The sequence below is a fragment of the Camelus bactrianus genome, chromosome 11, assembly GCF_048773025.1.
Source record: "Camelus bactrianus isolate YW-2024 breed Bactrian camel chromosome 11, ASM4877302v1, whole genome shotgun sequence".
NCBI classification, from domain to species: domain Eukaryota; kingdom Metazoa; phylum Chordata; class Mammalia; order Artiodactyla; family Camelidae; genus Camelus; species Camelus bactrianus.
In genome coordinates, this window is record NC_133549.1 from 6,231,695 (window position 1) to 6,303,783 (window position 72,089).

At 41.6% G+C, this 72,089-nt stretch overlaps 1 protein-coding gene and 1 non-coding gene across 2 annotated transcripts; one reads left to right on the forward strand and one right to left on the reverse strand.

Moving 5' to 3' along the window:
* The first annotated feature begins 13,378 nt into the window (after positions 1 to 13,378).
* Positions 13,379 to 59,086, forward strand: LOC141579233 (uncharacterized). The gene is made up of 3 exons (XM_074374451.1): positions 13,379 to 13,540; positions 24,973 to 25,238; positions 53,907 to 59,086. Exons 1-3 carry the CDS (start codon positions 13,379 to 13,381, stop codon positions 54,181 to 54,183), a joined length of 705 nt encoding a protein of 234 aa, XP_074230552.1. The 3' UTR covers positions 54,184 to 59,086.
* Positions 17,473 to 17,604, reverse strand: LOC141579274 (small nucleolar RNA SNORA25). The gene has a single exon (XR_012510430.1). It is a non-coding gene; the product is annotated as a small nucleolar RNA SNORA25 (small nucleolar RNA).
* Positions 59,087 to 72,089: the final 13,003 nt, after the last annotated feature.

A 72,089-nucleotide genomic window follows, 5' to 3' on the forward strand; every position in this document is an offset into this window, starting at 1 on the left:
TGACCAAGAAGAAATCCACCTGGACAATTTGTGGGAACCTCCACATACCTGCCCTTATCTCTCCCTTGCCATCTGGCACGCAGTTTTCTTTTCATACATAATTAAGTCTTAGGTCCATAATAAGTATCATTATTCACAAATGATGTGCAGTCATTGCACAATGGGCACAAAGTGGTTTTTATTATGGTAGAAGGGAAGGAGCTCATAACACTTTGGTAACTGGAGAGAATCACATGAATAAATGACGGAGCATCATCATAAGATATATGGCATTTCCTAAAGAAAAATTGTGCTTGGGTTGGAGAAGATTAATTAAAACTAAAAAGAAAGTCCTGTCTTCCTGTTGGGGAGGAAAGGATGATTCCAAACACATTTCAAAATAAACAGAAGATGTGGCATTTCAGAGGTGATACATGTAAATATAAAGAGGGAAAGTGGAAGCAGTGCAATCTGGACTGGTCTTGGCAGAAGTGGTCCTGAAAGACCTTTTCTAGGAAGGGACACCTGAGCATGAAGGACACCTGGAGAGAAGCTCTGTAGGTTGTGGGGACAGTACAGGTGACAGCTCTGAAGGAGTTGTCATGATCACAGTGTGTGTGAGGACCAGTCAAATCCAGAGTCTCCAGAATGCAGTGAAAGAATGGGAGAAGTGAGTGTAAGGCTACCAGAGGTCAGAAGATTGAAGGAGCTGACACCACAAAACTTTGATTTCAATTTGAACAGTTATTAGCTACCACTTTGGAAAAAAAGATAAAAAGGGTAGGACAGCATGACAGTGATTTGAGGCTGATGATGGTGGTGACTGGAATAGGGGAGAGATGGAAGTGCAGGTGGAGCAGTGAAACTGGTTCCTCCTTGAGTCCTGCAGGCAGAGACCATGGGACATAAAGGGGTTTGTGGGTTGAGGAAAGTGAAGAGTCAGGATGAAGATAAGAAGTCCTAGTGAAGCATCTGCATCAGAGGTGATGACTTCCAGTGAAATAGGGATGAAAACAGGAGTGCATTTAGAAGAGAAATTGGAAAGAGACTGTTTTGAAGAAGACTTTAAACAAGGTCCCATGACACCAGAGTACAAATGCCCAGTGCTCAGGGGGTACAAAGATCTTGGGGTCAGGGAGTGATTAGAAGGGCAGCTACAAACTCAGGGAGGAATGTTACTCTAGCAGAGACATAGACAAAGGCTGGGTCAACTACAGAGGGGAAACTCCATGGGCCTGTTTGTGCTCCCAGGTCAACTTGGGTTTCTCAGTATCAACAATAAAACAAAGGGCCACAATGGTGGTCTCCTCGAGTCTGTCCCCACATGCTGGGGTTTGAGTTATGCAGAATCCCCACCCTGGTCCCTTTTCACAACAAAGGAAGTGACACCTCAGGTAGTCACAAAACCCTCGAGAGCAATGAGGAACATGGTCTGAAGCATCACACAAGAGTCATGGCACAGGAAGTGCTCCTGTTGCCTTTGGCTCTTGTAAAATGATGGCATCCTGTGTTTGACATGGTGACTCAGCCTGAAGTTGGGGTTTGAACTCAGTTCTACCTCTAGGCACTCTGTTCCCCTATCAGGTGATCTTGAGATGGTAAGACAACCTACTTTCCTTATGCTTCTGAGGGTGAATTCCACACTATCATCTATGAAACTCTGAATCTATTACCTCCCACTTCCCAAGGCTGGGGTTGAGCATCCTTTAGCCAGAACATTAGAGCCCATGCAAGCAATGTCACATGTGTCTTAACCCGGAGCAGGAGCCTCACTTCCCTTTGAAAATTAGAAATATGCTGTAATAAGGGACAGTAGTCGGATACCTGGATGCTTAAAGGAGAATATTAAAATTACGCTAAAAATGAGATACTTTCAGTTACATAAATAAAGTAACTTATCTCACTAAGAAGGGAGAATTGACATTTGGGGGACATTTCTTTGAGTATGAAAAGTTCACTATCAATGCAGTCAGATCCTTTTATCTTTTTAATATTTCTTTTCTTTTCTTTCTTTTGTCCTGGGACCATCCAATTCAAGTACATTAGATAGGAGGGTGGGGAGAGGGAGATGCACTCGCCCTCACTCTCCCTAACATAGTGCAAAGTAGGCATACCTCTGCTGGTCCAGGTAGGAGTAGGGAAGTGGGTGAGCCCACAGCCTCAGTCCTAGAGGCAAGCTGAGAGAGAGGTGGTGGAGGTCTGTGTCTTCCTCATCACAGAGGCTCAAGACCCCTCCACCTTGGCCTCTCCCCTACCAGCAAAGGCAGATGGCAGTGGGATCCTGGCTTCAATTCCAACACACTCTGTCCTGACTTGGTCACCAGCAACATGTGTTCTCCAAAGATCACTGACAGGAGCTTGAAGGATATGTCCCTGCAGTGCTGTGGAAACCACAGGTGGCGCTGACCTGCTCAGAGATGGTGCTGGCCATCTGCTTATCAGTCTCTTGATTCCCAGGTGTCCCCAGCACCACACCTTCACTCAGCACCAGGTAAGGGAGCTGGTCTAGGATTCGCTCCAGCCCCCAGGTCAGGGCAGAAGGCATCACAGCCTTAGGTGCTGGAGGGAGCTTTCTGCCATATGTGGCTTCCAGGTCCACTTCAACTGCAAAACTTACTAACTTACAATTAGAGAGAAAAACCATAGAGCCTGAGACAGCTCCCAGCCCCCCCCTCTGTCAATTACTAATCTGTTCTTTGTAACTAGGAGTTAGGTTTTGGTGTTTTGACAGTTTTGGGGGGTTTTTGTTTGCTTGCGGTTTCTTTTTTGGTTCCACAATGTGAGATCATATGATATCTGTCTTTCTCTGTCTGATTTATTTCAATTAACATAAGATTCTCAAAGTCCATCTGTGTTGTTGCAAATGGCAAGATATCTTTCCTTTTATGTCTGAAAAATATCCCATATATATTCAATTGGATATTTATTATATATATGCATCACGTTTTCATACATGTGGAATATTTGTATCATATGTATATATCACATTTTCTTTATCTGTTCATCTATTGATGGAAATTTAAGATTACTTCCATGTTTTGGCTGTAGTAAATAATGCTGCAGTAAGCATGGGAGTGCAGATAGGTTTTTCAGTTAGTGTTTTTGCTTTCTTTGGATAAATACCTAGGGGGGATTGCTGGATCATATAGTAGTTCTATTTTTATTTTTTGAGGAACCTCCATAGTGTATTCCATAGTGGCTGGATCAATTTACATTTCCACCAACAGTGCAGGAGGGTTCCCTTTTTACCACATCCCTGATAGCACTTGTCATTTCTTGTCTTTTTGATAATAGCTGTTCCAATAGGTGTGAGGTGAAATCTCATTGTGGCTTTGATTTGCATTTCCTAGATGATCAGACACCTTGAAGATTCTTTCATGTGTCTGTTGACTCTCTGTATGTCTTCTTTGAAAAAATGCCTACACAGATCCTCTGCACATTTTTAATCAGATTGTGTTTTCTTTTTCTTTTGTCTTTTTCTTTCTTCCCTTCTTTGGCTATTGAATTGCAGAAGATCTTTATATATTTTCAATACTAACTACTAGTCATACATGAGTTTACAAATATTTCCTCCCATTCCATAGGTTGCCATTCCATTTTGTTGATGGTTTCCTTTGCTGTGCAAAAGTTTTTTAGTTTGATGGAGTCCCATTTTTTTTTTTCACTTTTGCTTTTGTTGCCTTTGCTTGTGGTGTCAAATTTTAAAACTCAGTATTAAGATCAATATCAAGGAGCTTAGCACGTATGTTTTCTTCTGTAAGTTTTACATCTACATTCAACTCTTTAATCCACTTTGAGTTAGTTTTTGTGGGTGGTGTAAGCTAGTGGTATAGCTTCATTCTTTTGCATGTGGCTCTTCTGTTTTCCAGACCCCATTTATTGAAGAGAATGCATTTTCTCCATTGTATATTCTTGGCTCCTTTGTCATAAATTAATTAATTCATGGGTTTATTTCTGGCCTCTCAATTCTGTTCCACTGATCTGTGTGTCTGTTTTTATGCCATTACCATATTATTTTGCCTCCTGTAGCTTTGTAATAAAGTTTGAAGTGAGGAAGTATGATTCATCCAGCTTTGTTCTTTCTCGAAATTTTTCTGACTATTCAGGGTCTTTTTTTCTTCTATAAAAATTCTTGGATCAATTATTCTCTTTCTGTGTTCCCACCTTATATGTTGTTTGGCCTGAGGCTTCCCTGCCCTTAAGCCTACAGGCTATTGGGTGGGGCTGGGTCTTGGTGCTAATGATCCCATCAGCCTCCAGGGAATCTTATTTACATGAACATTCCTGGAATGTCAGTCATAAGTTTTTATGTCTCCAGGGTGAAGCACAGCCATCCCCTAACTCCCCAGGAGACATTTTAAAACCAGTAGGCAGGTCTGGCCCAAGTTCCTATGATATCACTGCCTCTGCCCTTGGACCTGGCACATGTGAGATTCTGTATGTGTCCCAAGAGAATGAAGTCTGTTTCCCCTAGTCATGTGGGGCTCCTGGAGGTAAGCCCCCTGGCCTTCAAAACAGATGTTCTTGGGTCTCCTTCTCCCACTGCTGGAGCCCTGGGCTGGGGAGCCTGACATGGGGCTCAAAGCTCTCAGTCCTGTGGGAGGGCCTCTGTCACTTAATTATTCTTCAGCTTGTGGGTCACTCTGTGGAAATTTCTTTATATTTCCTATTGAAGAAGATCTTTTTTGCTAGGTTCCAGTCTTTTTTTCAATGGTTGTTTAGCAGTCAGTTGTGGTTTTGTTGCAGTCGTGAGAAGAGGTCAACTCATGGTCCTACGACTCTGCCATCTTGACCCCCTGATACTCTATTTTCTTTTAGCCAGACATACAGAGCTGTGATGTAGGTCAGGTGTAACCAGTACTTTCCCACCCCACCCAGGATTTGACTTTTTATCATGGGATCCAGTGCCTGACTTGGGTGCCCAGTAGTCCCTGATATATGGTGCTTGGGAAAAAGCCTGTTTTTCCATAGTGTGAAATAACAAGACAATTCCTTACCCTGCATATCTGTTTGGTTAAAATCTTACTCCAATGCATCTCCAAGGACTCCCAGATCCCTTTCTCTTCTTCATCCTAACACAAGGTCCTTAGCTTACAGCATATCTGACTAGCTAGTTCTCCAGCTTCGTCTCCCCTCTAAACCATCATTCACAAGTGCTTCATGATGGCCTTTCAAAAACACCTATCTGAGTGCACTGCATCCTGGTGTTGACTGAAATAAACACACAGCCTAGAAGTTAAGAGTTATGTTTTATTTGGTGGGAGGACTCAAGCTGGGATGACAGCCTCTCAGATCACTCTGAGGGACTGCTCCAAAGAGGTAGGGGAGGAGCTAGGATATATAGGAGCTTTACAACAAAGACCAGGTAGTTGGAACTATAAAAGATTACTTGTTATCTAAAGAAAACCAGGCATTTCAAGTTAAAGAATTTAGTGTTTTTTTATGTATGGGAGGAAGCAAACATTTGGGCTCACTGAATTCATTCCTATGACAAGCACCTAGCTATCTAGGGCCAGTATCCTGTCCTTTCTTATTCTGAGTCCACTCAGAGTGCACAACTGTGAGTGGCTGCAGAGTCTGGGCTGCAGGCCTGTCCCCACTGGGGAGTGACGGCAGCTGCTGATGACTTGGTTTACTGATATGGTTGCAGTATTTTCACTCACATTGCTGTATTTTCATTCACACTGGCATAAAAGCATTTCCATGGCTAAGCAGTGACTACAGAATGGTGCCCAAACTCTTCAGCAGACCCTTAAGACCCTTTTGCAAAGATGGCTTGCCATATTCTGATTCTTTGTCTCTGAGCACCTTATATTCTAGCTATATCAGATTTTACCATCCATTTCTTGTCATTTTATTGGTTACTTTTCAAAATCCAATTTAAATATAATTGTACAAGTATATTTAATCATTTCTCTCTTGTGTTTCTATTGTTTCTTTTATATAACTAAAAAAAAACCCTTTATACTCGGTAGTGGTTACTCAGATATCTATCAGTTCTCTACTAGTCTATGAACTATGAAGGGAGGGTCTAGTTTTTATTTTTTATTTTCTATTAATTTAATAAAACAATTGTTGAATGATAGTTATTAGAGTATAATATCTATGATTCCTTACTGATCTAAATATCATAAATTTTTATTATTCAGTTCTATTTTAGGAGACAAATCACCCTTTAAATTCATAACTTGCCTTTCTAGAAAGCATTTTGGTAATAAAAGTATCAAGAATCTTAAAAACTGTCCATTAACTCTGACCCAGTAATTATAATTCTAATAATCTATATTAAGGAAATAATCAGAAATGTAATTTAAAAAAAGGCTATCAATAAGGATGTTCAACACAATATTTCTTAAGAGCAGGGAAAATTGGAGTATAATTACTTGCAAGAATCTAATGACTTACTAAACTACAGCACAATCATAAGATGGATTATTATGAAACCATCTTAAAGGGTTCTTGAATTATAGTAAATGACATAGGAAATGCTTATGGTGTAACTTTCAGTGGGAAAACATGTATAAAAGTGAATACAGATGTCCAGTCAAATGGAATGATGAATTCATAGGCTGAGCCTTTCTTCTGCTGAAAACACATTGCGATGAATGGGAACATAAAAGAGAAAACCAAACCAACACAATGTGCTTTACAAAAAATGTTAATATCACTTTGGACCAGAAATTGTAGAGAAGCCCAAGTTAATAAATACTGCGGAGGTGAGAGGTCACTGGAGTGTACACATGGAGGAGAAGGTAAAGATCTTGGCTTACATGGAAACTGGGGGGAAAGAGGTCACACAGCAGGGAATGAAACTGGTCTCACCACTGGAAATCCAGAGCTGTGACCGGGCTCCAGACTCATGAAAAGAGGGTGAAAAGAGCTATGGTCCATACACAGCTGTGTGTCTAGGGCAGCAACAGCAGACAGATACAGCTTTCTAGACATAACCTGAGCCAAGTCATTCACTACCTTGATGTCCGAATCTGCAATAACCTAACATGTCCACATGGCAGGACTCCCAGGCAGGCTAAGTCAAAATAATTGAAAAAATTAAGAGAGTGCAGATGCATGGGGTCAGGGGATGGGAGAGAGCAAGGGACAATCAGATTGACAGACAGTTTCTGTCAGAACTCCTCAACTCTTCAGTTGTAACACAAAAGCAGTCATACATAATTCATAAATGATTGGATGTATAAGGCTATGTTCCAAATGAACTTTACTTACAAAAAGCCTACAGGCTGTAAACTTCTGACATCTTCTGACACCTGTTTTAAATCAACATTCAAAATCCTTAAAGAAAACTAATGAATAGAAATAAAGTGTACAGCTATTAACAAGTGAAAGATGAAACAAAAGCTAGAAAATCCAAACAGAATTTTAATATATTTTAATAAACATCAAAGAGATAAAGGAAAGATAATATTCAAAATAAGAACAAAAATTATTTTAAAAGAAACATAGATATGGTAAACAACATATTATAAATCTTAAGAAAAAATTATTATGATTTTAAGATAGTTGCATTGAAAATATAAACACCAGGTTGGAGAGAGTCATAGAGACAGTTAATGAACTGGAAGACATCGTTGAGGAATGCATGAAGGTTATAGCAAAAGGAGTGGGGTAGATTTTAAAAATATAAAAGACAAGTTAGGAGACATAGAGTGTTGGACTAAGTGGCTCCAATACCCATCTAAGAGGAATTTCAGGAAAAGAGGAGAAACTGATCTATATATGAAAAGGTAATTGTCAAGAATTCTTAAAACATTAAGGTAGACATCAGTCTTTAAAATAAAAGTTCTATGTGCAGAGAAAGATAATAAACAAACAAACAAACAAAGTCATACTACATATATTAAAGCAAAGCCAAAGATGAATAAGGATGAGAAAATTACAAAAGTCAACAAAAATAAAAGATTATCTACAAAAGAAAGACAGATTGAAAACAGATGTATCAGTGATAAGAGCTGGCAGAAGAAAAAAAGTATCCTCAAAATATTGATGAAAATGTATCAATCTACAATTCTATATCCAGCAGACTGTTCAATCAAAAATAAGAAAGAAAATATTTTGCAGTCATTTCCAGACTCAGAACTTAATGCCCACCAAGCCTCAGTGAGAAAACAACCAAATGAGAAAGGAAAAATGGGATGCAAAAGTGGTGGCAGAGTGATTAAATATATTGATAAATGTTGTTATTATTTAAAGATTATAAAATATCAGTAATTTTTAAAAGAAGAATGATAGTAGTAAAAGTCTGGAAAAACAGAAGAAAGAAAAAAGTAGTTAATTAGTAGTTAGAATGTTCTAAAAGTTTTATCTTATTTGGGAAGGTAAATATATTGAGTAAATTTATGGCATGTTTTAAAACTAGATACATTAAGAAAATATGTTAATAATTAAGATCAGCCAACAAATTAATAGTAATACTGTCTACAGCTTTCAAAATGTATTGCAGGAGTCAGGGAGAGAATGTTGACAAAATTTTAGGACAATAGGAAGCCAGAAAAAAGACATAATGTAAACATAAATACATTATCCAACTATAGAGCAGAGTATGTAAGAATGGACAAAAATTATGAAAACTGTATGCATCATGGTGTCAATGGAATAATTCATGCATGTGCAACATATACACATACTAGAGAAAAACATACCAAAATATTAACCTTATATTTTTGGACTACAGAATGGCAGATGATGGAAGAAATTTTCACATGCTGAAATATGGATAAGTCATTCTGGCTTATACATGATTTGGCTTAAAGTTTATGCTAGCTACAACAGACTGTTTTGAGGGTTTCAAACATGAATTGTACATCTGCTTTAACTATGAAAGAAAAGAATGCATTCAAGAATCAAAATGGATCAGTACCATAGTGTTTTAATTATTGTAGCTTTGTACTATACTCTGAAGTCAGGGAGCATTTTTCCCTTAGTTCTGTTCCTCTTTCTTAAGATTGTTTTGTCTATTTGGATTCTTTAGTGTTTCCACACAAATTTAAATAATTTGTTCTAGGTCTGTGAAAAATGCCCTTGGTATTTTGATAGGGATTACATTGAATCTGTAGACCGTCTTGGGTAGTACTTAACAATACTAATTCTTCCAATCCCAGAACATGGTATACCTTTCCACCCATTTGTGTTGTCTTCAACTTCTTTCATCAGTGTCACTATAGATGTGTTCCTATATCACTGAAAACTTGAAATTTCTGCACTGAATCATACTCGAGGACACCACCAGTCATTCTCAAAACAATATCTGCTAATAGTTGCTAGCTGTAACCTCATGGTCTCAGGGTCTCCCCTTGTAACTATGCAACCACTTTGGACCATTCTTTGCTTAACAAACACCTTTACTTCTTGCCAGCTCCAATTCTAATTCTTGACAAACAACATATGTAATTTTGCAGTTTTTGCATGTATAAGTCTTCCCCATTTTGTGCTTCACCAGAACATAAACCAAGTGCTTCTCGATTTTTGTCTCCCAAGCCACAATCCTGAGATTGGCTCAAATAAAACTGTTCTCTGTTCCTACTGTAAATTGCTCATTGATTATTTCCATTGATAAAAATAAATATATTTTCTTCTTCACATTTTTCCATGTTGCCTGATGTTCCATACTGAAATGTTAGCACTTCTCCGTTACAGACTCGGCTGAATTCTAACCTATGTCCTCTATAAGTTATATATATTTTTGACGACAGGAATCTTTTTTTTTTTTAATTTTATATTTCTTCAGTGCCTAAGAGACCACTGAGACTCGGGATGTGATTATTTACTTTAGAAAGCACCTCCGGCTTCGGGGGCACAGAGAGAAATGAGAAATCAGGTTGAACTATGTTAACACAATTCAGGCACAAAATAATGAGGGTGTAGAGTTAGGGTAATGGCAGAGGGAGTGAGGAAGGGGCTACCTGGGGCCTTTAAAAGTTTGAATTTCACTTTATTTTCTTGATCATAGTACATCTAATTAGGTGGAATCTGAAAAATTCGGAACCGTGGAAAGCAAGTAAAAATCACCTGTAATGCCAACCATCAAATCCATATTTTTTGGTTTAATTCTTAATTTTTGAATGTATGTATTCTCACTCTTGCTTTCTCACTATATACATTTATTTTAAATGCTAATTTAGTATATATCATATTTCTAAGCAAATTAACATTATACTGTTTTGAAGTTTTTCATCTTTACATATATTTGAGTATTTTACAGCATGTTGCTAAAGAATTTTCCACTACGTGATATTTAAAAATTCAGTTGGGGCGGTAATAGCTCAATGGTAGAGCACATGCTTAGCATGCACAAGGTCCTGGGTTCAATCCTCAGTACCTCCATTTAAAAACTAAATAAAATAAAAATTCAGCTGATTAACTATTTTATAGCTTATTTAATCAGTTCCATTTGTTGGACTTTTGCTTCAAATCTTATTTCATTTAGAAATGTGTACAGCTAAAAGGTAAGATTTTTAAAGGGCCTAAGAAAAAGACCTTGCTCACACTGAAATGTGTTAATTTGTTTCTTGATATCAAATATTCAGTGTTTAAATTTCTCCAGATGTTCAATAAGTGTGTTTTTCTGTTTCTTTTTGGCATTTCGTTTGTTCAGATACTCAGTTTTGTTCAAGCACCTAAGTAAGGTCTGTTCATTGCAATGATATGTATAGTTTGCACATTGTGGTTAATCCATCCTGAGCTTGTCTTGATATCTGGAGTGAGCTGTGAGGTGTAAATGAAAAAAAGTGCGTGTAAACATGTTTCAGACTGTGCTTAGCCCGTGCTCAGTATCTGCTATGACTCTTGTCTTTTCCCCTTGGTTTCATCAGGCAGCTGCTTGTTTTGTTTGTTTTTAAGGAACCAGCCCTTAGATTTCTTTCTTAATTTCTCAGTTTTCTCATTCATTCATATCTGTTTTAATTTTTCCTACTTTTACATTCTTTTAGGATTTCTTGCTGATCTCATAGTGTCTTCATTTATTGAAAATTCAATTGCACACCTTCCACACACTGGGCTTTGTGCCAGGTGTTGGGAATGCAGTGGTCAGCAGATAAAGATGCCCTGTCCACAGGAAGCTTATAGTTGAGCCCAGACTTTAATTCTCTTTGTTTAATAATAAAAGCATCTCTATATACAGATAGGCAGATGTATGAGTGTAGATATGGCTGTTTTCTGTAATTTTTGCTATAGAGTCATATTCTCATTATTATGTAAATCTCTACTGTATAATGTTGAATCATAGAAAATTGTTGATATTCAGGATCAACACAGGGTCAGGAGGAACACACCAAGGCACATGGTCATCAAATTGACCAAAATAAAGGATAAGGAGAAAATATTAAAATTAGTAGTAGAAAAGCAACAAAAAACATACAAGGGAACTCCCATAAAGTCATCAGCTGATTTTTCAGCACAAACTCTACAGGCTAGAAGGGAGTGGCATGATATATTTAAAGTGATGAAAGAAGAAGACTTAAAACCAAGAATACTCTTTCCATCAAAATCTTCACAGATAAATGAAAGCTAAAAGATTTCAGCACCACCAAACCAGCTTTACAACAAATGTTAAAGGACCTTCTCTAGTCATCCATAAGAAAAGAGAACAAAAAGAAGAAGAAGAAAAAAAAAAAAAAGACCTACAAAAGATTGTTTTGGCAGTTTGGGGTATTTTGTGGTTCCTTACAAATTTTGGAATTGTTTGTTCTGGTTCTGTGAGGAATGCTGTGAATATTTTGATGGGGTTGCATTGGATCTGTGGGTTGCTTTGGGCAGTGTGGCCATTTTGATAGTGTTGATTATTCAAATCCAAGAGCACAAGAAATATTTCCATTTCTTTGTGGCATTTCAGTCTTCAGGGTATAGGTAACCTCCTTGGTTAAGTTTATTTCTAGGTATTTTGTTGTTTTTGATGTAATAGAACTGTCTCTGCCAGTTAAAAATGTCTGGCTTTTGAAGTGAAAAAAAGTGAATGAAGGGCCACAAATGGCAAAATATCTTTCTTTTTCATAGGTGAGTTAATTCCATTATATACACATATACTGCATCTTCATTATCTATTCAAATATTGATGTGCACTTAGGATGCTTCCTTATCTTAGTAATTATAAATAATGTGTTAATAGCAAGGCATATGTATCTTTTTAAATTAATTCTTATTTTGTGGTTGGCTTTATTCCTTTGATAATTATGTAAGTTTAAAAAGCTAAAGCTCTAAACATTCATAGAGACAATAAATACTACATATAGGTAAATTTTAAAAATATAGGTGCAGTAAAAAGAAAAAAAAAAGATAAAGCCATGAGAGACTGGGGAGTAACTTTAAAGACCTATTACTAAATGAAAAAAGCCAGCCTGAAAAGGTTAAAAACTGTACGATTCTAACCAAATGACAATCTGGAAAAGGCACAGCTACAGAAACAATAAAAAGATCCTGGGGAGAGGAAGGGAGGGAGGGATGAATAGATGGTGCACAAGGGATTTTTAGGGCAATGAAATTATTCTGTGTGATACTATAGTGGCTATGTGTCATACGCATTTGTCAAAGCCCACAGAATGTACAACATCAAGAGTGAACCCTAATGTAAACTATAGACTTTGGTTGATAATAATGTGCCCATGTTGGTTCATCGATTGTACCAAATATACCACATTGATGTGGGATGTTGAGACTAGGGGAGTATGTGTGTGGTGGTGATGAGGGCTATGTGTGAACACTCTGTATTGTCTGCTCAATTCTGCTGTGCACCTGAAACTGCTCTAAAAGAATAAAGTCCATTAACAAAAAAAAACGAGGATGGATCAATTTGTGATATAATCTTACAAGGACGAATTATTCAGGCCTACAAACAGAATGAATAGCATATTCAATTAAAAACATGTATCTTTAAAAATGTTACTTACAGCAAAAGAGACAGACATCACAGTGTACAGTGTGATTTATTTCATTTTTATCAAGTTCAGCCACCATCAAACTGATGGATGCATGTTGTCAGAGGGTGTGGTTCAGTTGAAATGTGACAGAAGTGTATATTCTGTGTTAATGGATATGATTCAAACATATGGTTCATACACCGACTTTTTGGAGACTGTGGAAGTTTAGGAATTTGAAAAATTTGTGAAATCAATAACTTAACATTGATACATTTCACTCTATTTTTTTACTGTATGTAGATATAAACACAAAAAGAAAGAGGTAAGAGAAGTTATCATGGACAGTAATGGAGAGAATGACACTTTGGTTACAACCCTCCCCTCTGATGCACCCCCTCCCCCACACACTGGTAACTGACCAATCTGGGATGGCAGTTGCTGGTTGGGTTCCAGGTGGAATGTTGGGGTGTCCCCTGGGGCTTGTGGCTGGTGGCTCCATGGTAACTGGGCAGAGCCCTGGGTGGGTCAGTGCCATGGAAGGGCTGCTGTCCTCCATGGAGCTTGGCTTTGGGCTGATCCTGAGGGAGGTGAGTGCAGTCCTGGTGGTGCTGCTGCGCGATGGCCTGTGTTCTCAGTTCATGTTCCAGAGCCTCCAGTGGGAGGCAGTGTTGAGTCTCCCTGTCTTCACCTCATTGGTGAGTATCTTATTTACCTGCAGACTTGTTCAGTGTGTTAGAAGCCACCTTTATCAAAGCTATGAAAAGCAGCAGGCTGAAACACTGGCTGCCTAGATCGAAGAGAAGTGCCACCTCATTGACCAGCTGTAAGTGGCTAAACAGGAGTGTGCCAGGATGGAGATGACATTAAAGAACGCCAGGCTAGAGAAGGAGCCAGTAAATACACCCAGCCTCGCTAACACTTACAGACAGTTGATGACGGTCAACCTGAGTTCAAGAAAGGAAATCAGTTTTCTTGTTGAAGAACTGAGGAAAGAGAGATCCCTGCAGTCTATTCAAGCAGAGGTGGCGGAGATGCTGAAAGGGCGCACGTTCCTGGAGGAGGTCACGAGAATCAGCACATCACAAGGGGCTGTTACAAACCAGCCAGGGGACCGAGCACCAAGTCCTGCTGGTCCCTTTCCCAGGAGTGGGCCCTCGTATTAAACCTGTGCTGTGCCCTCACTCCATTCAGACCTCCCAAGCTGCCTCTGCCCTTGGACCTGGCACATGCGAAATTCTGTGTATGTGTCCCAAGAGAATGAAATCTGTTTGCCCCAGTCACATGGGGCTCCTGGAGGTAAGCCCCCTGGCCTTCAAAACCACATGTCCTGGGCTCTCCTCTTACCAACGCTGGACCCCGGGCTGGGGAGCCTGTCATGGGGCTCAGAACTCTCAGTCCTGTGGGAGGGCCTCTGTGACTTAATTACTCTTCAACTTGTGGGTCACACACCCAGGCGGTATGGGGCCTGATTCTATTGTGAGCATGCCCTCCTACTGTCCCCTGCAGGTCTCTCTCTATATTTCTAATTGAAGAAGATCTTTTTTGCTAGGTTACAGTCTTTTTTGTCAATGGTTGTTTAGCAGTCATTGTGGTTTTTGTTTTTAGTCGTGAGAAGAGGTGAACTCGTGGTCCTACGACTCTGCCATCTTGACCCCCCGATACTCTATTTTCTTTTAGCCAGACATACAGAGCTATAATGTAGGTCAGGTGTAACCAGTGCTTTCCCACCCCACCCAGGCTTTGACTTTTTAAACATGGGACCCAGTGCCTGACTCGGGTGCCCAGTAGTCCCTGATATATTGTGCTTGGGAAAAAGCCTGTGTTTTCATAGTGTGAAATAACAAGACAATTCCTTACCCTGTATATGTGTTTGGTTAGAATCTTGCTCCATTGCATCTCCAAGGACTCCCAGATCCCTTTCTCCTCTTCATCCTAACCCAGGGTCCTTAGCTTGCACCAGAATATCTGACTAGCTAGTTCTCCAGCTTCAAGTCTCCCCTCTAAACCATCATTCACAAGTGCTTCATGATGGCCTTTCAGAAACGCCTATCTGAGTGCACTGCATCCCGGCCTAGATGCATTCCCGTGGCTAAGCAGTGACTGCACAATGGAGCCCAAACACTTCAGCAGGCCCTTAAGACCCTTTGCAAAGATGGCTTGCCATCTTTTGATTCCATGTCCCTCAGCACCTTATGTTCTAGCTATATCAGATTTTACCATCCATTTCTTGTCACTTTATTGGTTACTTTTCAAAATCCAATTTAAATATAATTGTACAAGCATATTTAATCATTCCTTTTCTGTGTTTCTATAGTATCTTATTTATATAACTAAAAAAATACCTTTATACTGGGTAGTGGTTACTCAGATATCTATCGGTTCTCTACTAGTCTATGAGCTATGAAGGAAGGGTCTATGTTTCTATTTTTTATTTTCTATTAATTTCATAGAAGCCTGATGAAAGCCAAGTTAAGAGGTAAAAGACAATGCACAAAACACATTTATCCTCACATTATTCATGATGTGTGCACAGAAGATACTGCATTTTCCAAATGGAAAGAGCCCACCCATAGCCTGGATGCCATCTACAGGCTGCTATGATATGCTCACTGCTCAGGTTTGTCCAGAAACCTGGCATTTTCCTTGTCTTTGGAGGACCAGCCATGCTTCTCCACTTCTTCCAGTTCATCTGACTGTGCTCTGTGGAAAAACAAAAGCCAAGTGGTTGTTAGATAATCATGATCTTGAATACAGGAAAACTCCATGTATTTTGATATTTTTAGCATCTGTTCGAGGTAAATCTTGACTTAATTCATGTCATTTTAAAATATTTAAATATGTTTAATATAAACCAGCTCATCTCCAAATCTTCCAAATGCTATTGGCTATTAGTGATGTGCCAAAAAATTTTTTTTTTATTTATTCCAGCATGCTTTAAAACAGTACAGTTTTCCTCCCTTGTTTTGTTTTGTTTTTTTTTGTTTGTTTGTTTGTTTTGTTTTTGTTTTTTTAGCTGTTTATAATGCTGTCTGCAATGGAAGACTTTCATTTTAAAGGGGTATTTCTCTCAGAAAGTAATCAAGTTTAATTTGAAAGTAATTTGATCCTAAAGGTGTTATAACATTTTTAAAGAAAAGAAATATGTATTTAACTATTTCAGTCATTGTTTATGCCTATTTGTTTTCAGAAAAGAAAAGTACAATTTAATTATTAAGTCATGGAACAAAAAGAAAAGATTTTGATTCTTTCAAATTTTTTTTGACACAAAACTGGCTCTAGGCTTCTTTTCTTTCTCACTATCCTCTTTCACCCTTTAAAACCCAAGCTAAAAATTTGTTGCTCTCAGTTTGGATATAGCAGAGGATCCTCTGCATTTTAACATACGGCAGAATATTTTATAGGTTTCAAAAAACACAAAATTTATTCTTAATAGAGAATTTAGATGATTTTTATTTTCAGTCTTATCTCTATAATTCACAAAGATGTTTCAAAACAGTCAAAATCCTATATTTTCTAAGTGCATTAAGAAGTCTGAGTTGACCACCATGTCTTGGTTTGAGTCTAGTCCTCAGAAGTTAAAATCCCTTCAACATTTTTTGTTGTTTAAACATAAAGGCAGCTCAGCCATAAACTGCTGTAAATGATAGAACCTGAGAGATTTCTAACAAAGCTATTTTGTGTTTTGTATTCACTGATTGATTTGAAATGCAGGCTTTTCTGTTGATGGGATTACCCAGCAAAGGCTAGCTCCTCAAAGGAAGCTTCTTTCAGCAGGGAAAGAAGATTTGATGACAGATCAACACTATCTTCTGAGGGTTTGATCCATTTGGCTATTGGAAGGTAATAGAACAAAAAGATAAAGAGAGGTAAAGGAGATGGTTTGGCTTCAGTATAACCTTCACTAAAAAGCCTGCCTTGCCCACCTTGATCCTCATTATAACAAGTCTCTGTCCACAATAACACAGAAACTTATATTCTGTTCTGTGCTTACTACAATGTCTTACTGGTGCTACACATGTATGTCTACTTCTTCTACTGACTGGAGCTTATTGGAGAGAAGGGCTATGTCCTGTGTATCTCTGTGGTCCTAGTGACAAGTATGATTCACGGTACAGTCAGCACTCTGTATCCATGGGGTCTGCATTTGTGGATTCAAAGAAACACAGATCCAAAATACTCAGGCAAAAAATTTCATGAAGTTCCAAAAAGCAAACTTGAATTTGCTGTGCTCCAGTAACAACTTACATAGCATTTATGTTGTATTAGAAATTGTAAGTAATCAAGAGGTGATTTCAAGTATACAGGAGGATGTGTGTGGGTTATATGCAAACTACAAACAATTTTATTTAAGGGATTGAGCATCTGGGGATTTTGGTAGCAATCCCCTGCAGATACCGAGGGATAACTGTATGTAGTTACAAGTCAGTAATTTTTTTAAAGACAGAAAAATTAAATCAGTAATTGAATAGGGAAAAAGAAGGCCTCCATGTCCTGGGTGAAGAGAGAGATAAAAGGAGGAAAGTCAATAACAAGACAATCAAAATAAGAAATATTGAAGACATAATGATATACAGATAATGCCAACTGTTTACCATCATCCTAGAGTAAAATGAGGGTCTATTTTTTTTCTTGTATCTCCATTAGGAAAACATAGCACTATTGAGTTACTATTACATACATCCAATGAAGAATTCAATCATTGATCACAGCGTTAAGAGCTCCTGGGTTTTGGTCCCATCAGCCCTCTTTGAAATGACCTATAAAATGAGGGTCCTTATGAGGTAATTTGAAATCCAAATAGATACCTATGCATGCTTGAGACAGAACTGGTCATGTCAAACACTAGGATACAACTAGAATAAGAAATAAGGAGGCTGCATCCAGCAAAGGTACATGTGAATTCACTCATCTATACATTCATTCAACACAACGCTCTCGTGTACATATCATTCATCTCTTATGCAGGAATACTTATGTGTAGAAAGTTACAAAAATAGAACTAAATTACTGTTAATCAAATCTGCAACATTCTACTATTCATTGCTACATCAAGGCCAACTGTTTCTTCTTGCCTGATATCTTGGCTTTCTCTTGCAAGACATGTGGGATCAAGCAAAAGTCAGTATTTTTCTACCTGTCAAAATCCCCAATTTCTCACTCTTATCAGCAACTATCAACTATGTCAAACTAGTGCTACAAATTCATACCAGAACTTAGAGGTCATCTCGATACTTTTGGCTTTGTTTCACCTCCAAAATTTAGTCTCAAGTGTTCTCCTCTGGTTCTTCTTTTAAAAAAATGAATTTTAGAGATTATTTATCCATCCACCCATGCAATCAAAAGCTGACTGTTTACCAGTCATTACACTAGGCACTGGAGATAACAAGATAAATGCTGGGCTTCAGATTCCAGCAAAATCCCACCTCACAAAACACCCAGTTACTCATAATATCACTCTTATTTGCTCAAACCTTCTATAGTGATCTTCTTCCTCTGCTTTTTAAAACTGTATATAACCCTCTATGAAGAGGATGTTGGTGATCTCACTGCCATACCAGTGGTGATGAGAGTTACTTATTGAAATAGGTCCATTTTTCCTTATGGCCAAAGCTATGTGCAAAGTAGCTATACACTAACACATCAATTACTAACATAAAAGAACCTCCAGGTTATAAACATTTAAATAACAAACTTTCACTCTGCAAATCCCAGGCACATACCTTCTAAGATTAAATCATTTCAGTCTCCAGGACAGGGGCTATTTTTTGGCTACTTCCTTTGTTTTACTGTTCACCCCTTCCCACCCTGACCCCGATTATCTGCAGAAGGTTTCTTCCAGAATATCATTTTCTCGGTATCCTATTTGCCTATACATGAACTAGTTCCCTGCTGCTAAGTTGGAGGCTTTCACTGGTTACCAAAGATTCATCCCACCCAACACCCAGACATGCTATTTACCCAACCACAGGCCAGAATGGATCCAGATTCCTGGCTGTCATCTCTGATTTCGCCAAATATTTTGACCTCCACTGCTCTAAACCCACAACACCATGACACTGAACTCTGCTATTTCAATGCCTGAGAAAAACTGTACCTTTCCCAGAGAGGTGGTTGGGGAGCAGGGGTGGAGAGGGAGGGGAGGATGATGAGATAGACTGAAGCACAGTTCTGTGGCCGAGTCTGTTAATGACACCCAGCATGTGTCTCTCCAGTGCTGTTCCAGAGAACGTGGACTTGGATTCCTGAGAGTCAGTAAGTACTGCTGCATGGGCCGTCCACCCTGAGACTCACGGTGCTAGACAAACACTCTTCGAAGTTATGTTGTTGACAAACTGCTTCGTCTTAACAGTGATCCCCATACTTACTCCATCATGAAACATGATTGTGCGTGAGAGACAGAAAAAGAGAAAGACAGAGACAGAGAGACAGAGACAGAGAGAGAGAGACACAGAGAGAACATGACAGTAACACTCCCAAGGACCCAGTGCTCTAAGGGATATGGATGAAAACACTGTGCTAGGCCAGACTTTTACGAGTTCCTTAATTCAGTTTCTACAATGTTCATACAATTTCTATTCTAAATCTAATCTTTAAATCTTTGCCTCTCTCCTCAGACACCGCCATGCCTCTCACTCTTAGGCTTGCCTCTTAATAATATCCCCTTTGATTACAGTACTGTAACCTCTTTCCTGGAATTCCTCTCACCCCTCTGCTGACCTCCTCAGTATTCACTGCCCAGTCTGAAGCCCTTGTTTCCATCGTAATCCTTTGTTTTCCTTTCATATCCACACATACAACTACTTTTTCAACATTTCCAAGAAGTATGTTGGATCAAATAAAAGTCTGAAAATAAACTCATGTTTTCTTTCCCCCAAATATTCAGTGATCCTGATTACTGGAAACTGGAAACTAGTCACCCAGCCACAAAGCTGAAAGTCATTTAAACATCCCTCCCTACTTTGCCTCCACATCTGATGCATCACTAAGTCTCCAGTTCACTTACTTCCCTCCATTTCCACGGCCATAACCCTTGTCCAAACTACCTCCTCTCTCAATTTGCCTCCTTTGATACTGGGCTTAGTCTCCTCATAGCCATCTGTGGCTCTCTCTAATATAAGTCCTACAGGGCACACAGTGTTATTTTTAAAAAATGTGGACCAGAGCATGTACTCTATGTCACTCTACTTATGACTGTGTAACAGCTAACCGCCATTCTTAGAATAACACCCTAGACCTTGGGTGCCTACGATGTCTGCATGGCTCACCTTCCTCCACCTCCCATCTCAGGTCTTGCCTCTACTTGCTGAACACATTGTTCTTGGTGGCTTTCATTCAGTTCCACAAACATTTCACATTCCTCTTTCATACATGCTGTGCCCTGTGTCTAGAACATTCCCCACACTTCTCAGCTTCCACAGTACCCACTACCTCATTTCAGCTCCAATCTCTCTACCTTGGGGAGGCCTTCCTTACCCTCCACATCCATGCAGAATCTCCCTGGTAATATAACCCCACTGTACAAATTCCCTTCCCCTCACAGCACGTGTCACAACTGTGCATGAACACGTAAGGCTTGACTCCCACATTCGAAGGAAAGCTCCATAAGCACAAGGATAATGTCTATTTTGTCATCATCATAACCAGAGCACACACCTGAAATAAAGCTGATGCTTAATGAATGTCTGATGGTATAATAATAAATGACTGGAGTTTATTATATAAAAATTCCTAATGTCCTAGCTCCTCATTCAGTCTCACCTTTCCTCTGTTTCTCTCCTTTCTGCAACAGGAGCTGCAGACTACCAGGAGCTGAAGTGGTGGGTGACAGTTCCAGTGGGTGTCTGATTTGGAAGTGGTAAAGGTCAACATACTTGGTGGCATCAGTGATGACAGCCAGGAACTGGGCTTTGTGCTGGATGGGGGTTCAGGGCAGAGTGCGCCTGGTCTCAGGGAATAGTTTTCTTTCCTTTATACCCGGGTATTAAATCCAGTATCAGCAGCAACCTGGCTCTTTCTGTAATTTACCTGTTTATATCTCCCTCTTCAGTCCTTTATTCTTTCCTATCTAAACTTCACACTCCTTTCTCCCCCAGTCACTTCCATGAATCCCTTCACAACCCTCTCTCTACTTGTCCAGCAAAATACCTTGAAGGTACACTGACTTCTTTTCTCATCTTTTGCTTGGTTTTTGAATTCCTGTAATCTGGTTTTTGTTCTCACTTAGATCACTCTCACTAAGCCCAAAAACGATCTTCTTAGAGCCAAGAATCTCATCTATAGATAAAACCAGAGCTCAGTTTTACTGGGCCCTTAGTAACAGTCAGGAATCCTGCAACTCACTTTACATTTATAATGTCACAGACACAGGCATCATTAGCAGCAACAGCATCACCCCCATTAGCACGATGAGAAAGCCGAGCCCTAAGTCCCAACCAGGAAGCACAGGTGCCAAGTTTCACATACAGTTGGAGTGGCTCCCAAGCCCTCATCCCTCATCTCCTGGTGTCAATGGCCCTACGCTGAGGTCTCTTCACAAAGCTCTACTGAGTCTAGACCGCCTCCTGAAGCAGCTCAGGTCCTTAAAAACCAACATGGGGCTAAGATGAAGTCACTCCATTGCTGCCAGTCCTTCTTGTGACTAAAAATCCTGGCACTAAGACCACAAACAAACACAGGAAAGCTATGAAAAATGCAGGGAAGGCTGACTGGCCAGGAAGCTGACAACGTGAGGAGTCATGAAGCTCCCTGGGTTTTCTTTCCCCTTCACCCCTTATGAGGTGCTGAAGAAGCCTGGACCTGGAACCACCAGAAGATAAGGGTTGTAAATAAAGCCTCTCCCTCCCTCTAGCCCAGGGACAGGGAAAGGGATGTCTGGCAGAAAAACCTTGTTCTTAATACTGGCTCTAATCCAGCCAAGATGAAAAGAAAACAGGCCTCTTGTGGAATCAGTTGGCCACATGCAGAACTGGACCTGCAGCCTGACCTGGCAGCGCTGAGGTAAAGGTGAGTGGGAGGCTATGGTACTGAGCAACCTGCTTCCCTCAGACTTCCCCCAGGTTCTGGGTGGTCAGAAGGCACTTCCTCCCAGCCAGCAGCAATGAGGCAGAACAAGGTAGCTCAGAGTGGTGATACTGAGCACTACCATCTAACTAGGACATGGACAAAGACATAGATACTTTTTATGAAAGAGAATACACAGAAGACAAACACATGAAAACATTTGCCATTAGGAAACTGCAAATTAAAATCACAATGAGATATTACTCTATACCTACGTATTAGAACAGCTAAATCTGTTTTAAATGGTGACAATACCAAGGATGTGGCAAAATTAGATATCTCATATATTGCTTCTGAGAATGTTAAAATGGTACAGTCATTATGGAAAATAGTTTGGCAGCTTCTTAAAAATACATTCTAATGTACATTTAATATGCAACACAGCAGATGCAATGCTGGCCACTTATCACAAAGATATGAAAATGTATCCACACACAAAAGTTAATACATATGAATATTCATAACAGTTTGATTTGTAATAGCTAAAACTTCAACACAACCCAAATGTCCCTCAATGTATGGAACAAATTTTGGTGCATACATACCACGGAACACTACTACTCAACAATGGAAAGAAGTGAACTTTTGATACACTCAACAATTGGATGGATCTCAAGGGAATTAATTCTACTGAGTGAAAAAAAGCCAATATCAAAATATTACATAGTATATGACTCCATTTTTTAACACTCTCAAAAATGACAAGAATTAAAGAGATGGAAAACACATTCGTGACTGCAAGGGGTCAGGAAAAGGAAAAGGGAAAGAGTGTGAGAGATTTTGCAGAGGAAGGACAATTCTATATCTTGATTGTAGTGATGGTTACACAAATCAACATGTAATAAAACTGCACAGATACAAAGAGGCATACATGCACGCACACATACACGGGTGCCCAGGAAACCGGCGAAATCACAAAAAGTTCTATGGATCATACCAATGTCAATTTCCAGATTTTAACACTTTTGTAAGTGTTATCATTCAGGAAAACTGGGTGAAGGCTACCAAGGATCTCAGTGTACTAGTTATGCTATAATTATTTCAAAATATAAACTTAAAAGAAATCAATGTGACCAATTGATCCTCTGTTCCTTTATATCCCCAGTGTCCATCCTCTGAATATCCAACCTTGGTTTATGGCCATCCGGTCCAAACACCCAAGCAAGAAGTCTTCTTCCAGTCTCTCCCCTCCACATCCAGTTAGGCAACACTTCCTATCTAGGTCGGCTCTGAAAAAAAATCTCAGAAGCAGATTTCTCCCTCTCCAATCTCACTGCCACTCCAGAATGCTATGGCCACATCCATCTCTGCAAGTCTCAACCCCTACCCAAATCCCATTCCAATTCCCCTATATATTACCCTCCTCCAACTCAGAATTCCTCACCCCAAATACATTTTATAAGAACAGTCCCAAATGTTGCCTCACCATGAAGATTACCCCAGGTCCCCTAAGAGCAAGAAATCATGGCCTCTTCAGCAACTATCCTGTTCTTTCCATAGAACTCTAGCCTAGCACTTACCACATTAGGCTGTAATTACTTAGTTGTGTCCCAGGGAAATACAAACACTCCCAGAAAACTCCCAAGGGCTGAACCTGATTGTCAATCTACACAAGGCCAGGCCAAGAAAGAGCAGAAGCTGGTACTGAAAAGCCTTCCAGACCTGTGAAAATCCAGACTGGTCACACATGCATCCATGGACATGCAAACTCCCTCACACTCAGAGGGGAGACACAGTGGCAGATGATGACCCTTCCCAGGAGCTACCATCCTCAAGCTTCAATCAGCTCAAGTTGCACCACTGGTAGCCACATTTAAGTCTTTATTAAGTAGTTATTTATTTATTTTCGCTTTTCCTCTATTATTTTCTATTAAATCTTCCAAAGCCAAAGGTTACTTCCCGAGAAAAATGAAGAAATTAGTTTTATATCAGCTGACAAAAGAATGACTGAACTATGCTGGCATATACATTCACATGCAGATTTGGAAAAAGTCATAGGTTTATTAAAATAACGTGAAATATATTACTGTTTCTCATGCAATTCATTCCTTCTTTCATTTGCATTCATACTGCTTACGTAAAGTGAATTACATTTGGGATAAAGTAAACTAGTTAAAAAATCCTTTATGAAATTTCCATTTCAGTTAAGAATTAGACAATTCACAAAAGACTGTACTTTACATGGAAATGGTAATAAAAGCTTGAAGGGAAATGAGGCAGGGAGGTGGAACGGATGGTGATGCATGGGGCTGTCATCATTGTTCTTACTGGGTGATCACTACAAGGGATCCTGCGAGATCTTACTGACAAGTAGGCATTTGAGCCAAGACCTGAAGGAAGGAGGGAGACCACCACGTATGTGTCCAGGGAGGATTCAAGGCAGAGGGAAGAGCTAATGCCAGGCCCTGGGGCAGGACATTCTCGAGAAAGTAATGGACAATCCACAGAATGAGAGACTATTTTCCCCAAATCATATTTCTGAAAAGAGCCTTTTATCTATAATATATAATTTCTAATACATACTGCTCCAAAGAAGATATACAAATGGCCAACAAGCATATGAAAGAAGCTGAATATCAGGGAAGCACAATCTAAAACCACAAGGAGATGCCACTTCAGAGCCATGAGGATGACTATCATCAAAAAGACAGACGATGAAAGGTGTTGGCTATAATGTAGAGGTAAATTGGAACCCTCATAGTCTGCTAGTGGAAATATGTAAAACGGTGCAGCCACTTTGGAAGCAGTCTGGAGTTTCTAAAAAGGCCAACCATAGTTTCCTTATAACCCAGCCATGACAACCTCAGGTATGCAGCTGTGAGAAATAAAACATAGATCCCCAAAAAACTGGTATACAAATGTTCACAGCAAAATTATTCCTAATAGAAAAAACAATACAAATTATTTGGACACCAGTTCATGTATCCTGTCTTCATCCTGAGGCGCAGCCCCGCCCCCAGACCACAGGAGCCAATCCGGGCGCTCGCTGCCAGGACAGGCCCCGTCCCAGAGCCTTCTTCAGCTGAGCCCCTCCCTCCGCCTACCGGCCCGCCCCTTGGTCAGGCAGGGAAGCGGCAGTTGGCAGTTTGGCTTAGCAGCCAGCGGTTTCGATGCGCGGCAGCTCTTCCGAGGCGGCTGCTGCGGAGGCGGCGGCGACAGCGCGGTACCTCCGGGAGGCGCGGCGTGGGCCGAGCGGCGGCCGCGGAGCGTTGAGCCCAGCGCGGCGGCGACGGCGGCGACGGGCGCGGGCCCCGAGCTGGTCCGCGGGCAGGTATTCAACGTGGGGCCGCACTCCAGCAGCCTCAACCGCGAGGGCTCCTACCGCGTGGTGTGGTGAGTGTCCGGGCCCCGCCTGCCGGCCGCGCCCGCCCGGCCTCCCGATGGGCCTCGTTGGATGCAGCAGTGGCGTCGGGCCCAATTCGAGACCCAGACCCTGGCTGGACCGCAGCCGGGCTGCCCCGTCGTCCGCGCGCCGGGGGTCTCGGGCGGGGCCGGTCCGCTTGGGACGGGGCGTTACTTGCGGCGCTTCCCGGGAGGTCCTCGCTGGAGCACGGAGTGGGGGAGGGGCGCGGGGGTCGGAGACCGAGATCCGGGAACCCCGGGAGCCCCGGGACGGGAACGGCCCCCACCCCAGGGTGCTCGCCTCGCGGATTTCCCTTGACTTCCCCATAGTGAAGCCGCGAAGTACTTCAGATGCTTGAGGAGGCGGCTGCGGTCTGGAAAGTGGTTCTCAGCGGCGCGTGTGCACAACCCCGAAGTCACCGTCTTGTTTTCTCCCCCCCTTGCCTTTTGCGCAGACGGCTTTGGTTCAGCACCTTCCGTGGTGCCGGGGTGCTCCCCTGCACAGGCTCTCTAAAAGGCATTTAGTGGCACCAGTGTGGGTGTGGAATGTCTCCATCTTCAACTGTTTAAGTGGGTTTGGGCATGGTACTGTTCGCGTTTCAGGAAGAGTAAGTCAGCATCGCTGTTGTGATTTATTTAAGGAGTCTTTTGGAGTTGGGCCTAATTTGACTTTTCCCCCCTTTTACCTGGCATAAGCTCTCTTACTAGCATAAAGGTTTCCAGAGGTTTTAGCACAATGACTGTGGACTTTCCCTGTTAATGCTTATGTGGCCAGTGTGTATGCGGCCCTGATGGAGTTCTTGCAGAACCACATGCAGGCTGCCTTTGTCTGGCTCCAGATCCCTCAGAAGTGTTCGTGGGATGGGGTTCGTGGTGTTTTTTTGTTTTTGTTTTTGTTTTTTTTGGTAGAACCAACTACCTGTGGTATTTTGTGCTGATGCAGACTTGTGGAGGTGTAGGCTTCCTTACGCCTAACCTTCATGTGAGTGTGTCTTTTGTGTTGAATGAAGGAAGCAGACTATGATCACTTCATGTCAGGTACTGTGCTAGGTACATTATCTCATGTTACCTGAACAGCCACCCGCAGAGAGGGAAGGGCAGGGCTAGCTCTATTTCAGATGAGAAAGTGTTTTGAGGTGAAGCCAGTTCTGAAGGTGCCACAACTAAAGAGTCAGACTTGAGATGGTAGACTGAGATCCTGTTTCAGTTGCCAGAGCTCTTTTCATTACTCCCTATTCCCTTAGTGTTATTAATAATTTGGAAATTTTAGCATATTTTACTCTTACAAGCAAATTTATTTCAGAAACATTCAAATTTTAACGGTAATAATTTTAGAAATACATAGAGGGAATATTTTACCATGTATGTTAGCTAGGTACAAAGACTAGTTAAAATACTTGAATATTTGCATTCTCTTCAGGAGCGGAGTGCTTCACAGTACACAGCTGTGAAGATTCACGTGAACTCAGTAGGCTAGGAGCCATAAGAAGAATTAAATTAGGTCAGGCCTAAAAGAAATAAGGTCCTAGAAGGTAACAGAAAGACAGTACTGCCCACAACATCACTTATCTGGAGTAAGTCTGATTGCTGTGCACCTGCTGGTATGTCTGCTAGTCACCAGGTCTTGTTGTGAGAGGCTCGGAATTCCCCATCACATCCTTGGGCCCTTAGAAAAAATTAACGCTTAAATGTGTACTGAAAAAGTCTAATTTTATGACATCTCAGTCAAAAATTTTTTTTTAATCTGATGAGAATTTTTCCTAGCCTGAAGATGATTTAGATCTGGTAACTTTATACCTCGGCTGTGGACTTAAGTGACTTAAGTCTCTATTAGGTGAAATGTCAAGTCCACTTACTAAATATATAATTTTCCTTTCTTAAGAAAGATCCAAGTACAAATAATATTGGAATTAGAATCCTGGGACTAGATTATAAATTTTTACCTTCACGTTGATGGTACTTCATATAACAGTTTAATTTCCATTGTGCATTATTAGTATTTAGTAAATGTTGGTTAACAATGCTGGGTTTTTGAAGTATTTCTTGATTGAAATATTAATAATATTTGAAGAAGTGATATTTTAAAAAGCTTAATGTTTACAGAAGGACTTAAATTTTAAGGAAGAAAAAATGTTTTTAATTTTCTGAATCTGTTCATCAGGAATTTTGCCTTTTCCATGAAAAGTCCTTTCCTAAACATTATGTAGGGGATATAAAGAGTGGAGTTTGAACCGAGCCTTTCTGAGTGGTGTGATTTTGATAGAAAGATAATAGGTGCGAGTGACAATCTAAGCTATGGGATCCAATCCTGCAAAAGGATTTAGGTGGCAAATTGTGGAGGACTCTGTAGGCAGAAAGGAGTTTGATTTTATGTTTGTGCAATGGAGAAGCGTCAGAGTTTTTGAAGAGAGGCAGGCACATGATCAGTTTTGAAATTCTGGGAACCTCTAGGTTGACACAGGTGGAAATGACAGGAGGAAACTGAGGTGGGGAATCAGCTAGGCTAGTGACCTTCTAAAGGTGAAGTGAGGTAGCGGTGTGGAGGATGGAGATGTTAGAGTCAATAATGGGCTCTTGTCAGAGGAGTGGTGGACTTTTCATCACGGCAAGTATGGGATGCAAAGGATGATGAGGTCTTACAGGGTAAGAGGCTTAAGAGGTGGGATATGGATTTGGGAGAGATTCTGAGACAGGACCTGGTGATGTGGTATGGGGAAGGTTGTTAGTTGCAAGGCTTCTAACTTAGGGACATGGTGGTGCCATTATTAGAGGAGGAATACTGTAGGCAGAGGAAGTTTGTTAAGGAGAATTAGTGAGTTCTGGTTGGACTTGTTAAGTTTATGATGCCAGTAGGTCCTTTGGGTTGTATCCACAAGGTATCCTGGAAATAAGAGGAACATAGAATCTGGAGATGAAAATTTGTGTAAGTGGTAGTCTGGTGTACAGGAACACAGATTCTTATTTGAGATCATTGGTTAGGTGAAATTGCATTCATATATGCTGTGTGTTTATCTTTCCAGTAAACGATCCATATCATTTGTAGATTTTCAAAGGGTTCATATCCCAGAGAAGTTAAGAACCAGTGAGACAGAACAGAAAGACCAAAGAAGAAGCCTTGGCAAGCAAGTAGTTCTAGGAGATGGGAAAGGAAGAGGAAGCTTAGGACTGGTGAGATGTAGAAGACCAGAGAAAAGGGGAAAAAAATGGCATGAAAGAGAGAAGTTGAAGCTGTATGCTTCATCATCTAATTAAGGTAACCATCTATGTTGTATAAATCCAGCTTGAAACATTTTCTGAATGTAACTGAGAGGTCGTGGGGTCATCTCCATAGATCTGATAATTGAAGGCTTGAGAGGGGACAGATGAGAAAAAATGTGTGAGCTGAGCTGAAGGAATGCCTGAGTTTAGGTGTCCTTAGTGGGCAAGCTACAGAAGAGGAGGAGGAGGAGGTGTGGTCAGAGGCCAGAGACCTGGGAGTCCACATTGTCGGAGGAGCCAGGGACATAGTGGTCACTAGGGATCAGTCCTGAGGACTGTAGAGAGCACAGTGCAGCTGGAAGATAAGCTGTTGGATTTGTTGACTTTCAGCTGTCCTCAAAAAAACATAGTTTTAACAAAAATTTGTCGTGCTCATATTCCTGATGGCGCAGTATCTGGTCCTGTTAATGTTTCTGTGATCACAGCAGGCTGGTAAGAACTAACATTTAGTCAATGTTTTCTGGTATTTTTTTAAGCATATATTCATTAGTCCTCTTAACCACACTGCAGGGGTGGTTCCTTTCGGTAAGTGGGAGTCTGAGACACAGCGAGGTTACTTAATTTGCCCACAGATACCTAACTAGGAAGTGGTAGAGCATCTGTGTCTGCTTCCTAAGTGATACTCAGCCAAAGATTAGAGTTGAGAAAATGCATGCTTTCAATAGCAGAAAATATCTATTGTCTGCTTTTCCCATGGTTTGCTTTTTAGCCTTTTAAAACCTTTAATGCAAGCTCATTCACTTAGAATTCATTCAGCACCAGTTCTCTGCAAGGACTCACGTGGCACCTGCCCTTCAGTAGCTCTTGTTCCAGACAATGGGGTGCAGTTGGGCAGGAACACAGAAGCCCCTGTAGAGTGCCGTGGGTGATAAAGGCCTGAGTGGCGTGCGGCTGTCTGTGTCTGGCTTCACAAACCTTAATGCTGGGTGTTGGTGTCTGACTGGGAGTTTGCCGTGAGACGTGCACTCCGGGTAGAGGAGAGTGCACACGCCGAGGCACAGCAGTCTGAACACAGCACAGCTGGCCAGGAAAACCAGGAGTTGTCTGAGAAGTGAGGCTGTGGGTGGGTGCCTTGGGGAGAAAGCTGGAGTGGAGGCAGCTGGGATGGGTGGGGCCAAGTTCTGAGGGGCTTTGTTTTCTAAGGAGTTGGGACTTGATTTGGTAGGGGAAGGTCCCCGAAGGATGCCCTTTTTCTGCTGGTTCCTCATCCAATTTTGTGTTTCCCTCTTTGTCTCTGTGACTTTCTACCTGCTGCACTTGTCTCTTCTGTCTACTTATTTAGGGCTACTTAGTGGGTGTGATTTTTATCCAGTCTCCACAGGAATTTTGAAATGTATGTGGGTTTTGTTTCACTTTGTTGTTGCATTGATTGGAAGTGTTATTGGCCTCCGGTGTGTATGTGGTGGAGGTGGATGTGCCAAATGACCTGCATGCAGTTTGCATGCAGCACACTCAGTTCCTGCACCAGAGGAGCGTCCTGTTTAGGTACCAGTGGAGTTTCCCTCCAGCCCATCCTACAGAGGTGCTGGGCCCTAGTGAGGTCCTGTCTTCCTGTGACATTCGTCTCCTCCATCAACCTGTCCTTACTACTTTCACCTCTAGCCCTCTGTCCATCCCTCCCTGGGACTTTGCTGGGTATTGGTACCACCTGTTTCAAAAGCAGGACCAGGAATGATATAAGTCATCTACAGAGGCTCCAGGCCAGATTCCTAGTTGTGCTGGTTTAGCTGTTAATTTGACTTTTAATAAAGAAGTCTCTTGTCTGGTTTTCAGAGCTCAGAGATGGGATGAGACCCATTTTACATGAGCAACAGAAAATCCAGAGTTTCTGAACAGTTTTGAGTGAAAGTAAAATGCAAACAAAATTCATTCTGATATTAGTAACATCCCTAATAATGTGCTTCTGGTGGTTAGCTATAATATATATGCCATTCTGGTGAATTGAATTTGTATGTTCTCAATTCTCAAGTATTAATAAAAATACTTTAATGAAAAGCATCCTGGTTGAGTTTTCCAGAAACTATAGTTTATTCCTAACCTTGCTTGCAGTAATGTACCTACTAAGTAAAAATCAAGTGATTCCCCAAAAAACATCTCAAGCGACCCCACCACACATCCAGCCTGCTCTGCCAACCCACCTGCCTGACCCTGAGATGCTGTTTCTTCCTTTTTGCTTCTCTTTTCTCTTTCACTTCTTGAGGCTTCCATACATTGGAAAGCCAACAGGATAGATGTTCTCCAGGGTCCTCCAGATGCTCAGTCTTAGGGCAGGCTCTGGCCTCTGAACCCATCTGTGACTGGTAGGAGCTGGGGATGGGGTGTAGGGGTGTAGTCTGCAGGACTTCACCATGACCAGCTGACTAGGATTAGTTGCAAGCTTGCCTTAGGTGCTGTGGTTTCAAAGTCCTTTTCATCCTCACCTTTGAGATATTATTTTTTTCACTCCACAGATAAGGAAACCAGGTCTCAGGTAACTTGTCCAGGGTTCACAGCCCGTATATGTATAGCAGAAGTGGGATTTGTGTAGACCTCAAAACCTGTCATTATTCTTTTTTTCCCGTAAACTACTGTAGACTTTCCTCTGTTATAGCGAGTTACCTGAAACGTGCTTCTTCCAGCCTGGTTTCCTGAATGTATTGTCACCAAAGTATAAAATGATGATTGTCATGGCAAACTTGGGCCTGTTGTGGAGATGGAAGAAGGAGGAACCAGAAACTTGGAATGGGTGAGGAAGGTAGGGTCAAAGCAGCTACATTTTTATCAGAAGGGTGTTTATCAGTGTTGATCCTTCTCACTCGTCCTACGTACCTCCACCAGTTTCTTGATTTTCATTCATTTAGGAATGATACTGAGCGTGTACCTGACCTGTGTGCTAAGCAGTACGATCGAAGTGGTTTTTATTTTTTGGTGCTTACAGTCTAACAGGAAAGTAATCACATTTACTGAAAATGATGAGGTGCACAGTGCTTCCCTTTATACCCATGAAAACTGGAGCAAAGCTTTGAGGAGTAGTCCAGGCCGGTTTCCTGGAGGAAGTCCTGTTTAAGCTAGGACCTGGAGAATGACTTAGAGCTTGCTGAGTGAAAGAGAGGGAAGGGTGCTAAAGTGTTTCAGGCACTACTTGTGGGAAATAGATGGTAAGAAGGTAGGAACTAAAAACTAGATCAAAGCAGCTGCTCCCCACCCTTTGTACATTTACAAAATCTTCTTGTATCCCGCATCTCTGCACAGCTGTTCTTGTTTGTTTGTTTATTTCTTCTCTTTTCACTTTTACCACATCCCATGCACTAGGCAGAAGAGAGCTGACCCTCGCTCCCCAGAGATATTTGTCTTCAGAGCAGTCTGATTCCTGGGGGAGAGAGTCTGATCCAGCCTGGGATAGTGTTCACCACTGGTCTGGGAACCTGAGGCCCAGGTGGAGTCATCTGATAAGGCTGAGCCTCTCTAAGTTGGTGCAGTGAGGTGGGGGTGGTCATGAGATGTCTCCTGCTGGCCTCTGACACTTACCAGGGTAGCTATTGGTGCTGCTTCCCCGGCTCTTGTGCTGGGCCGAGGCCTACTGATGGGGGCTGCAGGGGAGGAGAAGAGGGGAGGGCAAAGTCATTTAGGCAGGAGAGGGGCTTTGGGCTACTTTTACGGTGCTTCTGCTTTCCTGTATCTGGCAGTATGGGGGTGGCAGCCAAACTGGGTGGCGTTCTTTACAATGTATTTAATATTTGATACGTATCTAACATGTGAGTTATGCAGCCTAACCGTAAACACCCAGGAACCCACCACCCACTGACTGACTTCACACCAGATTGTCGGAGGCCCACGTTCTGATCTCTGGCTGGGAATCTGTATAGTAGAGCAGGGAATAGTGTGGGTTCTGGACACCTGTATGTGACCTGAGCTTGTTTTTCTCTCCTGTAGAGAGGGGGTAGCGATACCCACCTCAGGATTGGGAGGATTGAATGAAACACATCGGTGAGTGCTGAGCCCTTGGCCTCGGGTTAGTGCTCTAGTTGTTACTCCCTGGAAGTGAGCGGGCCTGGTGAGACCAGTGTCCTCCCTCCCCTCAGTCTCTTGGACATTGTCCTGGAGTGTGAAGCAGAGTCTGTGGAAGTGAGACTGTCAGACTTGTGTCACAGTGTTATGTGGGCTAGGGCAACATCCTCTCCTGGTGAGATTTATCACTTAGAGCATCTTCTCTGCCTGGCCCTGGTCCATGTTCCTGCCCACCCTGAGGAGAGCTGCAGGTGGTGTAGGAGACAGACTGATAAGGAAATAGATAACTGTGTCAGTTGGTGAAAACACTGATACGAGATAATTCTGGACAGAACCACTAACTCCACGTGGGCTTCCCAGTTTGTAGTTAATTCAGCAAGTGGTGTCAGTATGCATTAGGACATGTACTAGTTGTTCAGCTACTTCAGTGAATAAAACACCTAGTCCCCGGGAGGCTCATGGACAGTGTATGCCTGGCTTAGAGTGAGCCCATTCCATAGGTTGTTGTTTGGTTTTGCTTATGTTTTCCCTTGCTGTGCAAAAGCTTGTAAGTTTAATTGGATCTCATTCATTTGTTTTTGCTTTTATTTCTGTTTCTTGAGTAGACTGCCCTAGGAGAACATTGCCGAGATATATGTGAGATAATGTTTCTCCTATGTTTTCTTCTAGGAGGTTTATTGTGTCTCGTCTTATGTTTAAGTCTTTAATTGATTTTGAGTTTAGTTTTGTATATAGTGTGAGGGAGTATTCTCACTTCACTGATTTATGCTGCTGTTCAGTTTTCCTAAAACCATTTGCTGAAGAGACTGTCTTTATTCCATTGTATGTTCTTGCCTCCTTTGTCAAACATTAATTGACCAAAACCTTGTGGGTTCATTTCTGCACTCTCTGTTCTGTTCCATTGGTCCATAGGTCTGTTTTTGTATCAATGCCATGCTGTTTTGATGACTGTAGCTCCGTAGTACTGTCTGAAGTCAGGGAGGATTATTTCTTCAGCCTCGTTCTTTTTCTTCAGTAGTGCTGTGGCAATTCTAGGTCTTTTTTGATTCCATATAAATGTTATTATTATTATTTGTTCTAGTTCTGTGAAATATGCCCTGGGTAATTTAATAGAGGTTACATTAAATCTCTATGTTGCCTTGGGCAGAATGACCATTTTAACAATATTGATTCTTCCAATACAAGAGCATGGGATATCTTTCCATTTTGTTAAGTCTTCTTTAATTTCCTTAGTCAATGTTTTCTAGTTCTCCGTGTATAAGTCTCTCACCTCCTTGGCTAGATTGATTCCTAGGTATTTTATTACGTCGGGTGCTGTTTAGAAAGGGACTGTTTCTTTACTTTCTTTTCCTGTTGATTCATTGTTAGTGTAAATAAGTGCAACAGATTTTTGTACATTAATCTTGCATCCTGCTACCTTGGTGAGTTCTTTGATTAGTTCTGGTAGTTTTGTGTGGAACTTTTAGGTTTTTCTATATATAGTACCATGTCATCTGCATATAGTGGCACTTTTACCTCTTGTTTTCCAATTTGGATCCCTTTTATTTCTTTTTCCTTGCCTGATTGCTGTGGCTAGGACTTCCAAGACTATGTTGAATAGGAGTGGTGAGAGTGGGCAACCTTGATAGTCCCAGATTTTAGTGGGAAAGTTTTTAGTTTTTCACCTTTGAGTACTAAGCTGGCTATAGGTTTGTCATAAATAGTTTTTATTATGTTCATATATGTTCCCTCTATACCCACTGTGGTGAGAGTTTTTTTATCACAAATGGGTGTTGAATTTTATCAAATGCTTATCCTGCATTGATTGAGATGATCATGTGTTTTTTGTCCTTTCTCTGGTTGATGTGGTATAATATATTGATTGATTTGCTTATGTTGAACCGTCCTTGTGTTCCTGGGATGAGTCCAACTTGATCATGGTTTGTGAACTTTTTTATGTGCTGCTGGATTCTGTTTGCTAATATTTTGTTGAGGATTTTTGCATCTATCTTAATCAGTGATATTGGCCTGTAATTCTCTTCTTTGGTAGTGTCTTTGCCTTGTTTTGGTATCAGGGTGATGGTGGCTTCATAGAATGAGTTTGGGAGTACTCCCTCTTTTTCAGTCTTCTGGAAGGGTTTGAGTAGGACTAGTATGAGTTCTTCTTTGTATGGTTGGTAGAATTCCCCAGTGAAGCCATCTGGTCGTGGACTTTTATCTGTAGGGAGGTTTTTTTATTGCTAATTTCATTTCATGTCTAGTGATTGGTTTGTTCAAGAGGTCAGTTTCTGCTTGATTCAGTCTTGATAGACTGTATATTTCCAGAAGCTTGTCCATTTCTTCTAGGTTTTTCACTTTGTTTCTATGTAGTTGTTCATAGTATCCTCATATGATATTTTGTAATTCTGTGATATTGGTGGTCCTGGATTTTTGTTTGTAGGAAGTTCCAAAATTTACTGATTCTTACTAGTTATCAGTCTGCTTTGGAGCTCTCTGGGCTTCCTGTAACTGGGTGTCTGTTTCCTTTTCCAGGTTAGGAAAAGTTTCAGACCTCGTTTCTTTAAATATGTTTTCTGCCCCCTTTTCTCTTCTCCTTCTGGAGCTCCTATAATGAGAACGTTATTGTGCTTGATGTTGTGCCATTAATCCTCTTAGCTGCCTTCACTTTTTTTCCCTTCCTTTCCCTTTTTGCTTCTATCTTTGAGGGAGTTCCTCATACCTGTCCTCGAGTTCACTGATTCTTTCTCGTGCTTCATCTATTGTATTTTTAAGTTCAATTATTGTGTTCTTTAGTTCTGTGACTTCTGTTAGGAACTTTCTTATATTTTCTAACTCTTTGTTGAAGTTCTCACTGTCTTCATCCATTAGTCTTCTGAGTTCAGTGGGCTTTATACGAGTGTATTTTGAATTCTTCATCAGGCTAATTACTTTTCTTCATTTCATTGTTTTTTTTTTTTTCTCGTGTTTTATCTTGTTCTTTCATTTGGAACATTGTCCACAATCTTCTGTGTTTTCATTTCACTTGACTCTGTTTGTTGGCTTCTATGCATGAAGTAAAACAGCCACCCCTCCCAGTCTTGAAGAGTTGTGTGGGAGATGAACTTTGTCAGTTAGCCCTGCCTACTCTTGCTTGTCAATGAAACTGTGATTATCCAAGCAGCTAATTTTATTTTGACAGCTCCCAGCAGTTGAGGGTGTGCCAAGGCCAGTCAGTATCTCAAAGGGGAGGATCTCAACACCAAGGTTCAGACTGATTGGAAACCATACCCCCCAGGTAACAGCTTTTGAAGAATATAAATATCGAGGCTTGGGACTGCAAATGTAGGCCCTGCTGGCCCTTAGAGCTAGGAAGTCTGGAGGTGTCCCCTGGAGAACAGTCACAAAGAACAGGGCTTCAGATAAGTATACAAGCTCCTTTCTGGGAAATGTCAGTGAGCTGGAGCAAGGCAGGCTAAGAGTGTAATGAAGGTGCCCCCAGGCTACCTTCCCTGAGAGCACCTCAGTAGCCTCCTGATGTGTGCCAAACCTGAAGCCTGCCTCCAAGTCCAAAGCTCTTGGACTAGAAAAGGGGGCCTTTTTTCACATAAAGGCTGGGGGGGTGTCTCAGTCTAATGTGCAAGGCACGAAAGTGGTAGCCTGCTGGGAAGTGTGTCTCCAACTGTTACAGACCCATGGGAGTGAGACATGCAGTTGGTCCTGGCCTCCAGAGCCAGGTGATCAAGGAGCATGCCCTGAGTGGAAGCCACAAAACCTGGGTCACCAGTGTGTAGACATTCCCTGCTTGGAGATATGCTCACTCTGCAGCCTATCAGAGGGAGAGTGCAAGTATGGCTGGAGTGAGGCAGTGGGAGAGTGCAAAGATGACACCTTCTGAATAAAGAGGAGCAGAAGAAATGGGAAAAGATGAAGTAAGAAATACAGCAAGACAGAGGGAGAGTGGGGAAGATGGCACCTGCTGGCTGGAGCATAAAGCTGGCACCCAAAGGGAAGGAAAAAAAAAGATGGTACCTGCCAGTTTTATTAAGGCAGAGGGAGAGCAGGAGGATGGCACCCACCACCAGCCTCAGTCCCTGAGGAGTATCCCGGCAGCCCCTGCCCCTCAGACCAATGCTTTAAATTTTGGAAATAAGTCTCTTTCACATAAAGTGTGGGTGCTTTTCCAAGGGCCACTTCTGCACTTGGCCCTTGGACCAAGAGCACAGGCCCTTTAAGAGTGGTTCCTGAATTCACCACATCCCAGTGGGTCTCACAGCCATGTGTCCTGAGGGTCTTGCAAGTCAGATGCTTTGGAGGTTTCTCTCTCAGTTGTCAGTCTTAAAAGTTTGAGTCCCCTGTGCAGGGGTACAAACCGTTCACACCTCAGGTGGAAGTTCTGTGTTTTGAGCTCCCTCCTGAGTGTGTGCACACCAGGGGTGGGGTTTCTGGTGAAACTGTGTCTCAGCCTTTCCCACCTGCTTTGTTGTGGTTTCCCTCTGGTTTGCCTGATGTGAAGGGGTTGCTCCACCATTTCTCAGGCTTTTCCAGAGGAAATTGTTCCACGTGTAACTGTAGATTTGGTGTGTTTGTGGGAGGAGGTGAATTCAGGATGTTTCCATGGTGCCACCTTGAAATCAAACCTATTGTATATGTTTTAAACTTTGGTTTTCAATTGCTCAGGTCACTGCTAGTATATGGAAGTATGATTAATGCTGTGTATTCATGTTTATGTATGGATCTCATATTCTGGGATCTTTCTAAAGCTATTTATTGTAATTTATTGTGAGTTTTCTTACAGATTCCTTGCAGTTTTCTCCATAGACAATGATGTCATCTGTAAATAATGACAATTATATTTCTTCTTTTCTAATCGGTATGACTTTATTTCCTCTTTTGCTGTACTGCACTGACTAGAACCTGTAGTAAACTTCCAGACTGACAGAAGAGAGCAGACATTCTAACGTTGTTTTCAAGCCAAGAAAAGCGTTCATTCTTTCACCATTATAATGTGAGATGTGGGTGTTTTGCGGATGTTCTTTGTTAGGTTGAGGCAGTGCCCTTGTACTAGTTTCTGAGCATTTTTTATATGAATGGGTGTTGAATTTTGTTTAATGCTTTTTCTGTGTTAATTGATGTGACTGCATGGGTTGTCTTCTTTAGACTCTTCATAGGGTAGGTTACAGTGTTGATTTTTGACTATTGAACCAGGCTTGCATTCCTGGAATAAATTCCACTTGGTGATTGTCTATTCATGTGGATGCTTATGGTAGGTGTTCTTGTGGATTTCTTGCTGTAGGCTAAATTATGTTTCCCCAAAGGAGTCCGTGTTTAATCACTTCTATGACAACTTGTGAGTGTTACCTTGTATGGCAAAAGGGAGTTTGCAGAAGTAACTAAGTTAAAAATCTTGAGATGAGCTTATCATAAATTTTCTGGGTTTACTTAATATAAAAGGAGGTACACAGGAACTGAGTCAGAGAGACCATGAGATGATAGAAGCAGAGACTAATGTGATGCACTTTGAAGATGGAAGAAGTGACCAACTTCAAGGATGACAGGCATCCTCTGGAAGCCAGAAAGGGAAAGGGAACAGATTCTCCTGTGAGGCCTCAAAAGGAACCAGCCCTGCTGACACCTTGACTGACATCAGACTGCTGACCTGCAAAACATTACTATAATAAATGAGATATTTTAAGCTAGTAAATAGTAATTTGTAATTTAATGATACAGTTTGTAATTTGTAATACTTTATAATAATTTGTCATAACAGCCAGAGAAAATGAACACACATATTTTGTTGAGAATTTGGGTATGTATCCTGGGGATATTTGTCAGAAATTTTCTTTTTTGAGCTGTCATTGTCAGGTTTTGGTGTTACGTTATGCTGGCCTCATAAAATAAGTTGGGACATAATCACTTTGCTTCTACTTGCTGAAACAGATTTTGTGGCATTCATATTATTCTTTATAAATGTTTGTGGTTTTCAAGGAATTTACCCACTTCATGTTTCTTCTCCCTGCATTTGTGTGTGTGTGTGTGTTTGTATAATTTTTTTTGAACTGTAGTCGGTTTACAATGTTGTGTCAATTTCCAGTGTACAATATAATGCTTTAGTCATAAATGAACATACATATATTTACTTTCATATTCTAGTTCATTAAAGGTTACTGCAAGATGTTGAATATAGTTCCCTGTGCTATACAGTATAAACCTGTTCTTTATCTATTTTATATTTTGTAGTTACTGTCTGCAAATCTCAAACTCTCAAATTACCCGTTCCCTCTCCCTTCTCCTGTGATAACCATAGTTTGACCGCTCTGTCTGTGAGTCTGTTTCTGTTATATGGATAAGTCCATTTGCATCTTCTCCTTTAGATTCCACATTTAAGTGATATCATATAGTATTCATATTTCACTTTCGGGCTAATTTCACTTAGAATGCCCATCTCAAAGTCTATGCATGTTGTTGCAAATGGCATTATTTTATTCTTGTTTATGGCTTGAGTCGTATTCCATTGTGTAAATGTACCACAACTTATTTATCCCGTCATCTGTCGTTGGACATTTAGGTTGTTGCTATGTCTTGGCTACTGTAAGTAGTGCTGCTGTGAACATTGGTGTGCGTGTATCTTTTCAATTAGCGTTTTCTCTGGATATATGCACAAGAATGGGATTGCTGGATCATAGGGTAAGTCTTTTTAGTTGTTTGAGGAATCTCTGTACTGTTTTCCGTAATGGCTGCACCAAACTGCATTCCCAAAAACAGTGTAGGGAGGTCCCTTATAGGAGAAAGTGTTTCATATGCAAATACAAATCTGTGTTGACACCAGTCCACACAGTTCCAGCCATGGGTGGGAAGGGAACAAATTGTAATTGTGGGGCCCCTTTGCAGACTCGTTAGTTCTTAAGGCCACAGCAAGATGGGTCATCCTCCCTCACCTGGACAAGATGCTCCCGCACAGAAATCCCACAAATCCCACAGCAGCGCTGAATATCATTCCCCTTTTACACAACTTTAATAGGAACCCTGTGAACTTCCTTCAGCCCATTCCCCTTGTGTCCTTGGGATTAAGAGGAAGCTGCCTCCACCACTCCCCACATTGCAGTAATCCCAGGAGGCTAGAAGAGGCTCCCTCTACAATGGTGCAGAGAGAGAAAAAGCCCTGTCTCTCAGGCCAAGTCTTCCCCTCTGCTCAGGACACCCAGACAGGACACCCTGGCCTATCATCTGGCTGCCTCAGGGAAGCAGACTGAAGCTCCCCTAAGACAAGGGCTGTCTCCAGGCTCCATTCTAGAGAACTGGTTAGTGTCCAGAGGGCTGAAAGGCATGAAAACAGCTCTCCATCACTTGTTTGCTCAGGGGTTCAGATGATGATGGGATTCCCCACAGGCCCGTGGCCAATCAGGCTTGAAGGAAAAGGACAATGCAGGGGCCCATGGGGAAAGTGAGAGCTGCAGGCTCCCAGGACCAGTCTGAGGACCCTGTGTCAATGTGGAGGAAGATCTAGTCAGCCCCCTGTGGATCCGTAGCTCCTGGGACCTCCTCAGCCTCCTTCTCAGGACCCCTCTCTGTAGAGCAGCACAGACATGAATAAGACTACAGTGATCTGAGATCATTTCCAAACAAAGCTATCATCATTCACATTTTACATGCATCACCCCAAGGTGCTGCTCCCACCCACAGCCACCCAGACCCTCCTCACCCAGCCTCTAACTCCCCACCACCCCACCCCACCTTGGCCCTGATGGTCCCCCCTCCTTCCCTGCCCTTCTCCCTGCCCCTCACATTACCTAGGGTCAGCACTGAATGAGGAGGAGCCCCTAAGGTCCCCTGGGGACCCCCTGGGCCCTGGCAGTGGAGGGCTGACCCCCTGTTCCCTACTGGCTGTTTCTCCTCCTCCTCCTCCCTGCGACAAACAGGTCACACTTTGTCTGTTTTGCCTGTGAGGGGAGAACCAACCCCAGAGTCAAGGCAGGCCCCCCAGATTCCTAGGTCAGGCCTAGGCAGGGACAGCTTCCCAGCAGACTCTGGGCCTCCACTCGAGGCCACTTCTTTGACTTCACAGCTGGAGGAGGTGCTGGACTGAGGCCAGTTCTATGAGGGGAAGGGGCCTGGGGAGCCATCTGACCTTCAGGGCAGACAAATCTCAAGGACCCTGGGGCAGAGCTCTGGGACATCCCCCAGGGCCACAGGCTGTACTGAGAGGCCAAGAGGAAGGCCAGGCTGCAGAGCTCCTCCTTGTGCTCACTGGACCCATCCCTTGGCCCTGCGGCCTCCCTAAGAGGAGATGTCTCTCTGAGAACTGAAGCATCACTGGGTCCCAGGCTCCGTGCAGTGCGCTTTCGACCCTGGGGAGGCGAGAGGGGCTGTCCAGCCCGGAATGGAGGGAAACCGCGATGTCCTGGAGAGAGAATAAAGCCTTTGGTCCTGAACAGGCCATTGTCTGCTCAGTAGTGCCTTAGAAGTTCCTCAGAATCAATGTCTGGTGGACTGTCTTTATCACTAACCCCTAGCTGGGGGCCTTGGTCATGTGTCTGGCATCTTGGCCAACATTAGACTCATGAGTGCTTGAGTCCAAATGGGGTGCACTGTGACTGGTGGGTGCCCGCACACCAAACTCTTCGTTCAGGTCCAGGAATCGTTTCTGCACCACCTGGTAGGAGGGAGGTGGACAGTGACTGGCCCCGCATATATGAGTGAGGGGAGAAGCAGGGCTGGGCAGGGGGATGATGGCATTGGGGAGCAAGAAAGGGGGCATTGCCAGGACTCCAGTCAAAGTACAGACACTAGAGCACTCCTGCTGTCCTCCTGGGCCTTATTCCGAGCTGTGTGTCCTTCCTTTCCCTCTGGGCCCCCATCCTCTCTTTCCTATGGTCTTGCATCATACCCAGTCCCTAGCAGGCCCTCCACAAGGCCAGGCCATCCAGGCAGGTGAGAGATGAACAGAGCCAGGTGGGCCTCCTGTTCTGCATTCCCATCTCTCCCCCAGCTGACCTGGGTCCTTGCCTCCCTTGGTTACCTAGGTGTCTCTCACCTTCCCTCTTCTACCTGGTGTCCATCCCTCCCTTGTCTCCCTGAGTGTCCCTCCCTCCTCTGGCTCACCTCTTCAAGGGTGAGTCCTTCCTTCTGTTCCAACTCTTCAGCTAGGGCCAGGAGGTCCAGGTGTGGCCCTGGGGAAAGCAAGTCTATCAGGAATGAAGGGTGAATGACTGCCTCTACCTAAGAGGGAAGGAAGAGGCCTGGAGTAACTTTTGAGTCATGAATACCAGGAGGGAAAGTGAAAAACAGACCCACCCCATTGTCCTCCAAAGGTAGCCTGTTTTAAACCACCGAGGCAGTCATCTAGACACACATTGAGAGAGAGAGAGAGTGAGCGAGAGAGAGTGAGCAAGCAAGAGCACTCAGGGATAAGGATCAGAACTTAAGTCCCAAAGACCCAGCAGAACCCCAGTCCTGGGTGCTGAGAGTGCCAGTCCCTGGAATCTTGCAGCCCCCAGGCTCCAGGCCCAGCCCACCTTGGTGACACAGGCTTCCTGGGAGCACAGCTTGTCAGTGTAGCCAAGGAGATCCGGGTCCATGTAGGTCCCATTCTCTTCCTGCTTCAGTTCATTTCTGTCCTCTTGGAACTCTGCATCTAGCTCCCCAGTGGCTGAGGGGACAGGCCCCGCCAGCTCCTCCATGGTGTCCACATACTGTTTCACAGCCTCAGGGGGAATCTCCTTAGGTGCCCTGGTCTCCCAGGGACACTGGGATGTGTGTAGCTTCCTGGGCACACACACTGGGGCAGAGCGGGAGGAGGAAATAAAGGTGAGGGGCTCCTGCGTCCAGCTCCTGACCACGCAGCACACATGTTGGTTTGGACAGTGTTTGAACAACATGGACGTGGGTGTGGTTTGAGTCAAGGCCAACTGTATCTTCACCCACATTGATGGGGAATGAAGAGATAGAGGTAAGGGGGAGCTTCTAAGAGAGTCACATGTGAGGAAGTGTGGAACCTCCAATTTTCCAAGTGTCTCCCCATCCAGCCCGCTTCTCAGGCAGATTGTATGTGGTGGCCATAGGTAAGGAGGTGGGAGTTTTGTAGCTGACCAAATCAGTACCCCAGGGTGACAAAGGACTGCTGAGACCCCACAATGGCTGTTGAGGGTGAAAGACCAGTAACCCCCTTGAGGGAAAAGGACTGATGGGGGGACAGTGGCCATCCCTAAGCCCCTGTTACCTTTGTGTTCAGCTCCAGTGGGCACTTAGGTACCTCGCTGAGGGCCTACTTTTGGGGCTGGGAACCCCCAAGATTCTGGCTTTGGTGGGGCTGGAAGAGGCAGGCCCTGTACCCCCTTCATCCACTACACCTGCTGAGTCTGCATCTCCTCCTTTGCCTCAAACTCCATGAACCTGAGGGGTGAGGGAGGCACAGGCCATGCTGAGAAAAAGGCCTGGGCTCTGGAGCCCACCAAGGAAGCAGAGACAGAAGCATCAGAAGAGGTTGTGCTGGATACAGTCAAGGTCTGTGAGGTACAGTCCCCAGCATGGAACTGCTACTGGGGCAGATATCAGGCCTGGGGACACCCCTGCCTCCCCAGCACCGGATGGTGTTAAACAGCATACACCCAGGTCACTGAATTGAAATGGGCCTGCATGGAAGGCATAGAGGGGAGATCAGGTAGGATTCATGTGAACTGTACTGAGAGAACTACCTGGATGTGACATCTTGTGTGATGGTGACTCCTGGGAGAATAGAAGCCCTGGAGGGCAGGGCTGTTGTCTGCTGGATGCATTAAATGATGGTTGTTCCTAGGGAAGCACCTGTCCCTAGTGGACCTTCCTACTTGAGAAATGAATGAGCCCAATCAGCCCCATCACACAGATCTGAGTGGACCTGGGATCCCACTTCTCCCTCCCAGGGGTCGCTGCCCTCACTCTCCTAGGACAGGGACAGCTATTGGACCACAAGACCCTTTTGAAATGGGAAAACAGTTCCACCTAAGACCAAAGTTCCAGTGACCCAGGAGGCAGAGGCTTTTCATGGGCAGGAGGACAATGACCAATTAGCCCAAACACATCCCTTCCAGCTGACCTTTCCAGGGGCCAGGGCCCCAGGAAGCACTTTCCATGAAGGGCCCCCTCTGTTCCTGCCCTCCTAGGGCCTGATCCTCTCTTGACCCCAGTGTGCAGAGGGGAAAACTGAGGCTCACAGAGATAGAGTGACAATCCCACATGTGACTGCTAGTAAGTGGCTGAGTCACCAATGTCCCATGAGAACAGAGTGCTCACCTTTGGAACAGAATGTCCAGCACCTGATGGGCGGTGGTGAAAGTTTATAGTTGCCCAAGATTGTGTGCAGGAAGGAGGGGTGGCCACACAGGATGGCAGGCACCATGTTCACCACCAGCTTCTCCAGCCTGTGTCACTGGAGGCTCCACACCCTGTAGGTCTCATCCCTGCTCCCTGATGGTCCAGCTCCCCCCTGGGGTGGAAAGAGGAGAGACATGAGTCAGAGGTAGCACTAGGGACCCCCAGGGGATTGGGGCTAGGTCTCAGACCAAATGGTTAAGCCTAAAGTTCTTGTGCCAGAGGTGGAAGAGAGAAGCCCTGAGCAGATTCAAGGTTATCAGCATCACCAGTACAAGGGGCAGAGAGCGATGATTAAATGCATTAGTGTCTCAGATCATTGTGTCAGCACAGCAGTGACAGCACCTCCCTGATGAACTACCTCATCCCTGTGACTGCTGCCACAACATCCCATTCTAGAGATGAGAAGACAGAGGCTGATCCCTGGGTGGGAGGGATCAGGGTCCTCAGGCCAACGTGGACATGTGGGGATGGAGGAGAAACAGGACGGTCTGTAGAAAAATGCATAAACATCCTTGACTTAACGTGAACTGAGATTCTGTCAAAGTCTCTTGAGATTCTGACTCGTATGAGGGCACTGACTTTGCATCTGGCCAAGGCAGGGCCTGGGTTGTGAGGGTGGGTAGGAGAGATGGGGAATCAGATTCCTTTGCCAGCAGGTCTCTAAGAGGGAGCCCAGGGGAGCAGCAGGGCAGCTCTGGGACCCGGGCTTCCTGGGTGTGGAGTCTCCTCACTCGCACTCACCCTGAGCCTGTCCTGGACTCTGTTGGTGTCGTGGGTCACCTGCCCTTCCTGCAGGGACATGGCATGGGGTAGTCTATGGACCAGGTCCTGTGAGGAGTCCTGCAAACACAGTGCCCAGCAGCCAGGCAGAAACCTCAGAGCCCTGTCTGGTTGTCCTGACTGGTTCTCAGACCCATAAGACAGCTCCAGTCTCAACACGCACACACCACTCTCTGCACAGACCTCCATCAGGGACAAAAAAGCTGACAACCTGAGGGGCTTGGATTCCCACTGGCACGGAGAAGAGGCCCCTCAGGAGTCCTCTTTCCCCCCTGCCAGCCCTGTCCTTGGGTGTGGCCATGATAGGACCACCAGGTTACCACATGTTCAATGGCTGGTTCCTGCCCAGAGGGGACACCTTCTCTCAAGTCCCCCTTCCCCCACATGGAGATGAGGGGAAGTGGGCCTGCCCAGGGAGGGCTCCCAGAGGAGGCTGGTCCCAGATTGGCCTGCTCCAGCCTGCCCGGTGTTACCTTAAGTGATTGCCTCATAATAGAGCAGTGGTGTTGAGGTTGAGGGTTCAACCAACACCCACGGCCTCTCAAAAACCTCTCACTCCAGGGTTTCCTGGAGGAGAAGCCCCGAGAGTTCACAAAACAGAAAGAACATGTTTCTCTGTGAACTGTCTCCAGCCGAGTGAGGTTGCTCTGGGGCTGTCCCTAGAATGTGGGTGCCTGGTAACCCGGTTCCATTTCTGTTGGGGTCTGTGGTAAAGGAAGTGATGTCACTTCCTGGGGTCCACTTCCTTGAACCCCCTCCTCAGACAACACCTCCACACATTGCCCTCTCGGCTGCTGCCTGCTCACCCCCTTCTCCTCACAAACCCACCTCTTCCACAGTTACAGCAGCTGTGCCCTCTCCACGGCTCCCGGGGAGGCTCTGTGTGCAACTGCGAGGAGAGGACTTGGCTTCCAGACTCAACTCCTCATTGTTACCTGTTCTACATCTTGGATTTATCCTGGTGTTTCTCCAGGACGGTCTCCCCATCTGCACAGTGAGGCTGACTCTAGTCGTACGTCTAGAGATGTCCTCAGGCGCATGTGGGGTAAGACCTGAGAAGTGTGGGGGTGGTGTCACTTATAGGTGATGCCTCCAACCCCATGATTTTTTGTCTTATAACCAAGCTCACATGTGTTCCTCTCCTGATCCCACCCCATAGTCCTTAATGTCACTGTACATGTGTGTCTATGTGTTTGTGTTTCTATTTTTTCTTTTTTCTTTTTTTAACATTTTTTATTGATTTATAATCATTTTACAATGTTGTGTCAAATTCCAGTGTTCAGCACAATTTTTCAGTCATTCATGGACATATACACACTCATTGTCACATTTTTTCCTCTGTGAGTTATCATAACATTTTGTGTATATTTCCCTGTGCTATACAGTGTAATCTTGTTTATCTATTCTACAATTTTGAAATCCCAGTCTATCCCTTCCCACCCTCCACCTCCCTGGTAACCACAAGTCTGTTCTCTATCAGTTTATTTCTGTCCTGTATTTGTGCTTTGTTTTTGTTTGTTTGTTTGTTTTTGTTTTTGTTTTTTAGATTCCACATATGAGCGATCTCATACGGTATTTTTCTTTCTCTTTCTGGCCTACTTCACTTAGAATGACATTCTCCAGGAGCATACATGTTGCTGCAAATGGCATTATGTTGTCAGGTTTTATGGCTGAGTAGTATTCCATTGTATAAATATACCACATTTTCTTTATCCAGTCACCTATTGATGGAAATGTAGGCTGTTTCCATGTTTTGGCTATTGTAAATAGTGCTGCTATGAACATTGGGGTGCAGGTGTCTGTGTTTCTGTGTGTGTGCTTGTGCACAAGTTCAAGCCAGTGCTCACTCTGTGTGGCCAGCATAAAACTCCCCCAACATGGGAGGGTTGGGCAAGAGCTTCCTGAGGTCTGAGGGTTTCTAATTTCCAAAGCAAACCCAATGAAAGGGGTTCAAGCCTTGGCCAGCAGGTCAGAGCCCTGTGACACCAGGCCATTCAGGCAGCAGGGGCTGGAGCTGGGGTCACAGACTCACACAGTCTGGTTCCACTGTCCACACTCAGAACCACAGTGCTGGGGGCAGGGAGACTGTCCCCTTCATGGGCACACAGCCTGGCAGGGTCATCTCTGGCTGGACACACAGTGGTCCAGGGACAGACGGGCAGTTGAGTGGTTGCTGTCACCAGAGAGATTTCACAGTCTCATTTCTTTCTACCTCTATGTTCCTGTCCTCAAATCCCTCTCCCCAAGTTCCAGCCCCAGTATAAACAGTCACCTTCCCCGGGAACAATAGGATTTTTATCCAAGGAGTAAGAAGACCCTCAGTCTCAGTGGAAATTCCCTGCTAATCAGCTTCTCCCAGTGATTTCATGAGGAATGTGTATTAGATTTGATCTAATCTCCTAAGTGTCTAAGGTTCAGTCTGCCCCAAGCTGCGTTCTGGAACTCTCTTTCCACCCATTCCTCTGTCCATGCTGCAGCTTCTCTCCCCACCTGCTCAAACCAGAACCTGGGGCCCTGTCTGCTCCCTCTTTCTTCCTCACCCTACATGCAGCCAGCTCCTCCCCTGTCCCTGGGTCCCAACTCCAAGTACATTCATCACCTCTCTGTATCTCCCTCCCCTCCCTGTCCAGGCCACCACTGACACTGTCCTGGATTCATGCTCTCTGCTTCCCTTTCTCACTCCCTCTGACCCAAGGGAGGGATGGTTAAAAGACAGATCTGTTCCTGTCACTCTGCTAACACACAGGGAACCTCTCAGAGGCACTTTGGGGAAAAGCCCCAATCAGCCAGACCTGAAGGCCCTCCTCCTGCCAGCAGCCCACCTGGCCTTGCTCCCCTCAGTCCAGCCACTCTGGCCTCTGTCTGTTCTTCCAAGAACCACCCCCAACCCCTTCAAAAGCCCTAAGCTGGGAGCACATTGAGCACTTTATCTGGATGACTCCTTCTTCAGGTTTACCTCAAATGCTGGGTGTTGGTCTGCCCTGGGCCCTCAGCTCCTCCCCCAGGGCTCTTTCCATCAACCAGGGAGTCGTTATTGTAGTCTGCTGAGCCCCAGGGTTGGTTTGGGGAAATTTCAGGAACCTGGGATCCTGGGCAACCTCCCGGGGCCCAGCCCTGTGACTCCTCCTGCCACTAGCTTGCAGGTGACCCAGAGTGCTTTGTCACTCCCTGTCAACCTGGGAGAAGAGGCCCTGCAGCCCTCCAGAGCCCCTCCTCCCTGCTCATTTTCCAAGGTGAATTAAATGAAGGAGAAAGCCAGAGGAGTGTGAGGGGCTTTCAGATCCTGACTTCCCGTTACAAACACAGCTCTTCTTTAGTTTCCTAGGTTGGTCTTCCAGGGCTCAGGGTTCCTAGTCACCTGGTTGCAATCCTCACTTCTTTTGTTTTATGATGTGGCTGGTACAACTTGCCTGGCACCATTCCAGGCACTGGCAATACTGCAGTGAATGAAACCTACAGAGCCTGCCTGCTTGGAGCTTACAGTCTAGTGTGGGGAGAGTGATCATTAATATGTTTACATCTCTGTTGGATCTGACCCCTGCCCTCTTCGTCCAGCTGCTACCCCATCTCTCCTTCCCTTTAAAGGAGACACTGTCAGAGGCTTGTCTAGACTCTGCTCTGACTGCTCTGATGGAATTATCTGTCTGTGAGAAGAGCATTCTGAGTGGAGCAAACTGCAAGCCACAGGGGTGTTCAAGGGATTCAGATAGTCCAGGGTGATGGGGTGGGTGGCAGGTCAGCAGGGATGAGGCCTGGGAGGGAACCCTAGAGAGAGGTGTGCTTCTGCTCTGCATGAGGGGGGGGCAGGAGGGCTCTTGGCCCAGGAGTGACAGGATAGACACCCAGTAACTGAGTCACTGTGGCTGCTGTGGCTGAGAACAGACTGCAGGGGACAAGAGAGGAGCCCCAGGTCCAGGCAGGGGTGATTGTGCTGTCAGGAGGCCAGGGTGGTGCTGGTGGATGGGTGAGAAGAGGTTGGATTCCAGGTCTCAGTTGAAGCTAGAGAGGTTAGGGTTTGCTGTTGGATTGGATGTGGGGTTTCAGGGAAACTCACAAGTTTCACCACATCAGAAAAGCTGGAACTGTCTGGGTAGGGGAAGGCTATTGGAGAAGCAGGCTTAGGGATGGAGAAAATATGTTAATAATTAAGATCAGCCAACAAATTAATAGTAATACTGTCTACAGCTTTCAAAATGTATTGCAGGAGTCAGGGAGAGAATGTTGACAAAATTTTAGGACAATAGGAAGCCAGAAAAAAGACATAATGTAAACATAAATACATTATCCAACTATAGAGCAGAGAATGTAAGAATGGACAAAAATTACCAAAACTGTATGCATCATGGTGTCGATGGAATAATTCGTGCATGTGCAACATATACACATACTAGAGAAAAACATACCAAAATATTAACCTTATATTTTTGGACTACAGAATGGCAGATGATGGAAGAAATTTTCACATGCTGAAATATGGATAAGTCATTCTGGCTTATACATGATTTGGCTTAAAGTTTATGCTAGCTACAACAGACTATTTTGAGGGTTTCAAACATGAATTGTACATCTGCTTTAACTATGAAAGAAAAGAATGCATTCAAGAACAGAATGGATCAGTACCATACTGTTTTAATTATTGTAGCTTTGTACTATACTCTGAAGTCAGGGAGCATTTTTCCCTTAGTTCTGTTCCTCTTTCTTAAGATTGTTGTGTCTATTTGGATTCTTTAGTGTTTCCACACAAATTTAAATAATTTGTTCTAGGTCTGTGAAAAATGCCCTTGGTATTTTGATAGGGATTACATTGAATCTGTAGACCGTCTTGGGTAGTACTTAACAATACTAATTCTTCCAATCCCAGAACATGGTATACCTTTCCACCCATTTGTGTTGTCTTCAACTTCTTTCGTCAGTGTCACTATAAATGTGTTCCTATATCACTGAAAACTTGAAATTTCTGCACTGAATCATACTCGAGGACACCACCAGTCATTCTCAAAACAATATCTGCTAATAGTTGCTAGCTGTAACCTCATGGTCTCAGGGTCTCCCCTCGTAACTATGCAACCACTTTGGACCATTCTTTGCTTAACAAACACCTTTACTTCTTGCCAGCTCCAATTCTAATTCTTGACAAACAACATATGTAATTTTGCAGTTTTTGCATGTATAAGTCTTCCCCATTTTGTGCTTCACCAGAACATAAACCAAGTGCTTCTCGATTCTTTGTCTCCCAAGCCACAATCCTTAGATTGGCTCAAATAAAACTGTTCTCTGTTCCTACTGTAAATTACTCATTGATTATTTCCATTGATAAAAATAAACATATTTTCTTCTCCACATTTTTCCATGTTGCCTGATGTTCCATACTGAAATGTTAGCACTTCTCCGTTACAGACTCGGCTGAATTCTAACCTATGTCCTCTATAAGTTATATATATTTTTGACGACAGGAATCTTTTTTTTTTTTTTTTAATTTTATATTTCTTCAGTGCCTAAGAGACCACTGAGACTCGGGATGTGATTATTTCCTTTAGAAAGCACCTCCGGCTTCAGGGGCACAGAGAGAAATGAGAAATCAGGTTGAACTATGTTAACATAATTCAGGCACAAAATAATGAGGGTGCAGAGTTAGGGTAATGGCAGACGGAGTGAGGAAGGGGCTACCTGGGGCCTTTAAAAATTCGAATTTCACTTTATTTTCTTGACCATAGTACATCTAATTAGGTGGAATCTGAAAAATTCAGAACCGTGGAAAGCAAGTAAAAATCACCTGTAAGGCCAACCATCAAATCTGTATTTTTTTGGTTTAATTCTTAATTTTTGAATGTGTGTATTCTCACTCTTGTTTTCTCACTATATGCATTTATTTTAAATGATATTTTAATACATATTGTATTTCCAAGCAAATTAAGGTTATACTGTTTTGAATTTTATTTTTCACCTTCACATACGTTTCAGTGTTTTACAGCATGTTGCTAAAGAATTCTCCAGTATGTGATATTTAAAAATTCAGTGGGGGGGGGTGGGTAATAGCTCTGTGGTAGAGCACGTGCTTAGCATGCACAAAGTCCTGGATTCAATCTTCAGTACCTCCATTAAAAAAATAAATAAAATAAAAATTGAGTGATTACCTATTTTAGAGTTCATTTAATCAGTTCCATTTGTTGGACTTTTGCTTCAAATCTTATTTCATCTAGAAATGTGTACAGCTAAAAGGTAAGATTTTAAAGGGTCTAAGAAACAGACCCTTCTCACACCTGAAAATGTTAATTCGTTTCTTGAAGACAAATACTTAGTGTTTAAATTTCTCCAGATGTTCAATTAATTTTTTTCTGTTTCTTTTTTGCATTTTGTGTGTTGAGGTATTCAATTTTGTTCAAGTAAATAAATAAGTTCTGTTCATTGCAATGATACATAGAGTTTGCACATTGTGGTTAATCCATCCCAAGCTTCTTAGTATTTGGTGTGAGCCGTGAGGTTTAAATTTAAAAAATGCATGTAAACATCTTTCAGACTGTGCTTAGCATGTGCTCAGTATCCGCTACAAGTCTTGTCTTTTCCCCTTGGTTTCATCAGGCAGCTGCTTCTTTTGTTTGTTTTTAAGGAACCAGCCCTTAGATTTCTTTCTTAATTTCTCAATTCCCTCATTCATTCATAGTTGTTTTCATTTTTCCTTCTTTTACCTTCTTTTAGTATGTCTTACTGATCTCATAGTGTCTTCATTTATTGAAAATTCAATTGCACACCTTCTGCACACCGGGCTTTGTTCCAGGTGTTGGGAATGCAGTGGTCAGCAGATAAAGATGCCCTGTCTCCAGGAACCTTATAGTTGAGCCCAGACTTTAATTCTCTTTGTTTAATAATAAAAGCATATGTATATACAGATAGATAGGCAGGTGTATGACTGTAGATATGGCTGTTTTCTGTAATTTTTGCTATAGAGTCATATTGTCATTATTGTATAAATCTCTACTATATAATGTTGAATCATAGAAAATTGTTGATATTCAGGATCAGCCCAAAGAGGAACATACCAAGGCACATGGTCATCAAATTGACCAAAGTAAAGGATAAGGAGAAAATATTAAAATTAGCAGTGGAAAAGCAACAAAAAACATACAAGGGAACTCCCATAAAGTCATCAGCTGATTTTTCAGCACAAAATCTACAGGCCAGAAGGGAGTGGCTCGATATATTTAAAGTGATGAAAGAGGAAGACTTAAAACCAAGAACACTCTTTCCATCAAAAGCTTCACAGGTAAACAAAAGCTAAAAGATTTCAGCACCACCAAACCAGCTTTACAATAAATGTTAAAGGACCTTCTCTAGTCATCAAACCATAAGAAAACAGAACAAAAAGAGGAAAGTGGAGAAAAAAAAAAAGACAAAAGATTTCTTTGGCTGTTCGGGGTATTTTGTGGTTCCTTACAAATTTTGAAATTGTTCTAGTTCTGTGAGGAATGTTGTGAGTATTCTGATGGGGTTGCGTTGGCTCTGTGGGTTGCTTTGGGCAGTGTGGCCATTTTGATAGTGTTGATTATTCAAATCCAAGAGCACAAGAAATATTTCCATTTCTTTGTGTCATTTCAGTTTTCAGGGTATAGGTAACCTCCTTGGTTAACTATATTTCTAGGCATTTTGTTGTTTTTGATGTAGTAGAACAGTCTCTGCCAGTTAAAAATGTCTGGTTTTTGAAGTGAAAAAAAGTGAATGAAGGGCCACAAATGGTAAAATATCCTTCTTTTTCATAGGTGAGTTAATTCCATTATATACACATATACTGCATCTGCATTATCTATTCAACTATTGATATGCACTTAGGATGCTTCCTTATCTTAGCAATTATAAATAATGTGTTAATAGCAAGGCGTATGTATCTTTTTAAACTAATTCTTATTTTGTGGTTGGCTTTATTCCTTTGATAAGTATGTAAGTTTATAAAGCTAAAGCTCTAAACATTCATAGAGACAATAAACAGTACATATAGGTAAAATTTAAAAACATAGGTCAGTAAAAAGAAAAGTGAAAAAGATAAAACCATGAGAGACAGGGAAGTAACTTAAAAGACCTATTACTAAATGAAAAGAGCCAGCCTGAAAAGGCTACAAACTGTATGATTCCAACCAAATGACATTCTGGAAAAGGCACAGATACAGGAACAATAAAAAGATACTGGGGAGAGGGAGGGAGGGAGGGATGAATAGATGGTGCACAAAGGATTTTTAGGGCAATGAAATTATTCTGTGTGATACTATAGTGGCTACATGTCATATGCATTTGTCAAAGCCCACAGAATGTACAACATCTAGAGTGAACCCTATATAAACTATAGACTATGGTTGATAATAACGTGCCCATGTTGGTTCATCGATTGTACTGCATATGCCACAGTGATGCGGGATGTTGAGGCTAGGGGAGTACGTGTGTGGTGGTGATGAGGGCTATGTGTGAACACTCTGTATTGTCTGCCTAATTCTGCTGTGAACCTGAAACTGCTCTAAAAGAATAAAGTCTATTAAAAAAAAAAGGATGGATCAATTTGTGATATAATCTTACAAGGACGAATTATTCAGGCCTACAACCAGAATGAATGGCATAGTCAATTAAAAACATGTATCTTTAAAAATGTTACTTACAGCAAAAGAGACAGACCTCACAGTGTGCAGTGTGATTTTTTTCATTTTTATCAAGTTCAGCTACCATCAAACTGATGGATACATGTTGTCAGAGGGTGTGGTTCAGTTGAAATGTGACAGAAGTAGATATTCTGTGTTAATGGATATGATTCAAATATATAGCTCATACATTGACTTTTTGGATACTGTGGAGGGTTAGAAATTTGAAAAATTTGTGAAATCAATAACTTAACATTGATACATTTCACTCTATTTTTTACTGTATGTAGATATAAACACAAAAAGAAAGAGGTAAGAAAAGTTATCATTGGACAGTAATGGAGAGAATGACACTTTGGTTACAACCCTCCCCTCTGATGCACCCCTCCCCCACACATGGTAACTGACCAATCCAGGATGTCAGTTGCTGGTTGGTTTCCGGGTGGAATGTTGGGTTGTCCCCGGTGCTTGTTGTGGCTGGTGGCTCCACGGTAACTGGGCAGAGCTCTGGGTGGGTCAGTGCCATGGAAGGGCTGCTGTCCTCCATGGAGCTTGGCTTTGGGCTGATCCTGAGGGAGCTGAGTGCGGTCCTGGTGGTGCTGCTGCGCGATGGCCTGTGTTCTCAGTTCATCTTCCAGAGCCTCCAGTGGGAGGCAGTGTTGAGTCTCTCTGTCTTCACCTCGTTGGTGGGTGTCTTATTTACCTGCAGGCTTATTCAGTGTGATAGAAGTCACCGTTATCAAAGCTATGAAAAGCAGCGGGCTGAAACAATGGCTGCCCAGATCGAAGTGAAGTGCCACCTCATCGACCAGCTATATGCGGCTAAACAGGAGTGTGCCAGCATGGAGACGACTTTAAAGTATGCTGGGCTAGAGAAGGAGCCAGTAAACGTACGCAGACTCGCTAACGCTTATCAACAGCCTCATCAACAGACAGTTGATGACGGTCAACCTGAGTTCAAGGAAGGAAATCAATTTTCGCATTGAAGAACTGAGGAAAGAGAGATCCCTGCAGTCTATTCAAGCAGAGGTGGCGGAGATGCTGAAAGGGCGCACGTTCCTGGAGGAGGTCACGAGAATCAGCACATCACAAGGGGCTGTTACAAACCAGTCAGGGGACCGAGCACCAAGTCCTGCTGGTCCCTTTCCCAGGAGTGGGCCCTCGTGTTAAACCTGTGCTGTGCCCTCACTCCACTCAGACCTCCCAAGCTGCCTCTGCCCTTGGACCTGGCACATGCGAAATTCTGTGTATGTGTCCCAAGAGAATGAAATCTGTTTGCCCCAGTCACATGGGGCTCCTGGAGGTAAGCCCCCTGGCCTTCAAAACCACATGTCCTGGGCTCTCCTCTTACCAACGCTGGACCCCACGCTGGGGAGCCTGACATGGGGCTCAGCGCTCTCAGTCCTGTGGGAGGGCCTCTGTGACTTAATTACTCTTCAGCTTGTGGGTCACCCACCCAGGCGGTATGGGGCCTGATTCTACTGTGAGCATGCCCTCCTACTGTCCCCTGCAGGTCTCTCTCTATATTTCCAATTAAAGAAGATCTTTTTTGCTAGGTTACAGTCTTTTTTCTCAATGGTTGTTTAGCAGTCATTGTGGTTTTTATTTAGTCGTGAGAAGAGGTGAACTCGTGGTCCTACAACTCTGCCATCTTGACCCTCCCCGATACTCTATTTTCTTTTAACCAGACATACAGAGCTATAATGTAGGTCAGGTATAACCAGTACTTTCGCACCCTATCCAGGCTTTGACTTTTTAATCATGGGACCCAGTGCCTGACTCGGGTGCCCAGTAGTCCCTGATATACTGTGCTTGGGAAAAAGCCTGTTTTTTCATAGTGTGAAATAACAAGACAATTCCTTACCCTGTATATGTGTTTGGTTAGAATCTTGCTCCATTGCATCTCCAAAGACTCCCAGATCCCTTTCTCCTCTTCATCCTAACCCAGGGTCCTTAGCTTGCACCATAATACCTGACTAGCTAGTTCTCCAGCTTCAAGTCTCCCCTCTTACACCATCATTCACAAGTGCCTCATGATGGCCTTTCAGAAAAGCCTATCTGAGTGCACTGCATCCTGGCCTAGATGCATTCCCGTGGCTAAGCAGTGACTGCCCAATGGAGTCCAAACTCTTCAGCAGGCCCTTAAGACCCTTTGCAAAGATGGCTTGCCATCTTCTGATTCCATGTCCCTCAGCACTGTATATTCTAGCTATATCAGATTTTACCGTCCATTTCTTGTCACTTTATTTGTTACTTTTCAAAATCCAATTTAAATATAATTCTACAAGTATATTTAATCATTCCTTTTCTGTGTTTCTATAGTATCTTATTTATATAACTAAAAAAATACCTTTATAGTGGGTAGTGGTTACTCAGATACCTATCAGTTCTGTACTAGTCTATGAACTATGAAGGAAGGGTCTATGTTTCTATTTTTTATTTTCTATTAATTTAATAAAACAGTTGTTGAATGATAGGTATTAGACATAATATCTATGAGATTCCTTACTGATCTAAATATCCTAATTTTTTTATTATTCAATTCTATTTTAGGAACCAAACCACCCTTTAATTCATAAAAGTTGCCTTTCTAGAAAGCATTTTGGTAATAAAAGTATCAGGAATCTTTAAAAAATGTCCATTAAATCTGATCCAGTAATTGTAGTTCTAATAATCTATATTAAGGAAATAATCAAAAATATAGTAAAAAAAAAAAAAAAGCTATCAATAGGATGTTCTACACAATATTTCTTAAGAGCAGGGAAATTTGGAGTCTAATTTCTTACCAGAATCTAATGACTTACTAAATTACAGCACAATCATAAGATGGATTATTATCAAACCATCTTAAACAGTTCTTGAATTATAGTGAATGACATAGGAAATGCTCATGGTATAACTTTCAAGGCGAAAACATATATAAAAGAGAATACAGATGTCCAGTCAAATGGAATGATGAATTCATAGGCTGAGCCTTTCTTCTGCTGAAAACACATAGCAATGAATGGGAACATAAAAGAGAAAATCAAACCAACACAATGTGCTTTACAAAAAATGTTAATATCTCTTTGGACCAGAAATAGCAGAAAAGCCTAAGTTAATAAATAATGTGGAGGTGAGAGGTCACTGGAGTGTGCACATGGAGGAGAAGGTAAAGATCTTAGCTTACATGGAAACTGGTGGGGAAAGAGGTCACACAGCAGGGAATGGAACTGGTCTCACCACTGGAAACCCAGAGCTGTGACCGGGCTCTAGACTCATGAAAGGAGGGTGAAAAGAGCTATGGTCCATACACAGCTGTGTATCTAGGGCAGCAACAGCAGACAGATACATCTTTCCAGGCATGACCTGAGCCAAGTCGTTCACTAGCTTGCTGACCGAATCTGCAATAACTAAACATGTCCATATGGCAGGACTCCCAGGCAGACTAAGTCAAAATAACTGAAAAAATTAAGAGAGTGCAGATGTGTGGGGTCAGGGTACGGGAGAGAGCAAGGGACAAACATATTGACAGGCATTTTCTGTCAGAACTCCTCAACTCTTCAGTTGTAACACAAAAGCAATCATACATAATTCATAAATGATTGGATGTATAAGGCTATATTCCAATTGAATTTTATTTACAAAAAGCTCACAGGCTGTAAACTTCTGACATATTCTGACACCTGTTTTAAATCAACATTCAAATACCTTAAAGAAAACTAATGAGTAGAAACAAAGCATACAGCTATTAACAAATAAAAGTAAACATAGATATGGTAAAAAAAAAACATATTATAAATCTTGAGAAACAAAAAGTTATTATGATTTTAACATAATTGCATTGAAAATATTAACATCAGTTTGGACAGAGTTATAGAGAGAGTTAATGAACTGGAAGACATTGTTGAGAAATACATGAAGGTTATAGCAAAAGGAGTGGGGTAGGTTTTAAAAATATAAAAGACAAGTTAGGAGACATAGAGTGTTGGACCAAATGGCTCCGATACCCTTCTAAGAGGAATTTCAGGAAAAGAGGAGAAACTGATCAATATATGAAAAGGTAATTGTCAAGAATTCTTGAAACATTAAGGTACACATCAGTCTTTAAAATAAAAGTTCTAAGTACAGGGAAAGATAATAAACAAACAAACAAACAGACAAATAAACAAATAAATAAAGTCATACTACATATATTAAAGCAAAGCCAAAGATGAATAAGGATGAGAAAATACAAAAGTCAACAAAAATAAAAGACATTATCTACAAAAGAATGACAGATTGAAAACAGATTTATCACTGATAAGAGATGGCAGAAGAAAAACAGTATCTTCAAAATATTGATGAAAATGTGTCAATCTACAATTCTATGTCCAGCACACTGGTCATTCAAAAATAAGAAAGACAATTTTTTGCAGTCATTTCCAGACTCAGAACTTAACGCCCACCAAGCCTCACTGAGCAAACAACCAAATGAGAAGGGAAAAATGGGATGCAAAAGTGGTGGCAGAGTGATTAAATATGTTGGTAAATGTTATTATTTAAGGATTATAAAATATCAGTAATTTTTAAAAGAAAAATGATACTAGTAAAAGTCTGAAAAACAGAAGAAAGAAAAGAGTAGTTAATTATTAGTCAGAATGTTCTAAAAGTTTCAGCTTATTTGGGAAGGTAAATATATTGAGTAAATTTATGGGATATTTTAAAACTATATACATTAAGAAAATACGTTAACAATTAAGATCAGCCAACAATAGTAATACTGTCTATAGCTTTCACAATGTATTGCAGGAGTCAGGGAGAGAATGTCAACAAAATTTTAAGACAATAGAAAGCCAGAAAAAGACATAATGTAAACATAAATATATTATCCAACTATAGAGCAGAGAACGTAAGAATGGACAAAAATTACAAAAATTGTATGCATCATGGTGTCGATGGAATAATTCGTGCATGTGCAACATATACACACACTAGATAAAAACATGCCAAATATTAACCTTATATTACTGGACTACAGGATGACAGATGATGGAAGAAATTTTCACATACTGAAATATGGGTAAGTCATTCTGGCTTACACATGATTCAGCTTAAAGTTTATGCTAGCTACAACAGACTATTGTGAGGCTTTCAAACATGCACTGTACATCTGCTTTAACTATGAAAGAAAAGAATGCATTCAAGAATCAAAATGGATCAGTACCATACTGTTTTAATTACTATAGCTTTGTAGTATACTCTGAATTCCGGGAGCATGATTCCCTTACTTCTGTTCCCCTTTCTTAAGATTGTTTTGGCTATTTGGATTCTACTGTGTTTCCACACAAATTTTAATAATTTATTCTAGGTCTGTGAAAAATGCCCTTGGTATTTTGATAGGGATTGCATTGAATCTGTAGACCGCCTTGTGTAGTATGGTCGTATTAACAATACTAATTCTTCCAATCCCATGGTATTGGAACATGGTATACCTTTCCCTCTGTTTGTGTTGTCATTATAGATACGTTCCTATATTACCAAAAACTTGAATTTTCTGCACTATAGCAAACTCAAGGACACCACCAGTCATTCTCTGAACAATATCTGCTACTAGTTGCTATCTGTAACCTCATGGCCTCAAGGTCTCCCCTTGTAACAATGCAACTGTTTTGGACCAATCTTTGCTTCACAAACACCCTTACTTCTTGCCAGCTCCAGTTCTAATTCTTGACAAGCAACATATGTAATTTTGTAGTTTTTGCCTGTATAAGCCTTCCCCATTTTGTGGTTCAGCAGAACACAATCCAAGTGCTTCTTGACTCTGGCTTCCAGGCTATAATCCTCAGTTTGGCTCAAATAAAACTGTTCTCTGTTCCTACTGTAATTGTTTATTGATTATTTCCATTGATAAAAATAAATACATTTTCTTCTCTACATTTTTCAATGTTGTCTGATGTTCCATACTAAAATGTTACTCATTCTAAAACCATAATAAGAAGTAATTTTTAAAAAGCTACTGGTTGCATTTGAATTAAGTTTATAACATCATTTTTTCATTTCTCAAACAAAAATAAATAAAATCAGACATATACAATTATAAATATAAGTGTTCCAAACAAATATAAATCAATACAAATAAGTTTATGGGCTGATTTTTCCTGTATATGTCTGGACAAAGACATTATTTCAACTTGAAATGATAGGTAATGAATTTTAAATATTTTCAAGTCAGATACTGAAGGTGGGGGAGGGCAGGAGGTACAAGGAAGAATGTGAATGAGAACATTCGTGCCCAGTTCCAGGAACTTAACTACTCAATGCTCTGTTCATGTTGAGTTGTGTGGCGAGTGGAATGATTTCTACCCAAGAAAGGCAAGGGAACAGAAGCCACCGTGGGGCACGACGGCATCAAGAACTGTTTACAGTCAGAAGAGGCACAAGCTGACCAGGCTGATAAACCAACTACACGTCACTGAGCTCGGGAAGCCAGGGAGCTCCCTGGGGAGCTGGAGAAAGCATGGGAACAATATACATACCAAACACAGCGGATGCTCTTATAAAATGCTAAAATGAGATTCAGTTGTCTTACTATATGTGCCTGAGCCATAACACACTATTTCTTAGACTTTCCAAGAAACAAAAATTAAGTCTGGAAGAAGAAACAGTGATAGAGCCAGAAGATGGGTGACTTAGGGCTGACAGCTTATCTGTCTTGATCAAACTAATCACACTGTTTATTCTATTTTCCTTATTATAAGTAGCCAAAGTCTTTGAGATATTTATTATTTGAAAAATATTGGGACAAATTCTCTACATATATAATCTAATTTTCTAAGTCTTCTTTAAAAATGTTGCTTCTTAAAAAAAAGTGGACAGGATATTTGAATCTTCGGAAATGAATTACCTAGTTTGATCACTTAAAAGAGATCATTATTAGGGTACATTTATCAAGGCAGATATTCATTTAAAGTAATTGTATCCAAAATAACCTCCTATTTGACTCCTATTTACTCAAATCAATGTATATTTATACCCATCTCATTCCATAAAGGGACATGAGGCAGTTTTATTCTACGCCTTCTTGATATGGAATGATGCCTTCATGCTAGATCCTTCCTAGAAATGGAATTTAAATTCCAGATCACAAGATTTCCTTCCTTGTGTCACAAAACATATCATTTTTATGAAAAAGAAATTTTTGGAAAAGCAAAAAATAAGAGGCATAATTTGTTCTGATTTTTTTCAGTTTTTTAAAGATCACTCAGAGTTTGACAGCCTTGTCAATGGCCATTCAAGCTGATCTCATTTTAGAAGAACAGTAACATGTAATGAGACTATTTCATGACTTAAAGCTTCATTTCCCCACCTCTACTGTAAGCTCCTCTGAGGCACACGCCGTGCTTCTGTTACTAACAGGGTAGCAGATTTCCGATTCTTGAATTGAGTTCCGCCGACTACAGCACCTACCAGACACACTGTGGGAAAAGTGCCCTGTGGTCAAGTGAGCTGGGAACTGCTGCCGCCCTTTGTCCAGAGGGCCCTGGAAATTCCTCCCAGCTTATCTTAGCCCAGCAGTTCTCATACTCATTTAGCCATGAAATCCGCCATTTCTAGGGCACCAAATTGTAACAGCCTATTGACAAACTTGAGAAATGCGGTACTGGATAGATTCAACAGGTGCTAGTTGAGGGGACGGACCATTCAGAAAAGTTCTTCTTAACCCAATATAAAGTATAAACCCTTGGTGTTAAGATCATCACCTTCTTAACCCTCTGAGTCACTCAGAAATTTCTAAGATGCTCCTTCAATAAGTGATCATTGCTTGAGAAGACAGACGTGCAGGAGGAAATAACTGTCATCGGTGCTGCCTACCCGCCCTTTCCAAATCCTTTTCCCAGTGGGTGTTAGTTCTCCCTTTTTAGCTCTGAGTCTTGAGAGTTAGAAATGTGAGAATTTTCATGACCTTATGTAACTATAGCAAGAAAGCATGTAGATATGAAAAGTAAATGAGGTAACATTCCAAAGTGCAGCACCAACCAAAGTAAACATAAATCCCCTGTTAATGAGCTCACCATGACACTTGTTTATAAAATCATTTGTGAACTATGAAATCCTGCTTTGCAAGACTGAATTGATTGAAGTGTTAAATATTCTCCAGATAACCCAGAAATGTCCAGCACTACATCAGAGGTTGGGGTGGGGGAAGAGAGACAGCAGGAGAGAGAGGAATTTCATAAGCAAATCAAGATAACTGGCAAAATTTTGAAATATGATAAACACTATACATGGATGATTTGGGATTTGTATTGCTTTAAGAAATCATAATTAAATGCATAGTAATGTAGCATTATATAAACATAACATAGTTTAAGTTGTTATTTTTTTTAAAAAGCAAGGCAGTCATTCTAGGGTTCAATGAGCACTCGTATTAGAGACTCTAAGGCGGACCATCTTGATGACAAGTCTTCACCTCCCTGGACAGAGATGGCTGCATCCTTGGGTACCCACAGCACCTAGTAAATACCTATCCTATATCAGGCCTATAATAAGCTAAGTGTTTACAAACTACAAGCAAATTATATAATGTTACTATTTTCATTGAAATCCATATAAAAGCATCTGTAATCAGAATATAACAACTCGATAAATTTGATTACAGATCAATATCTTTGGATAAACACTTCAGCACTGAGATTGAATCTCTTAAAAATTTTTATCATCTTTTTGGTTTCTGGGGAGCAGGAATGAAGCCACTTCTTCTCATCTAGTGAGACATGAAATGAAAATCTCACATAAACTTATTCACTCCCCATCTGTACTTAAAGTTAGAAAGAGGCTTACATAAATAGGTGAGGTGTCTCAACTCCATAACAAGAAGAAGCCTTATGAAAAGAAGATAAAAGGGATGAGTGAAAAAGGTGAAAGGAATTAGGAGGTACAAACTGTCAGTTATAAAATAATTAAGTCACAGGGATGTAAGGTACAGCATAGGGAATACAGTTAATAATAATGTAATAACTTTGTATGGTATGTAATACATGAAAAAACGGAATCACTAAATTGTGCACCTGAAACAAATACAATATTGTAAGCTGCCTGTACTTCATTAAAGGGGGGTAGGCGATGAAAGGGATTTCTTTCACCAAAAAAAAATTACAAAAATTTGCTTTTATATATTGCTTTCAATTTACAAATTCAAAGAATTTCAAACTCTCTTCAAAATGATTTGATATAAAGCTTCTCAACTAACAATAAAGCATTACACATGTGTGTGTTTTTTGACCAAATATGTGAAAGAAAATATTTTCTTCCCAGGCAAGTTCACAAGCCACAAAATCTTGGGCAGGTGCACCAAGGGCAGGGCAGGGGGGAATATTTATCTTTTAACAACGACGTGACAGAAGTATGTCCCCTCACTGAAAAAGCATAAATAACAATCATGAGTTTCTTTATGACTATACATTACCTCTCAGGTCTTTAGTTTTCTGCTGTCTTCTTGAAAATCTTCAAACTTCATCTGTGAGGTCCCAAGGAGGTCCTGGGGTTCAGGCAGTAGAAACACACACTGCTCCTTTCCAGCATCCTAATCAGCAAGAACAGAATGTTCAAATAATTGAGAAGAATACAACAGCAGCAGTGACAAAACAATGACACACACTGTCAAATCGCTCACCAGTAAAGAACAACACAGCGTGTCTCTATGTAAAAACAGTCTGACCTCATCACAATTGTGCAGATAATAGGAAACAATGTACAACAAAAGGCTTCTGCTATTGTCCTAGGCAGAAAGACCAAAGTAAGTAGAAATAGATTTTGCAAATTATTACATATACAGTGTCAAATAAAATTAATTCCAGTAAATCCACATATTTAGAAGAGAGTATTTAGAATGAAAGGTGAAATTCTGTGTTTCACGTAACTTTAGCTTAATAGCACAGAAGATCTTGTGTTCCCCACTGTTCCAACCTAATCTCCAAGTGGACGCACAGCGGTTTCAGGGTGGGGTCTCAACTGTGTATGCTTTCCTGTTTTCACCCTCCTCGATCAGAAAATTAGCTCATTAATTTTTATGTTTTATTAAAAGTATAACTACCATCTAAACTGAAAAGGCAAACTCTCTCTAGCATTTCTGCACAACTGGACCAACGGTTCCACTCCCACATCGGGTCTGACCGGGCCTTGTTAGTATGTAGATTAAGAAAATTTAAAAGTTAACTATTATTTCAAGTAAGCTGGAGGTTTAAAAAAAGCAAATACATATTATAAATCGTATTAGCAATTGAGATGTAGAAATTAACATCCAGGCAGCTACAAATAATGCAAAATGTGTGTACTTCCAAAGAAAAAAAGTAAAATTGTTTCATATCTAACAAAGAAGAAGCTGTTCACCTTCTCTCTGGCACATTTAGAGACATTAATTTTTATTTTTTTTCACTGTTCAAAATCTGGATGTGTCAAAACTAAATACATATTTTTAAAGCACACTCTGTAATACAAGCTTTGTTTTCTGTAATATTCAATCACCCAAGACTTTTCCCCCATTGATAAAAAGAGCAACGTCCCTTTATAATCAAGTTTGACATGACATGATAATTATATGACCCATATAGTAATATATTCTATACTACTAACATATATATGTACAGTATATGTACAGCTATGGTAATAAAAGTGATATATTTATAAGAAACAGAATTGCTTGTAAAATGATTTAAGCAACTTGATTCCTTTGTCTTTCCTAACTTGTACATCAGTGAACTGACTAGCAATACCTGAATCAATTAACAAAACATGTAGTAAATGCCTGCTGATAGGCACGCTGAGCAAAATTAATTCTGAGTGATAGGATCCACGTGGATATACAAATAGTAATAACTATATACATGTATAACTATATAAATATAGTTATATGTGTTTTATAGAGAAAGAATGAAATCAGGAAGATTTTGCATACCTCTTGTGAAATTATAAAAAATTCTTGCTTCTTGCTTCATTATTTTTTACCCAGATTTCTTCTTAATTCTTTAAATTAATGAAATTTAACTTATTGGAGGATTGAATAAGATATATTTACCAATACAAAAAAAATCCCTTATTCATATAGTTATTAATATCAGACTTTGTTTCAGATTCATTTTTATAAGTAACATTTACAAAAATGACTTGTTTCAATCCAAAAATCAGTTGTTAAAAACTATTCAAGAGCTAACATATGTTTAGAAGAAAGTGTTTTGTTTTGTTTTGTTTTGTTTTTGAAGAAATGTGATTTATCAGGTTGACAAAGTGGAGGTTCCTATGAAAATGTGTATCATATAAATAAACAGCATTTGAACAAATATAACCATAAAGAATCACAAAAAATACATGCTGTTGGTGTTCTAAGCAAGGATGATGTTCTCCCCAATTTTGGGAAAGCCCAGTCTGGCATTCCATAGAAGCCCGATGAAAGCCAAGTTAAGAGGTAAAATACAATGCAGAAAAGCACAGTTATCCTCACATTATTCATGACATGTGTGCACAGAAGATACTGCATTTTCTGAATGGGAAGAGCCCACCCATAGCCTGGATGCCATCTACAGGGTCCTATGGTGTGCTCACTGCTCAGGTTTGTCCAGAAACCTGGCATTTTCCTTGTCTTTGGAGGACTGGCCATGCTTTTCCATTATTTCCAGTTCATCTCATTGTGCTCTGTGGAAAAACAAATGCCAAGTGGTTGTTAGATAATCATGATCTTAAATACAGGAAAATTCTATATATCTTGATATTTTTAACATCTGTTTGAGGTAAAATTTGACTTAATTCATGACACAATTTAAAATGTTTAAATATGTTTAATGCAAACCAGATCATCTCCAAACCTTCCAAATGCTATTGGCTATTAGTGACGTTCCCATATAAATACTAAATATTTTTATTTATTCCAGCGTGCTTTAAAACAGTACAGTTTTCCTCCCTTGTTTTTTAGCTGTTTATAATGCTCTCTGGAATGCAAGACTTTCATTTTAAAGTGGTATTTCTCTCAGAAAGTAATCAAGTTAAATTTGAAAGTAATTTGATCCTAAAGGTGATATAACATTTTTAAAGAAAAAAAATTTGTATTTAACTATTGCAATAATTCTTTCTGCCTTTTTGTTTTGGGAAAAGTACAATTTAATTATTAAGTCATGGAACAAAAATAAAAGATTTTGATTCTTTCAAAAATTTTTCCAACACAAAAATGGCTCCAGGCTTCTTTTCTTTTTAACTGTCCTATTTCACCCTTTAAAACCCAAGCTAAAAATTTGTTGTCCTAAGTACGGTTCTTTATGGGAGAAGATCCTCTGCATTTTAACGTACGGCAGAATATTTTATAGGTTTCAAACAACACAAAATTTATTCTTAATACAGAATTTAGATGATTTTTATTTTCAGTCTTATCTCTATAATTCACAAAGATGTTTCAAAACATTTTCTGCATTTTCTAAGTGCATTAAGAAGTCTGAGAAGACCACCATATCTTGGGTTTGAGTCTAGTTCTCAGAAGTTAAAATCCCTTCAACATTTTTTGTTGTTTAATCATAAAGACAGCTCAGCCATAAACTCCTGTAAATGATAGAACCTGAGAGATTTCTAACAAAACTATTTTGTGTTTTGTATTCACTGATTGATTTGAAATGCAGGCTTTTCTGTCAATGGGATTACCTAGCAAAAACTAGCTCCTCAAAAGAAGCTTCTTTCAACAGGGAAAGCAAATTTGACGACAGATCAATATTATCTTCTGAGGGCTTGATCCATTTGGTTTTTGGAATGTGATGCAACAAATGGATACAGAGAAGTAAAGAAGATGGTTTTGCTTCAGTATAACCTCCACTAAAAAGCCTGCCTTGCCCACCTTGATCCTCATTATAACAAGTCTCTGTCCACAATAACGCAGAACCTTATATTTGTTCTGTTCTGTGCTTACTACACTGTCTTACTGGTGCTACACATGTATGTCTACTTCTTCTATTGACTGGAGCTTATTGGAGAGAAGGGCTATGTCCTGTGTATCTCTGTGGTCCTAGTGACCAGTATGATTCATCGTGCAGTCCTGCCCTCTGTATCCGTGGGGTCTGCATTTGTGGATTCAACCAAACACAGATCCAAAATACTCAGGGCAAAAAAATTCATGAAGTTCCAAAAAGCAAACTTGAATTTGCTGTGCTCCAGTAACAACTTACATAGCATTTACGTTGTATTAGAAATTATAAGTAATCAAGAGGTGATTTCAAGTATACAGGAGGATGTGTGTGGGTTATATGCAAATTACAAACAATTTTATTTAAGGGATTGAGCATCTGGGGATTTGGGTAGCAATTCCCTGCAGGTACTGAGGGATGACTGTATGTAGTTAGAAGTCAGTAATTTTTTAAAAAACAAAAATTAAATCAGTAATTGAATAGGAAAAAAGAAGGCTTCCAGGTCCTGGGAGAAGAGAGAGGTTAAGTGAGGAAAGTTAATGACAATACAAAATAAGGAATATTGAAGACATAATGATATACAGATAATGCCAACTGTTTACCATCATCCTAGAGTAAAATGAGGGTCTTTACGAGGTAATTTGAATCCCAGATAGATACCTATGCATGCTTGAGACAGAACTGGTCATGTCAAACACTAGGATACAAATAGATAGATTAAGAAATAAGAAGGCTGCATCCAGCAAAGGTACATGGGAATTCACTCATTTATACGTTCATTCAACACAACGCTCTCGTGTACATATCATTCATCTCTTATGCAGGAATATGTATGTGTAGGAAGTTACAAAAATAGAACTAAAACTTAATGTTAATCAAATTTGCAATATTCCGCTATTCATTTCTACAGCAAGACCAGCTGTTTCTTCTTGCCTAACGTCTTGGCTTTCTCCTTGCAAGACATGTGGGATCAAGCAAAAGTCAGTAATTTTCTACCTGTTAAAAACCCCAGTTTCTCACTCTTATCAGCAACTATCAACTATGTCAAACTAGTGCTACGAATTCATGCCAGAACTTAGAGGTCATCTGGATACTTTTGGCTTTCTCTGACCTCCAAAGTTAATATAGACTCAAGTGTTCTCCCCTGGTTCTTCTTTTAAAAAAAATGAATTTTAGGGATTATTTATTCATCCACCCATTCAATCAAAGGCTGACAGTTTACCAGGCATTACACTAGGCACTGGAGATAACAAGATAAATGCTGGGCTTCCGATTCCAGCAAAATCCCACCTCACAAAATACCCAGTTACTCATAATATCACTCTTGTTTGCTCAAACCTTCTATAGTGATCTTCTTCCTCTGCTTTTTAAAACTGTATATAACCCTCTATGAAGAGGATGTTGGTGATCTCACTGCCATACCAGTGGTGATGAGAGTTACTTATTGAAATAGGTTCATTTTTCCTTATGGCCAAAGCTATGTACAAAGAAGCTACACACTAACACATCAATTACCAACATAAAGGAACTTCCAAGTTCTAAACGTTTAAATAACAAACCTTCCATCTCCAAATCTCACTCACAAACCTTCTAAGATTAAATCATTTCAGTCTCCAGGACAGGGGTTATCTTTTGGTTACTTCCTTTGTTTTACTGTTCACCCCTTCCCACCCCCACCCAAATTATCTGCAGAAGGTTTCTTCCAGAATATCCTTTTCTGAGGGTTTCCTGTTTGCCTGTAAATGAACTAGAGCCCTGCTGCTAAGTCAGAGGCTTTCACTGGTTACCAAAGATTCATCCCACCCAACACCCAGATACGCTATCCACCCAACCACTGGCCGGAATGGATCCAGATTCCTGGCTGTCATCCTTGATTTCACCAAATATTTTGACCTCCACTGCCCTAAAACCACAGCACCCTGACACTGAACCCTGCTATTTCAAAGCCTGAGAAAAACAGTACCTTTCCCAGAGAGGAGGTTGGGGAGCAGGGGTGGGGAGGAAGGGGAGGTTGTTGAGAGGGACGGATGCACAGTTCTGTGGCCAAGTCTGTTAATGACACCCAGCAGGTGTCTCTCCAGCGCTGTTCCAGAGAACGCGGACTTGGATCCCTGAGAGTCGGTAAGTATTGCTGCATGGGCCATCCACCATCAGACTCACAATCGTAGACAAACACTCTTAGAAGTTATGTTGTTGACAAACTGTTTCGTCTTAACACTGATCCCCATACTTACTCCATCGTGAAACATGATTGTGCGTGAGAGACAGAAAAAGAGAAAGACAGAGACAGAGAGACAGAGACAGAGAGAGAACATGACAGTAACACTCCCAAGACCCAGTGCTCTAAGGGATACGGGTGAAACCACTGTGCCAGGCCAGACTTTTACCACTTTCTTCATTCAGTTTCTACAATGTTCATACTATTTCTACACTAAATCTAATCTTTACATCTTTGCCTCTCTCCTCAGACACCGCCATGCCTCTCACTCTTAGGATTGCCTCCTAAAGCTGTCCCCTTTGATGACAGTACTATACCCTCTCTCCTGGATTTCATCCCACCCCTCTGCCAACCTCCTCAGTCTTCACTGCCCAGGCTGAAGCCCCTGTTTCCATCATAAGCCTTTGTTTTCCCTTCATATCCACACAGGCAACTACTTTCTCAACACTTCCAAGAAGCATCTTGGATCAAATAAAAATCTAAAAATAAACTCATGTTTTCTTCCCCCAAATATTCAGTGATCCTGATTACTGGAAACTGGAAACTAGTCACCCAGCCACAAAGCTGAGAGTCATCTAAACATCCCTCCCTACTTTGTGTCAGCATCTGCATCTGATGCATCACTAAGTCTCCAGTTCACTTACCTCCCTCCATTTCCATGGCCATAACCCTTGTCCAAACTACCTCCTCTCTCAATTTGCATCCTTTGATACTGGGCTTAGTCTCCTCATAGCCATCCGTGGCTCTCTCTAATATAAGTCCTAAAGGGCACACAGTGTCATTTCTTAAAGATGTGGACCAGAGCATGTACTCTATGTCACTCTACTTATGACTCTGTAGCAGTTAACCAGCGTTCTTAGAATAAAACCCTAAACCTTGGGTGCCTACGATGTCTGCATGGCCCGCCTTCCTCCGCCTCCCATCTCAGGTCTTGCTTCTACTTGCTGAACACACTGGTCTTGGTGGCTTTCATTCAGTTCCACAAACATTCCACATTCCTCTTTCATAAATGCTGTGCCCTGTGTCTAGAACATTCCCCACGCTCCTCAGCTTCCACAGTACCCACTACCTCATTTCAGCTCCAATCTCTCTACCTTGGGGAGGCCTTCCTTACCCTCCACATCCATGCAGAATCTCCCTGGTAATATAACTCCACTGTACAAATTCCCTTCCCCTCACAGCACGTGTCACAACTGTGCATGAACACGTAAGGCTTGACTCCCACATTCGAAGGAAAGCTCCATAAGCACAAGAATAATGTCTGTTTTGTCATCATCATAACCAGAGCACACGCCTGAAATAAAGCAGATGCTTAATAAATGTCTGACGGCATAATAATAAATGACTGGATTTTATTATATAAAAATTCCTGATGCCCCAGCTCCTCATTCAGTCTCACCTTCCCTCTGTTTCTCTCCTTTCTGCAACAGGAGCTGCAGACTACCAGGAGCTGAAGTGGTGGGTGACAGTTCTAGTGGGTGTCTGATTTGGAAGTGGTAAAGGTCAACATACTTGGTGGCATCAGTGATGACAGCCAGGAACTGGGCTCTGTGCTGGACGGGGGTTCAGAGCAGAGTGTGCCTGGTCTCAGGGAATAGTTTTCTTTCCTTTATACCTGGGTATTAAATGCAGCATCAGCAGCAACCTGGCTCTTTCTGTAATTTACCTGCTTATTTCTCCTTCTTCAGTCCTTTATTCTTTCCTATCTAAACTTCACACTCCTTTCTCCCCCAGTCACTTCCATGAATCCCTTCACAACCCTCTCTCTACTTCTCCAGCGAAATATCTTGAAGGTACACTGACTTCTTTTCTCATCTTTTCCTTGGTTTTTGAATCCCTGTAATCTGGCTTTTGTTCTCACTTAGATCGCTCTCACTAAGCCCAAAAACGATCTTAGAGCCAAGAATCTCATCTATAGATAAAACCAGAGCTCAGTTTTACTGGGCCCTTAGTAACGGTCAGGTATCCTGCAACTCACTCTACATGTATAATGTCACAGACACAGGTATTATTAGCAGCAACAGCATCACCCCCATCTGTACGATGAGAAAGCTGGGCCTTAAGTCCCAACCAGGAAGCACAGGTGCCAAGGTTCAGACACAGTTGGAGTGGCTCCCAAGCCCTCATCCCTCATCTCCTGGTGTCAGTGGCCCTACGCTGAGGTCACTTCACAAAGCTCTACTGAGTCTAGACCGCCTCCTGAAGCAGCTCAGGTCCTTAAAAACCAACATGGGGCCAAGATGAAGTCACTCCATTGCTGCCAGTCCTTCTTGTGACTAAAAATCCTGGCACTAAGACCACAAACAAACACAGGAAAGCTATGAAAAATGGAGGGAAGGCTGACTGGCCAGGAAGCTGACAACGTGAGGAGTGGTGAAGCTCCCCAGGTTTTCTTTACCCCTTCACCCCTTATGAGGTGCTGGAGAAGACTGGACCTGGAACCACCAGAAGATAAGGGTTGTAAATAAAGCCTCTCTCCCCCTCTAGCCCAGGGACAGAGAAAGGGATGTCTGGCAGAAAAACCTTGTTCTTAATACTGGCTCTACTCCAGCCAAGACCAAAAGAAAACTGACCCCTTGTGGAATCAGTGTGGCCACGTGCAGGACTGGACCTGCAGCCTGACCTGGCAGTGCTGAGGTAAAGGTGGTGAGTGGGAGGAGTGCTACTCAGCAGTCTGCCTCCCCCAACCTCCACCCCGTGGGACTAGGGGGCCAGCAGGTGCTTCCTCACCCCCTCCACCAGCAGCAACGAGGCAGACTGAGGTGTCTCAGAGTGGTGATACTGAGCCCTGTAATATAACTAGGACATGGGCAAAGACAGATGTTTTTATCAAAGAGAATACACAGAAGACAAACACAGGAAAAGATGGTCATTTGCCATTAGGAAACTGCAAATTAAAATCACAATGAGATATTACTCTATACCTATCTATTAGAACAGTGAAAACTTTTTAAAATGGTGACAATACCAAGGATGTGTCAAAACTAAATACCTCATATATTGCTTCTGAGAATGTTAAAATGGTACAGCCATTATGGAAAATAGTTTGGCAGCTTCTTAGAAATACATTGTAAATATACATTTAATATACAACACAGCAGATGCAAAGCTGATCACTTATCACAAAGATATGAAAATGTATCCACACACAAAAGTTAATACATATGAATATTCATAACAGTTTGATTTGTAATAGCTAAAACTTCAGCACAACCCAAATGTCCCTCAATTTATGGAACAAATTTTGGTGCATTCATACCACGGAATACTACTACTCAACAATGGAAAGAAGTGAACTTTTGATACACTCAAAAATTGGATGGATCTCAAGGGAATTAATTCTAGTGAGTGATAAAAAGCCAATATCAAAAGGTTACATACTATGTTACATACTATTTAACATTCTCAAAAATGACAAGAATTACAGAGATGGAAAACACATTCGTGACTGCAAGGGGTCAGGAAAAGAAAAAGGGAAATGGTGTGAAAGATTTTGCAGAGGAGGAACAATTCTATATCTTGATTGTAGTGATGGTTACACAAATCAACATGTAATAAAACTGCACAGATACATACAGGCATACATGCACGCACACATACACGGGTGCCCGGGAAACCGGCAAAATCACAAAAAGCTCTATGGATCATACCAATGTCAATTTCCAGATTTTAACACTGTACTACACTTTTGTAAGTGTTATCATTCAGGAAAACTGGGTGAAGGCTACCTAGGATCTCAGTGTACTAATTATGCTATAATTATTTCAAAATAAAA

What these genes read in the sequence shown, in the direction of transcription:
- LOC141579233 (XM_074374451.1), top strand. Translation starts at nt 13,379, where the DNA reads ATGGAAGGGCTGCTGTCCTCCATGGAGCTTGGCTTTGGGCTGATCCTG. An exon ending in TCCCTGTCTTCACCTCATTG is followed by an intron (nt 13,541 to 24,972) that starts GTGAGTATCTTA and finishes TTGGTCAGGCAG; the next exon opens with GGAAGCGGCAGTTGGCAGTT. An exon ending in GGCTCCTACCGCGTGGTGTG is followed by an intron (nt 25,239 to 53,906) that starts GTGAGTGTCCGG and finishes ATTTACCTGCAG; the next exon opens with GCTTATTCAGTGTGATAGAA.